The following is a 72,089-nucleotide window of genomic DNA, read 5'->3' as shown; positions in this document are numbered from 1 at the left end:
GAATAACATTGGAGTATTTGCCAGTGCTTGTCCCATAGCTTCATGTAAAATGCTGCAAAATAGTTTTCAGTGTTTCCTCTGGAGCTGGAGGTATGCAAAGTCTGTCAGAAACTCCACCATGGTGGGAATATCTGCAGTGGTGCATGGAAGAGCCTGCCAAAACTGTGTCTCAGTTTCACCAGTGCTTCCCCCCCCCTCCCTGGGATATCTAAGGGGGAGATGCAAAGGCATGAAGCTACTGTTTCCTTAGAGGACCTAAAACTCAATGGCCAGGAGCAAGAGTGAGACAATTTTTAGTCCAACTAGAAAACAGAGCTGCAATACTTTCCCTCACTGTTTTACTGAGGCTTTAATTACACTGCAGCAGAACCAGGAATTAATCCTTTCAGCTCTCCAATCCTGCTGACACCATGACAACACAGGTTGGGGCCTGCTTTCAGACTGGCGTGGAATCCTCATGTTTAAGTGTCTTCAGATAGGCTCAAAGACAGTATGGCTGGGCATCAACAGAAGCCCTCACGACTCTAGCTCACACATATCCCACCTTTGTCCTGATATTGATTGCCAGTCACTGTTTACCCACTGAAAAATATTGAGTTCATCTGGCAGGCATTTATCTGTTATTTTGGATAAGGCAAAGTCACTTGGGGTTACTCCACAATAATTGGGCCTCAACATTGATCCCTTCGTTCAGTGTGTGATTATATTTGGTTATATTTGGCAGCTACCTGATAGAGAAGAAAGCCAAGTCGTTCTGATATATCCAAAAGCACAGTCATATTTATTGAGTAAATAAATACATGAGGGAGTTTGTTGAATAATTATTGGTTATACCAAGAGTAGTTCTGGACTGAGGGCTGAGGGAACATCATTATTAAGAAATCAGGATCATGATAGATGAGTTCCAGCCATTATACCATTCTTAGAACTACCAATTGGATGATTCATTATGTGCCATCAAGCTATTTTCAGCTCCTACAACTGCATATAATAGATAAGAGCTTTTCCATGATTATCTGATCCTTACCTGGTCCTTCAAATGTTCAAACTGCACACTCATAGCTGCTGTAAGTGAGTCCATCCATTTTGCTGCTGGTCTTTTTTTTTATCAAACACATCTTCAATTTTTTTTAATCTGAGAGTATGCCAGATATTGTTGAATACAACCTTCAGCAGCTATAATCATTTATTGTATTTCCTTAGGAAGCTGGGATTTATAATTTAGCAGGATCTGAAGTGCCACAGGTTGCTTTCCCCTGAACTAGCCATATGCAGATACTTTCTCCTTTTTCTTCTCTCATCTTTTTCAGAACCAATATGGACCAGGAAATTTGCTTAATTTTTTTTAGGCATGTAGAAGAAGCTATCTTATATGAACCAGCTCAATATATACCATCTTCTCTGAATTGCTGCGATTAACCAAGTATTTGGAAGATGCCTTTCCATCATATCTGCCCATTCATTTCAAGACTGAGCACCATTTTGTACAGATAGACATTTATTTTCCAGGTTCCAAGAACTTCAGAGAGCATGGTAGTAATGCAATAGGGCTTATTTTGCCTTTTAAAAATGCTGTTTGTCATAATTTGGCTTTAAAATGAAATTTCAGAAAGCAAAATAGGCCATTGAATATCGGGTAGGCTTAGTGTACACATCTTGGTTGTTATAGGTTGAAGAACTATTTTATCTTTAACTTTTAAAGAACTTTTAATATTGTAAACTGTCCAGAGTTAACTTGTAGTAAGTAAATAAATAAGTAAACAAACAAACAAATAAACATAGTATGTATACTGTTGGCTATGGAATGCCTCTCCCTGTTTTAAGATAGATACCAAGGTAAGTCTCTGATACTTTGTCATACAAACATGTTCCACAGGTGAAATATGTCCCATATTGTTAAGCACAACAGAACATGATTTTTAAAGTATTTGATTTGCCAACTTCTTTTTCCTGATTTATTAACCAGGTGAGCACAGGGTAATCAAGTATTGTATGGCTGACCTCAATATTCACAGAATTTCATGCTTTACATACTAGAAAAAATATAAACCCAATCATGGTTTGTTTGGGCATCATTGTCCCACGTTTCTCCTTTCTTTGGCTGTAATTTGTTTCTTAAATTTTACTATATCTTAAAATATATAATGTTCCTTCCTTTCATCTGTGAAGATGCTGAAAAATTGAATCAATGAGTGCAATCCTGTAACTATTAAATCCTATTAAATCCCTAATCATAGCTCAAGCATCAGAAGCCAATCAAAAATATTAAGTCTAGAAAATGCTATATTGGGTTGGCTATTAGTTCACCAAGAGTACCTTGTCCAGAAATGATGTTCTCCATAGCTCTTTTGTCATTAAAAAAAAAAAAAGAACATGAAATTTGTCCTGAAAACACAGCTTCTGCAGAAAATACTGCTTCCCCAACATCTCAGTCTAAGCTCTTCAAATTCCTATAGCTGAAATAATAGAACTTGCAACTTTCACCATGTGTGAAAAGAAAGGGACATCCTACCAATACTATGGATGCCTAGACATCCTTGCAAAAGGTGGCCCAATTTTTCCCCACCATAGCATTCCTAAATAAAGTGCTTTTCTTGGATGGTAATCAGTCATGGAACAGAAAGCAAGAATGTATAGATGAGGTCCTCATGGGTTGAGAATCCAGTTCGCTCTGAGTTGTAGGTTCCTAACTACAACTGTGCTGCAGTTAGGTTGAACTGTATTGCACTGTGGCCCTTTTGACATGTGAAAGCTGTGCCAATCTGAGACCAGCATCCCCATTGCCACCCCTATGTGTGTCCCAGAGGTGGTATTCAGCCAGTTCTGACAGGTTCTGGAGAACCAGTAGTGGAAATTTTGAGTAGTTCGGAGAACTGGTGAATAGTTGACCCTGCCCATGCTGCCTCCCAGCTGATCTTCTTTTGTTGCCCTGAACAGGAGAACAGAGCTAGAAAGCAGATTAGTGGGGGGGGGGATAGGGATTTTGCAGTCTCCTTTCCCTGCCATACCCACAAAGCCACACCCACAAAGCCATGCCACGCCCACAGAACCAATAGTAAAAAAAAAAAATGAATCCCACTACTGGTGTGTCCCTCTCATACCAAGGGATCCATCTGGGGTTTGTGAAATCCAAGTAATCATCAGCTCGGTTCCTGATGCAGAGGAAACGCTGCAGAGACAGTTTTACAGCAGTTCCTTTTTGGGTTTGGAGCAGAGGATTTTCTTGTTTCTTGCCAGAAAGAAAAAAATCCGCACCAAATCTTCAATAGCAGTATATTTGGAAAGATTTTGAAAAGAATCTTTTCAAAATGATGGAAATTTTCCTCTCAAAAATAGTCATGCAGATATTCTCTCCACTGCCAACTTTCTTTTTTAATCACTTCTGCCTGCTTCTTTATTTTCCACTTTTCTGGATTAGTCATATCCTACCTATCCAGCAATTACAAACAACTCATGATGCCTCATCTGACCTGTTAATGTCACTACACACCAGTGAATAAAATCTCAGCCAGACTCTGCAAAAGTTCTGCTACAGGACTCATGTAAAGAACATGTGACATTTTAGCATGGCATATTGATATATCATTGAAAAGGAATGCATATCATACAGATACAAATTACAGTGTTTTTGCCATAGGGATAATCTTCACTTACCAAGCACTTATTCAGCAACCACTTGAAGTTACAAGGAAACTTATGACCGATCTTCAAAGTTGTGGCCAGAGTTGAGGGATGCCATGGCTTGGTGGCTAGGATGCTGAGCCTGTCGATTACGAATCAAAGGGTATGGTGTCCATTTCCTCTGCCTTTGAAATTATTGGTATACTTACATTGTCAAGAGAAAGTTCAAAATTAATTAGATTAATTAATAAGCTCTGCAGAGCAAGATTCTACCTTTATATAACAGATCTTTCTCAAAAAATATATAGAGGAATTTAGGGCTGGGTGAAAAAGACACAATGAATAGCCATCTCCATCAATTCTCCCTTTATTCCCCCTCATGCAATCCCAGTTACCACAAAAGATGAATGCCTAAAAAGAGCTCTACTCTAATTGATATGGAAACAGGAATAGATAAGTGTGGATTGGCCCTAGTTAGAAAAACCCAGATATGGACTTCTAAGCCAATGTTTCACAGCTCTGACTGGCATTATTTAGGCAATATTTATATATCTCCCATTCAATCTTGTTTAGAGGCAAAGCAGTTATTTATAATTGTTCTTCAAGAGTACAATCAATGAAGTGAAGCACTTTGTAGACCGTTTCAAATTCTCTCAAATATCAGCAAGTAGTAAGAATGCTGTTGGAACCTTTGGGGAATTGTATAGAGAGTGAGCAGACTGGAAAGAGAAATGATTAGAAGACCTTTAAAGCAGGATTGAAAATAGGAAGTGAGAGAAGCCCAAATAATAAGCCTACTTTGGCTTATGATGAGAGCTTGTCTGGCTAATAGTTCAAGCAGGAGATTCTGGTTTTATTAGTCAACAGGACAAAGAGTTTTCTTGTCAAGGGTTGAACGAATTCAGACAAGAATATATCCAAACAGCACCACATTCAATAACTAGATACTAAAGGCAATTCAGAAAGTGGTATTTAGCTATTACCAGCTCTTAGCTTGGCTTCCACAATTTCACCTGCTTAAAGAATGCTTTCAGTATCTGTTTATCATGATTAGACTGAGAGTTATCTTAATCATATGACTGACTCAGTATGTACAGCCAGTAGTGGTGTTGTGGTTAAGGCATTAGACTAGAATCTGGGAGACGGGAGAAGCAGGGGTGACATTCAAATTTTTTTCCTATCGATTCTGTGGGCATGGCTTCAGGGGGGAGCTGTGACTGAGTGGGTGTGGACAACTTGATGTCACTCACAGCCATGCCCACTCAGTCACATGACACCCCCACCAAGCCATGCCCAAAGAACACGTTAGGAAAAAATGTGTATATGAACACAAGAAGGGCTCATAGTGAATGCTGTGGAAGAGAGAATCCAAACTTTTCTCCCTCCGTTCACAGCAGAGTTGCTGCTCCCTTTATGGTCCCCCTCCCAGTCAGTGGTGGGTTGCAGGAGGTACATCCCGGTATGAGTGTATCGGAGCCTGCCCAGAGCACCGGGTACTGTTCCGGTACGGTGCTCCAGAGGGCCCGCCCGCCCAAGCTCCTTGTCTGTCCTTTAAGCCTTTGGCGCTTCCACACACGTGCATGGCACATACAGCATCTGCATAATGCTCTGCCGAGCAGCTGGAGCGTCACAGAGGCTTGCGGAGGCCTTGCAGGCAGGTACGCCACATGCACTCATCACACACATGTGTATGCATGCCGCACATGTCATGTGGGTGACGCCAGGCGCGTTCCAACTGTACTGGTTGGAACAGGATCCGGAACCCACCACTGCCCCAGCTCCCTCCCTCCCAGGGGGGTCAAAGTACCTTAAAGGGACTGGCTGCAGCAGCGCCACTGTGAATGGATGGAGAAAAGTTTGGATTCTCTCTGCCACAGAATTCAATGTTAAATGCAGCAGAGGGAATCCAAACTTTCCTGCCACCATTCACAGAGAAGCTGCTGTTCCCTTTATGGTTCCTCCCCCCAGCCCCCTCCCTCCTGGGGACTACCTTAAGGGGACAGGCTGCAGCAGCTCTGCTGTGAATGGAGGGAGAAACATTCAGATTGGGTGAGCAAGTCAAGCAACCGGAAGGGCCAAGCGAGCGGCCAGAAGAGCTGAGTGGTGACCGGACAAGCGGGAGACTGATCAGGTGGGCATGGGTGGGACCAATCAGGGGTGATTTGAATCAGTTCGGTGAACTGATTCAAATCATCCCTACCAGTTTGGCCAAGGCGGTCTCATCCAGTTGAATTTCACCTCTGGGGAGAAGGGATTATTATGATTATCAACTTTGCTTTTCAACAGAAGGAAATATACATTTGAATGTTCTAAACTGTCTTTGTTTTCACAGCCCACATTTTAAACCAGTTTGAAAACATGTATAAGTATTTTCTTCCCACATTGTATGTTCTACAATCTCTCAAGAGGAGAAGACTAGGCTGCTTTGGAAGGTGACTTGCTTGTTTATATGGAGACCCAAATATTTATTTGACTGAAAAAATATTGTGAGAGTCTCTCTCTCTCTCTCTCCCTCTCCCTCTCTCTCTCTCTCTCTCTCTCTCTCTCTCTCTCTCTCTCTCTCTGTGTGTGTGTGTGTGTGTGTGTTGCTGTAGTAAGGAAGAACATTGGAAATAGATTTATGAAGACATGTCTATGGCTAGGAAATTACAAATCCAGACCCTGAGCAGAAGAGAGATAGAACCACTGAGCACAAGGAAGATCAAAGAAAGGATAGCAAGTTAACAAACACTGTAAACCATGAGATTTCTATTGTAAATAATTCTTGCAAAGAGAAAGTTAATTGATAAATCTTCCTTTCAACACTACAAAAAATGCTTCTATTAGATGTTAATATTCTTTTATTTAAAGTTTTATTGTTAACTGACCTAGATGCACTATGGCTAAAAAGTATAGAAAGAAACAATAAATGAAAAGAATTATGATAGAATTGTCTCATGAATCATTTCTTCCTTTTTTTTTTTAGGAATATTCCACCCCACCTCAGAGATTCCCCAGATGGAATATCTTCTGTGAAAGGGAAAAATTATACTTTTACGATTTCTGGGTATGGCATGGATGAGCAACATTTTTGGACCCAAGAATTAAATTAGGCTACCCAAATTCAGTGTGTTTCTCGCCAAATTTTGGAGGCCCTATAGGGATTTGGAAGCTAACTGGAAGTTCTAGTACAGGAGAAATAGACAATAAAATGGACAAGACCTAGAGTTCTACAAGCATGAATAGTGCTTGAGAATTAGATACAAATTCTTTGTTTTTTACTAAAATCAATACTGTTTTTTACTAAAATCAATACTGTTTTTTACTAAAATCAATACTTTTTAATGCAAATGATTTAAAAGATATTCTGGATGAAAAGAAAGAGCTTCTTCAAATTGCACATTGTTCTTTTATAGGGGTACATTTTTACAGGATCTGGTGCTTAGCATTAATTTTGAAGGCTTTAAAAGAGTTTGGATACAATTAGAGTAGTTAAATTTAGCAATTATTACTAGTCAATCTTGTTATAAAATTCAAAAGCAGTACAGGTTTTCCTTGACTTACAACTCTTCACTTAGCAATTAGTTGACATTATAATAGCACTGAAAAAGTGACTTACAACCAGTCCTCACACTTATTACCATCACAACCCCACAGTCACATGATCAAGATTTGGGTCCTTGGCAAGTGGCATGTATTTACAATGGTTGCAGCATCCCGGGGCATGTGATCACCATTTGTGAACTTCTTCCTGGCTTCAAACAAGCAGTTAATAGGAGGAAGCTGGATTTGCTTAAAATGGTTGTAAAATTGGGGGTGACTCATTTAACAACTGCCTTGCTTAACAATGGAAATTCTGATTCAATTGTGGTTGTAAGTCCAGGACTAGCTGTACTTTAAACAATTCTGGAGCACAAAAGACACATGGAAGAATTTATGCTGTGGGTTCAGGGGTCTTATATGACTGGCTAGTCCCTGGGAAGAAAGAACACAATCCTACTTGTGTTGCCTCCAAGAGAAACAAGAATTAGTCTGAAGCTGATTAGTCAAGATGTTTTAGTGTGATCCACTAGAGTTCTTCCTGTATTCTAATACAGTTTATAAGTGCCATCACACTCCATAGCATGTCAGTACTGGACCACATTGAACTGCACACACAGTTTCACACTGTGCAATTGCATACTGAAGTCACTCTACCAATCTGTTTCTTTTGCTCCTGCTGTGATCTCAGCTGGAAAAGTTACAAGAGCACTCTGCATGCGAGGAAGTTTACTTTAGTCATAAATGAAACAGAGAACTGTATACATTTTCCACAACACTCTGATAACCCTATCAGAAAAGGGGATGCATAACAGGAGCTTGGGTGCCAGTAGGATTCTATTCAGTTATGTCCGTCTTTTGTTTTTCTTTTATTCACTAGCTGCTGGTTTCTTTAAAAAAATAACCAAAAGGGAAGTTTTTAATCAAGATATTAAACTGCCAGGATCTGACATTCAATGATTCTCTCAAGGTCTTTGTAGCCAAATATTTTTTTTTCCATCAACAAACAGGCTAGATTTAGCCAATATTTCATGAAAAATGCTGTAACCACAAAGAGCTGTAATGATCATTTACTGGTCAAGTCATATGGCAATTAATGTGGCATAACACAACTTTAGTGCTTCATGAATAATCCTGGGATGGGGTCCTCAGTTGGCAATCGAGGTGCAACCTAGGCACATAAGATCTGTCTCTTGGTAGGGCTAGACTCTATATTCCTCAGATTTCTTATAATTTTAGAGGGAAGGAGGGAGGGAGGGAGGGAGGGAGGGATAGATGATAGATAGATGATAGATAGATAGATAGATAGATAGATAGATAGATAGATGATAGATAGATAGATAGATAGATAGATAGATAGATAGATAGATAGATAGATAGATAGATAGATAGATAGATAATGGTAATGTGCAGTTTAATCACAAGATTTCAAGTTTTTTTTTAAAAAATTACAAATAAGTCTATTCCATAACATTTCATAGAAACTTAAAAAGTACATACATTGGCCCAGTGCTTTGTTTGGAAATACAAATGCCTGCCCTGAAAAAAGAAGGGGAAAAAACCAGGCTAGCAGATTCCCTTTAATAGGAAGAATAGGACAGATAGGATTTATGAATGTGGCAACCATTTTGTGAAAGACTCTACAACATGTGCTTAAACTTCCAGATATGCCTACCAGCTACAATCTTATGATTCCGTGATGGGTAGCACTATTAATATGAATGGTACCGTCCTTGGTTTCTGATGCATTTTCCAAAAGGATGTAAAGAACAGAGAATGCTCATGCTCAGCGTTCCAACCAGCTGTCATCAGAATATTCCATTTTATTATCCAATTCTCCTTCCCTCTCACCCTTCTTTTCATTTTTCTCATGGAAAATAAACAAACATAATTAGGGAAAGTGTTCCGGGGCAAGTAAGCGGCCACTAATGTTTAAGGAATGAGGAGAAATCTTCAACATGCTGACTAGGCCACCTTAGGAGAGTCTATTTGTGGCGATAATAAAGGGCTACTGAGCTAAAAACAAAAAACTTATAAGTTTCACATTAAATTTGAAGAGAATGTCACTACTTTCTGATACTCACTGCTCCTGCCTGAAGAAAGCCCCACTTTACAGCTAGTAAATGGCCTACATTGGAGGGACATTTTCATTTAGCATTACTTTGAAATTAATATGGAGAAAAAACTGAATATATTTCAATACCATCAAAAATACACTATATTGCCAAACGTATTCGCTCAGAACTGATTATGTGGATGGGTGAGCGAATACTTTAGGCAATATAGTGTATATCAGACATGAATTAATGATGGCTTTTCTGTTTCCTTTTTTATCTGCTGCTCCCCTTCTCCTCCTCCTCCTCCTCCCCTCTTTCTCCTTCTTATTCCTCTCCCTCACTTTTGCTGCATCATCTTTGTCTTTTGCTCTTTTCTCCCAGTTCTTATTTCCAGGTATTAAACACTGATTATGTCAATTGGCTTTCAGCTAGAAACATGCCAGCACCATGGTCGGTGACACTGAAAGTTAGATAAAGAAAAGGCATTGAAGAAGAGTGAAAAGATGGGATGATTTAATGATATGTCACTAATTAGGAAAATTAAAATGTGACCTGCCCCCTCAAAAGTGAGTCACATTTGACAAATGCAGTCGTTCTGATTATTGTTTTGTTTTCTAATCCAACAATGCTGGTCAACCTCCAGCTCTTATCCAAAGAATATACGTTCTTCCTTAACTTAGGTTTCTATGGAGAGGGGGGAAATTATACCTTGCTTCATCATGTCAACAAATAAAACCCCATGCTACATTTTACACTGCATAGACTTACAGCCTGCATCTTCATTCTCTATTATGCAGTTTGGAAGTTGCCCTTAATTTCATCTTTGCATACGTTTTCCAGTTAGACTTCTATATGTTAAAATAAACTTCTTCTAAAGTCTGTGTTGTGGTGCATGCTAGGAAACAATACCACCTATCTGTTCTGACCCCCTCCGTACGGTGAGTCACGCTGACACAAGATTACTGCTAGACAATTTATTCACAGTAAATTAACACACTGACTTTGGCAGCAACCCAGACTCCCACAGATAAGAACTACACACAAGAGCTTCTCCAGCTTTAGTATAATAGTTGTGCCCTGCAAACGGCCTCCTCCCAAAGTCTCTTCTTATATATTCTCTTGGGAGGAGCCTAATCACAACCACCTGGCCCCAATTATCTTCTGTATCTCCATAGTTGCTGTCGGCGTTTATCTGCCTGTCTTTGCCTGGCGTCCGGGATCAACTCCCTTAGCTCCTCCCCACTGCTCCAGGGCCTGACATCAGGGACAAACTCCCTTTGGCTTTCACCGCTGCTGCATGCCTCAGGTGCTTCCTGGTGGCTAACCAGCCTCTCTGGTACCTGCTCAGAGTCTGAACCCTGTCCAGGGTCCTCCACATCTTCCAGAGCCGACTCATAGGGCCCCTCGCTATCAGAGTCTGTTTGCAACTCCAACGGCTCCTGCTGGGCCACAACACCTATCTATTATCAGTGTAACTTTTGAACCAAATGTTCATTCCTAAATTCTGTATTTTGTAGTGATTAAAACAGATACAAAAATGTTTATTCTTCTGCATGCATTTTACTCTCAAATTTCCTTTTTGCACACATTTTTTCCTATAAAAAACCATAACAAATAAATATACTGCAACATCTGAAGAAGTGCACAAATCAAAGGATAACTGTTCTGATTCACATATTAGTCAAGGAAATGCAAATCAAGATGGTTCAGTTAATCACAGACTAATCATAACTTCTGAATTTCCCTAAAGCAGATTATTCATCTCTTTCTTGCTCTTCTCTTCATCATATTTCCCTCTCTTTCACCAGTCATTTACATCATGCTCCCACGGCAGCAGCCAATCCAAATTCTAACAATATAGGGTTTGTGTATCCTAAAATCTAACAATATAGAATAAATTAAACATATTGGAAGAAGCATTTCAAATTCTAAAAACAACGTTTCCTCAAGTAACCCACTGGTGACATCAAGTGGAATAAGCTAACTATGAAAAGTAAACATAAACATGTGAGCTGAGGCCTGCTGAATCAGATCATAGACCTATATAGGCCAATATTTTGTGTCAGCCAATAGGCAAAGTAATGTATTTGGGATGCTCACAAGTGAGACTGAAGAGCGATAGCCCACTTTTCAGCAAACAGTATTCAAGACTTCCCGCTTATCAGTAGTTATTGCTCACCTATCTTAGAACATAGAGTAATAGAATTGGAAGGGACCTTTGAGGTCTTCTAGTAGAACCGTCTGCCCGAGCAGGAGACCCTATACAATTTCAGCTTGTCCAGCCTCTTTTTGAAAGCCTCCAGTGATGGAGCACCCACAACTTCTGAAGGCAAGTTGTTCCATTGGTTGATAGCTCTCACCATTAGAAAATTTCTCCTTAGTTCTAGGTTGCTTTTCTCTTTGATTAGTTTCCATCCATTATTTCTTATCTTGCTGTAGAAAATAATTTGACCCCTTTATCTCTGTTATTGATTGGAACACTGCTACCATGTCTCCCCTAGTCCTTCTTTTCATTAGACTAGACCAGGGATGTCAAACTCGATTTCATTGAGGGCCACATCAGGGTTGTGTTTGACCTGAGGGGGGCAGGGCGTATGGCCAGGATGGGTATGGCCAGCTTAATGTAACTCATGTTGGGGGCACTTATGGTGGCCCGAGCCAGTGAAAACAGGCTTCTGAGTTTATGGCCTGGACGATGTCCTACAACCCTTTGCCAGCAAAAACGGAACTTGGGGGGTGTGCATGGCCCTTGAGAGCTCTGTTTTCACCTAGAATGGCCTCCTGCAATCCTCCACTAGCAAAAATTGAGCACACGGCCCTTCTGAGCTCCATTTTTTCTGGCAGAGTTCCCACAAACTGGTCATTTGCAGTTTTTAGGGCAGCCCCGCCGCCAGAACTAAGCTCCTTGTGGGCTGGATCTGGCTCCTGGGCCTTGAGTTTGACACCCCTGGACTAGACATACCCAATTCCTGTTTTAGCGTCCAGTCCCCTAATCATTCTTGTTGCTCTTCTGTACACTTTTTCCAGAGTCTCAACATCTTCTTTATATTGTGGTGACTAGAACTGGATACAGTATTCCAAGTATGGTCAACTTCCATGATTCTATCCAGCCCTCTTTTATAACCATCCAAATCGATTGCCACTATCATGCAGGCTGGTGATAAATTCTACAATACAGCTGTATTTCAGTGTGTATGGAATGACAACCGCACCCCCTCCATCCCAAGTCCTGCTATGCCGCCTCATCATTGCAGGGTTGGGTGTTCCTGAGAGGAAGGATGAATACAGAATGCTAAGGGTATATGACAAGAGTAGATATTTCCATCAGAGTCACTCAAGGTATGAAGGTCATCCTATTGCCCCAGGTAAAGCAAGCTTAAAGAAAGATGATTAAAAACTAAAGAAATAAATCAGGCCTATATAAAAGAAAAATCCATCCTATAAGTCAGAATAACAGAATTGGAAAGGACCTTGGAGATCTTCTTGTCCAACCTCCCGGGGGACGGAGCTGCAGCCGGTGCAGCTGGAGCGTGTTCGCAGCAGTGCCTCCCGGTTTTATTTTATTTTATCAATTTTTAGTACTCCTATTGGATCCTTTTTTATTTAATTAGCTGCACTGGTTACCTGTCGATCTCCGGGTGCGCTTCAGGGTACTGATGACCACCTTTAAAGCACTCCATGGTAGTGGATCTGGGTACTTGAGAGACCGCCTTCTGCCGATTACCTCCCTCCGACCGATTAGATCGCACAGACTGGGCCTCCTCCGAATCCCATCTGCCAGTCAATGTCGACTGGCGACTACACGGAGGAGAGCCTTTTCTGTTGCAGCTCCGACCCTGTGGAACGATCTCCCCATCGAGATTCGTACCTTCACCACCATCCAGACCTTCCGCACAGCCCTTAAGATCTGGCTCTCCCAGCAGGCCTGGGGATAGGTTCCCAATTTACCCACCCGAGTGTTGACTGTTGAATGCAAGTTGTGTTTTATTATTTTATTTTGTTCACTTACTGTTTGTCTTTTGGTATTGCACCCCCTTCCCTGTGATTGTAAGCCGCCCTGAGTCCCCTTAGGGAGAAGGGCGGCCTATAAATCCTAATAAAATGTCTAAAAAAAAAAAGTCTAATTAACATTTTTGATGGAGATAACAGTGTAGAACATAATACAAACAAAAACTTTTGTTACTGCCGAGAATTAAAAAACCATGGGAAAAAGAAAGAAACGCCATGGCACCAGCCCAGGATCTCTCCCTCCAGTGAAGACAACAAAACAAGCAAGAATTGAGGAGCTCTTTGTTGGCAAGAGATCTATAAGTAAAACTAACCCCCCTCCCCCATTCCCAAAAATCTGGAGAGATTAGAACAGGACCGGCAAAAGAGCATTTACTAGACTTTCCCAATCTGGCAGGGGGCGGTGGGGGGGGGGGGACAAACTGAAAGCCAGCTCTTCTCACAAACAACTAGCCCAATAACTTCCTATATGGAGGCTGAGCTAAAGGCAACCAACAACTAGATAATTCAGAGTACGGAGAGTTTACCTTGGAAAAATTCAACTGAGTTTATGGCAAAGCAATGCCTTCTCACAGCGCAAACGGAGGTTTCAATATTTGAACAATTAATTGCCATCCAACATGATGTAGAGACATTGAAAAAAGACTTAGCTGTTTTTCTTCAAGTACAATATTGGGCCCCAGGTACCCACACTAAAGTTCTTGCAGAAGACTTCGTCATATGCAGGATAAGGAAAAGGAAAAAGAGCAAAGAGCCAGAGAAACAGTTAAAGAGTCGAATAAAAGGTGACAGTCCTCTCAGAAAAACAGTGCCTCTCCAGACAAGGCAACGAGAGGGAAAGGTATCAATAAAGAAGAAATCAGGAAAGTATCTTCCCTCAATTACAACAATCACATCGCTCACTACAAACCCAACGAATTGCTTTTAGAATCCATATGAACAGACTTAATTATGGACGTTGGAATTCCAGAAGTGCAATACTAAATTCCCTAAGCCAGCTTCTTCACTGTCACAGGGGCATGATTGATCTCCGTGCTGTGGAGTGGTTACCTGAGTCCCCAAATTGGAAGCGGATTCTCCTGTCTTTCAAAAAGCCCACCATACCACAGATGTTATTCAAGATGAAGGCATATTTAGCCTCCTTCCAAATCTTTCCCATCAGAGCCTTTGGTGAGGAACGGGTTACTCCGTTAATAGCTAACATGCGAGTTCCCAAGGTGGCTGCCTCCTCCTCATTTTCAACCTTGGAAAAGAGAGACAGTAGGAGTCAACCAGCCCTGCCAAGCAAAGAGATACTTAACAGCACAGAAGCTGGTCTCATTAACACTTTTGGCGCTCTCCCAAGGAAAGAACAAGACAATATATTATACAAGTTAGAAAATTTAAAGAAATCCTTATTGGTCACAATGGATACAGCAGAGCGACTTATAGACCTGTTTTCCCCTATAATTGAGCCTCTCACTTCTCCCCCAGACAAGGGATTACATGAATATAAGATCATAGAAAATAGAAGCCAAGACCCAAAGTGGGTATTAGAGACCCCAATAGAGATGGAGATGTTTTCATCCCTGTGTGAATATCCCATGACACCTTCAGCACCTTCAGCACCAAACCAAGAAACTGAGAGTCGACCCACATCAGAGCCACCATCTCAAAGAATGAAAGATGACCTAATAACGCCTTGTCCTACACCCAGAGAAGAGGCATCGGAATGGAATGCCCAACCTCCTGGTCAAGCAGAAAACCATGTACCATTTCAAACAAATAGTTGTGCAATCTTTTACTAAAAACCTCCAGGGTTGGAGCACCCACAACTTCTGAAGTCAAGTCTTTCAACCGTTGGACTGTTTAGCTGTCATGAAATTTCTCCTTAGTTCTAAGTTGCTTCTCTCCTTTATTAGCTTCCATCCATTGCTTCTTGCTCTGCCTTCAGGTGCTTTGGAGAATAGTCAACATTTTTTTAAAAAAATACTAAAATAAATATAGTTTTGAAAATATTATAATAGTAGGTTTTGTAGTAAGGATTAAAAGCATGATAAAAGATTGAAAGTTATAGGTTATGAAAAGACAATCACTCCTACAGGGTTACAGAAGTGGAGTTATATATATACAATATATAATTGTAATTTGTTCAAGAAGATCCCTCTTATATTGATTCTTTATCTTTGCTCTTTTATCCAGTATTCTTTTTTAACAAAAATACTTTATTTTTCTATGTTTTTAAATGTTTTTAACAATTGTAAACTGCCCAGATTTATAGGCAATTGGGCAGCACATAATTTTAATAAATTATTATGATTATATTGCTGTTTTAATTTCTTTTTTTTAACCCAATTTGTTTTTGCTGTTTTTGGTTTCAATTCCTTATCAGATGCCCAGTCACAGTAGAAAGATGGGAGACTATATAAACTGTTTAAATAACTAAGAAAACTAAAGAAACAAATACTTAAATAAATTGGCCTTAAAAGATACTGCTAAAATACGTGACCTGACAAATGCACGAACGTCAAAAGCGCGCCGACAAAACCGCGGCGCTAAAACCGTGATGTCAAAAGCACGCCGACAACAGCGCGCCGACAAAAGCGCGCCGACAGAAGCGCGATTTAAGTTAAGGTAAGGTTTAGGGTTAGGTTTAGGGTTTGGTTTAGGGTTAGGGTTACAGCGCGCTTCTGTCGGTGCGCTGTTGTCGGCGCGCTTCAGCGCTCATTCGTCGGCGCGGTTTTGTCGGCACGGTTTTGTCACTGCGGTTTAGTCAGGCATGCTTTTGTCGTTCGCACGTTTGTGGTGGAACCCTAAAATAAAATAAAAAAGATTGAAGTTTTGTAAGTAGAGTCCTATGAGATCCATTTACATCTGATCTTCAGAACAAACTCCTGGGCCCTGGAGTTTTAAATTCTGATTGATTTCTTTGGACCAATTTCCATTTTATGCATCTCATGGTTCTAGTAAGCAAGAATCCTGTTCTAGAAATAGAACTCACAAGCTCAACATCTGCCCAGCCTCTGTGACATCAAAGCTACATATATAGAAAATCTCTTGAGTCTTTCTGTTAAGGATAGATGAAAGAACCACTTCTCACAATGTCCAGTTACCAGCAGTGATAGAAATGGCCCCTGTTGGTCTACAAATGCCTCTTCCTATAAAATGTATGCAATTAAGGTAAAGGTTCCCTTCGCACATATGTGCTAGTCGTTCCTGACTTTAGGGGGTGGTGCTCATCTCCATTTCAAAGCCAAAGAGCCAGCGCTGTCCAAAGACGTCTCCGTGGTCATGTGGTCTGCATGACTAAATGCCGAAGGCGCATGGAATGCTGTTACCTTCTCACCAAAGGTGGTCCCTAATTTTCTACTTGCATTTTTACATGCTTCCAAACTGCTAGGTTGGCAGAAGCTGGGCCAAGTAGTGGGAGCTCACTCCATTATGCGGTGCCGCCAAACTGCTGACCTTTCTGATTGACAACTCAGTGTCTTAGCCACTGAACCACTGCGTCCCTTTGTATGCAATTAGTGTAAACTAAAAACAATAATTGGATGGCCTTATATTTCATCAAAACCAACTAAGGCAGTTGCTTCACTCTTTTGTATTGGAGCAGTGTTTAACTAATGGATGTGGTGGGTAAAGCCAGGACAAAGATTTAGGTGACCAGAAAAAAAGTTAAACTTGGAACCAATTAATTTTATACTTATTTAAAAGTCAATTCAACTAATTACATTTAACTGTATACTTACTTAAAAGTCAATCAAGCTCAATTGAAAACTGTCCACTCTGTCACAGTAAAATTATTATTTGGAGACTCTTAAAAGCTCAACTTGTAAATGCTTTTTAGTCTGCTTCAAAATGATATGGGCTACAACTCTCCTTTTTATTTAAACTTAAGCCTCTGTTTAAAATCCCATTTAAAGGGCAACTTCTTAATCTGTGTTAAATCGATTGCTTGCACAAATTAACCGCTACACACTCCCATGCCTGGTTGTACCGATTATTGAGACTTAATAAAGTGAAACTCATGTAAACCACGAACTGCTGCTGGAGGCAGGCAGGGAGGTCGTTTTATCCTGGAAAATCCCAGCCTGGCTGATCTTCTCCCAAACCAAGATTGGCAGATCACTATGCTTTAATTATGTTCAATTTGTAATAATGAAAATATATCCTGCATATCAGATATTTACATTACGATTCATAACAGTAGCAAAATTACAGTTATGAAGTAGCAATGAAAATAATTTTATGGTTGGGGGTCACCACAACATGAGGAACTGTATTAAAGGGTCGTGGCATTGGGAAGGTTGAGAACCACTGTGTTATGGGAATGAAGAGAAGAAAAAGATTATACAAGACTACTATGGTAAACTATATGATCAAGAGAACATAGAAGAGGCAGGAGTGAAACAATATTTACAGGAAGCCAACCTACCCCAGATACCCAAAGCATATATTACACTTTTACCAAAAGAGGAGGCCGACTTACTACAAATTAAGAATTACAGACCGATTACCCTGTTAAATTCAGACTATAAGTTGTTTGCATCAATATTGGCAGAACGACTCAAAAAATACTTAAATAATTTTATTCATCCTGATCAAAATAGGTTTCTACCAAAGAGACAAATTAAAGATAACATGAGAATAATTTTAGATACTTTGGAATATTATGAGGTGCATCCCGAAAAACAATTGGCTTTGATGTACTTGGATGCACAGAAGGCATTTGAAATGTTAATTGGCGTTTTATGTTGTCACAACTGGAACAGATGGGTTTTGGTGAGAAATTTACTCAAGCCATACAAACTATATACCATAAACAAACAGCTAAGATAATGATTAATGGAGACCTGACAGACTCCATTGAAATAAAGAAAGGGACAAGACATGGCTGCCCACTATCACCTTTACTTTTTGTCTTAACATTAGAAGTTTTAAATAGAAACATCGGAGAAGAAAAATAAATTAAAGGAATGAGAATCAAAAAGGAAGAATATAAGCTACAAGCATTCACAGATGATTTGGTTTTCATCCTAGAGGGTCCATTAGAAACAGCACCTAAGCTGGTAGAAAAAATAGAGGAATATGGAAAAGTAGTAGGACTGAAAATAAATAAAGATAAAACGAAGATCTTGACAAAGAATATATCAACAAGACAAAAGGAAGAACTGGCAGGAACTTTGGAGATGCAAGTTATGAATAAGATCAAATACTTGGGGATATACTTAACAGCAAGATGTAGTGCTCTTAAAGAGAACAATTACTATAAGCTTAAACAACAGATTGTGATGGACCTGAAGAAATGGGAAAATTTACAACTATCGATGATAGGGAGAATATCTACAATTAAAATGAACATATTACCTAGAATCTTATATCTGTTCCTGACAATTCCAATTAGACTAGGGAAGGAATATTTTGATGACTTAAATAAAATAGTGTTGAAGTACATATGGTGGGGCAGGGAAGGGGAAGCAAGAATAAAACTAAAACTGTTACAGGATGCAAGAACAAGGGGCAGACTGGGCCTTCCCAACTGGGGATTATATTACCAGGCAGCAAGTTTGATGTGTGTTAAAGAATGGATAACATTAAGGAACACTAGATTATTGACTGTTGAAGGACATGATCTATTGCTGGGATAGCATGTCTTTTTATGGTACAAGGGAATCAAATCACAGGGGTATTTTAGAAGACATTACCTACGGGAGGCTTTGCTACTAAATTGGGAGAAGATTAAAAGACAATACTATCTAAAAATTCCAGTCTGGCTATCAACCATTGAAGCCTTTTCATACTCAATAATATACAAAAAGGAACAAAGTTAGATATGGTGAAATATTGAATGCAAAGGGTGAACTTAAATCTATGCAAAGTTGGAACAGGAAGAAATAAAGATGAACTGGTTTTCATGATAAAATAACTCAACTAGATAAAATTTTGACTGGTACTGATGAAAAAGTAATTTAAAAACTTTATGGACACTTATTAGAGGTTAAGTTAGAAGAAGAACAGGTTAAAGGATCTATGATAGCCTGGGGGGAAAATTTGTGGCATGGGATTGAATTAGAGAAGTGGCAGAAATTGTGGTCCCAAAATTATAAAATGACAATGACAACAGCATATAAAGAAAATTTGGGTGGCATCTACCCCCGGCGAGAATAGCAAGAATGTTCAAGAATAAATCAGAAAAGCGTCGGAAATATCATCAGACACCGGGTTCATATTACCATATGTGGTGGACTTGCGCAGAAGCAAAAAGATGTTGGACTAAGATCCACACATGGTTGGAGAAAATGACACAAAAAATATAGACTGAAAACCAGGCATTTTTTTATTGGGAATTATACCAGAAATATAGAATAGAGATTTGAAATATTTCATTGTAAATGTTTTAACAGCAGCTAGAATTATATTTGCAAAAAATTGGAAAAATGAGAAAATATCAACGCAGGAGGAAATTATTAAAAAAATAATGGAATGTGCGGAAATGGATAAATTGACATTCAAAATTAGAGAACAATAAGATGAACAATTTTATAAGGTTTGGGACTTGTTCTATCAATGGTTAGATAAAAAACCATGGTAATGGAAAATGTTGGAGAACTTTTTATATTTTAAGAATAATAGAATGATATATATGCAATACTTTAAGGGTTTAGCATTGTTAAACAGATTAGAACGATGTAATGGAATGATGTTGTATGATCTCAATGTATAGAATATTCTGTTTAAAATGTAGAAATAATAATTGGAGTTGAACTATTGATATATTCAATATATTCATATTGAAATGATGTTGTATGTATGAATTCAATACTTAGAATGACTCATTTAAAATTAAGGAATAATAATTACAATTGAATAATTGATATATAATGATAATAATGTACTTATGTTTATCTAATGAATAATTTTTGATTCGATACATAATTGTAAGTGGTGACCATGGAAAGGATGCACAAAATCTTGTAAGCAAATGACACGTTATATGAAATGGAAGAAGGCTGTATGTGTTTTATGTTTTTGTATATATATATGATAAGGGCTAGTTGGTTTTCAATTTTTTAATATGTTGCTTTGGCTTCTCTTAAGGAAGCTGTTTTCTCTGAGCATCTTTTCCTGATTTTAATTGATGTTCCTGCAGAATCAAAGAGGGGGTGGTCAGGGTAGGCTTACACTAGTTAATCAGCTCTTAGGAATCTCATGTGAAAAGCCAATTTCAACAAGCTTTATATGTGTATTGAATTATACACTGAAGCAACCAAGTCAAAGTGATGTCATATCAGTTCCATACAGCCCTAAACAATGACCTTTGGAGAGCATGAAAATAGTTTCCTGCATAAGAGAACAGAGAATGATACTGTTGCAGATTTATCTGATGAAGTTTATTTGATCAGAAATCTCACTTACCACTTTGCTTACCATTCTTTTTCACAAAAACATAGGAAAGAAATATGATACCCTACCCCTGATGCAGAAAGAAACCACAGTAAACTACATGTTTTATTTAATGCAGACACAAACTCTAAATATAGCTGTTATTTTCTTTCATTCATAAGTTTCTGTGATTTCCTTGGCAAAGGGCACCCTGCAAAATTTTAAGTACAGATGATCAGGCAAAATGCCCATGTTTTAAAAGGACTCTAAGTGTGCAACTAAAAGGGGAGGATAGAAAGGTTGTAATGCAAGATTTAATGGTAAGAACTTTGCTGAGCCTGGAGCACCTAAATGAGAGAATGATATAACATAGATAAATATTTCTGGTTCTCTTCTTTGCAATTAAAGATGTATGTGTTTGTGTATGTACACATATATCAGTGGTGGGTTGCAGGCGGTAAGTCCCAGTACGGGCATACCAGAGCCTGCCCAGAGCACCGGATACCATTCCGATATGGTGGTCCGGAGGGCCCATCCACCCGCCTGAGCTCCTTACCTGTCCTTTAAAGTCTTTGGCGCTTCCGCGCACGGGCATGACGCGCATAGCGCCTGAGTGATGCTCTGCCGAGCAGCTGGAGCATCACGGAGGCTTGCAGAAGCATTGCTGGCAGCTACAATGCATGCGTGCGCTGCGCACATCCATGTAGGTGACGCTGGGCAAGTTCCAACTGTACCGGTTGGAACAGGATCCCAAACCCACCACTGACGTATATACATACAGCTTCTAGGTCAGTGATGGCTAGCCTTTTTGTCGAGGCATGCCAAAAGCGGGGGGGTGCAGGGAGCGCGCATGTATGTGCCCACACCAATAATGAAATGCCCTTTCCCGCACATGTGTGCACAACCCCCTCCCTGTGCATGTGCACAGGCATCACTGAAGCCTCTGGACTTCTGGTTTGCGCATTGGGTGGTTTTTGTCTCTCTAGAGGCTTCAGGAGGCTTCCTTGAAGCCTCTGGAGAGTAAAAAACAGCCAAAAATCAAGCCCAAAAATCAGCTGGCCAGCGCATGCATGTGTAATGCCTTGCGTGCCCTCAGAAATCGCTCTGCGTGCCACCTGCGCAATAAGTTTGCCATCACGGTTCTAGGTGAATGGCCTAAAAACCAGGAGACAGTGAATTTTAAGTCCTGTCTTAGGCATGAAAACTGGCTGAGTGACTGTCACTGAACCAGTCAGTCACTCTCAGCCCAACCCACCTCACAGGAGTGTTATGGGGGAAAAGAGCAAGGAATATTAGGTATGTTTGCTGCCTTGAGTGACTTAGAAAGTAATAAAAGTGGATAAAAAGTGATTGCCTGCTCATTTCAAACACATAAAAATTTGAATGGGGTTTTGATTGCATGATTCAATATCTTTTTAGACACCCCTCCTCACCTACCCCACCCCAAGACACTCCCACATAGTAGACTTGAAAAAAGTGGGATTCATTTGCTTCAAAATGTAATTAATGTAAAGGGAAGTTATTGTGACGTAGAAACATACAGGTGATACGGTAGTGAGATTATCAGACTTTATTGTGAACTCTTTTGACAGGGAACTTAAGACCACCAGATAAAATATGTATCACATTTTCTGGCAATTGTTGGAATAGCACTGTGCATTTGCGGGAACATAAATATGTACAGATGTATCTTGTCTCTTGAATTTCAGGTAATGTATATTAGCTGGTAAAGGTTCCCCTCGCACATATGTGCTAGTCGTTCCTGACTCTAGGGGGCAGTGCTCATCTCCATTTCAAAGCCGAAGAGCCAGCGTAGTCTGAAGATGTCTCCATGGTCATGTGGCCAGCATGACTAAATGCCGAAGGCACACAGAACGCTGTTACCTTCCCACCAAAGGTGGTCCCTATTCTTCTACTTTCATTTTTACCTGTTTTCGAACTGCTAGGTTGGCAGAAGCTGGGACAAGTAATGAGAGCTCACTCCATTGCACAGCACTAGGGATTCGAACTGCCGACCTGTCAACCTTTCTGATCGACAAGCTCAGTGTCTTAGCCACTGAGCGACCACGTCCCTTAGCCAAGAGTCCCTTAGCCAAGAGTCCCTTAGCCAAGAGTCCTATTTTTAAGGAAAAATCAGTTACACTTTGGCAAGAACTCATAGAATAATAACAAACATCTAGCATAGCAGCAGCTGTTTTAGGTCATAATCCTGTCAAAGTCTCTGCTTATCTTGTCTGGAACAGGACTTTGTCCATCTTTATAGCGCTCAAATACATTTCACATGAAGCAGCATTTCGTCAAAATGAAACCTGGTTCAGAATGTGAAATGATTCTGTGTAGGCAACATTCAGCAAACCACATAAATCAAAAGCAATAGGCTCCATCTTCCGACAGCTACCAGAATCACTGAACTCCATATCCAAGATCCATCAAAATCATGAAATTCCATTCACTACACAACCAAATATTTCCCAGGCTCTTTTCTTAATCAAGCCCTATATTCTTCCAAGTACACATCCAATGTTTACTGGTGCCGTCCCTGGATCCTTTAAAATATTCACCCCAAGATTTGTGATTTCTTCTGTATACTTCTTAAAATACATGGTATCATGGCCCTTGGATCAATTCCTAGATCTCTTCAAGAATCCATTCCATGGTACACCTGACCTGCCAATTGTATCATGTTGTATTGTGTTCTGTGAAGCTGATATTAGCTGTTGGAATAGGAGCATACAGTATGTATTCTAAATGGAAGACAACGAGCCAAGGATCACAAGGAAAGCCTCCACCAGCAGCTCTGCAGCTCAAATCCATGTCCTTCCCCTGTATACAATTCTTCAGGTCTTTTAATCTAAGGAGTGATTCAATGGGCTTAAGAGAACTAGAGGGGAACACTTGAAAAACTCTTAATAAGATGATAATTGCAAGTCAGCGTGTGATGAAAATACAGAGGTTAAAATGTGAACTGTGTCAGAACAAAGCTTTAAATAGATCCTTCTAAAGATCGCTATAAACTGTTTTTCACTTTTCAAAGCCTTTCTTCGTGTACTTTACAAAGACTGATGCACAGATCAAATTCTGCAGGAGTACAGGATGTATTTTTAAGACATTAAAAAGGAAACAGTTGAATTCAAAATAGGGGGAGAGGATCTCTGGAGATCCAAACAACAGGAGAGAGAGAGAGAGAGAGATTAAGTTTGTAAATCGGATGCAATAAGATGACAAATTTCAATTATTCATATTCAAGTACTCTTCTGTGAATCATCAGCAGACCTTGTCATATCTCTCTCTCTCTCCCTCTCCCTCCCTCTCTCTCTCTCTCTCTCTCTCTCCCTCTCTCTCTCTCTCTCTCTCTCTCTCTCCAATTTGAATGATTGATAATGTTTATGTCAAGGGTGACATTACAATCCCTGCTTCTATAAATGCCCTGCAAAAAAAAAACAGAAAACCGGGATGATTGGTATCTTGGGACGTCAATGTTTTTATTACTTGCTAAGCAAAAATCTGCCTCTTAAATCTGGGCAGCCTGACTTCATTATGTTTGAATTATTCATGATAGAGCCTCAGAAGTCAGCAGATCAAAGCAGACTCCTTGCTTCAGAGGAAGGGATGAGCGGATCTCTTCTAGAACTCCAATCCAGGAATCTTTTGGATCCTCAAACAAATCAACACAGAGTTCTCACTTGGCGTACAAATAGTTAGGTTCAAATGATCCTCTTTCAGACACATCATACAAAGGAATAGCTCTGGGGAGAAGACTTTAATGCTGAGAAAGGTAGAAGGGAAAAACAAGAAGAGGACAACCAGGGGCATGGTGGCTGGATTCAATTATAGCAGCAATGAGTAAACCATTGGAAGAACTAAAAGACCAGCCAAAGAACATATTGCCCTGGGGAGGAGGTGGGAGGAGGAATCTATCTCTGTAGTTGCTAAGAGTCAAAATGACTTTATGGCACACAGTCTATCTTTATTTCAGTTTTCTGTTAAAGGTCAGGCCTTTTAATATTCAGGGGGGAAAAACCTCCTACTTATCTTGGGATTGTGGTCATTTTTAGCCCTGATTACTTTTGAAGTAGCATTAGGAAAATGGGTATCCACACATGATTAAAGCAGTTTCTCTATGAACCTACAACTTGCTAGAACTAAAACATGGTATACGCATTAGGGGTTTGCTTCAAACACTGACAATTTTCTGCAGTTTGCCAAATATGTTGAAACATTGTAGAGAAAAAGAGCTGTGTCTAACATCTCTTAGGAAAGTGATGGCACACCTATAGCATGTGTGCCAGAGATGGCACGCAGAGCCTTCTCTGGGGGGGCATGCATGCTATTGCCAGCTGCTCTTCCAGTTTGCATACAGTGCATACATGCATACTGTTCAGCTGGTCTTTGGGCTTCCAGCACCCCAGCACACGCAAAGACCAGCTGGCTGATGGTAATAGTGGTGAAAGATTGGAAGAAAACTTGGGGGAAAGTTACCAGAACAATAACATTAAAGGGGTGGGGGGAAGAGTGGGAAGAAAAATATAGGAATTATAAAAATAAGGGGGGAAAAGAAGCTAGGTGAATGGGTGGAAATTAGAGAACATAAAAGAAGTGAAATCTCTGAGAGACCAAGAGAAAATGGTTAAAAAAAGGAGGCAGAGAAAGAAAAGGATTTACTAGTAGAAAAAAATGAAACGTGTTAATATTGTTAATGATATGTAGCTAATTATGATGTGAAGGAGCTATGTTAATATTATTAATTGTGGATAACTAACTAAGTGAAATGCTTATTATATAAAATTGATTTTGAGGATATATGTTATCTATAGTTAAACAGAAAAACAGATGGAAATGAAATGATAAATTTGGTTAACTTTGGGGGCAGTGATGATACTGTTTATGTATTAAGAAGAAATTAAATTTAAGATGGAAGATATGGAAATGAAATAACATGGCTGATATTGGAAATGGAAATATGATGTAAAATGAACTATGTACATGAGAAGATGTTAAAGGAGAAATCCGGGGCAACACTTTGTTTATAAAAGAATTTAAAATTTGCGACAACAAAAATAAAAAAAACCCTTGTTTAAAAAAAAAGACCAGCTGGCCGACGCACATGCACACACCAGAAACCCAAGGACCAGCTGGACGGTGTGCGCGCATGCGCTCCGGCATGCATATGTTCCGGTTCTCCATCACTGTCTTAGGATCAGGTTGTACAGTGGTATTTGATTATATAAACAAGCAATAGCAATAGTTCAACCACTGAAAATGCAACTTGTATCTTTTCTGTATTGGTCAATGATAGCTATGATATGCTTTGACCACAATGTACAATGTCTCCTGCTAGATTCATACCATCAAACAAAAAGCAAAAACCCACACTAAATAATCCAGTAGGTACAGAGGTGGGCTGGCAGAATAAATGGGAAGACACAATAATCTTTATCAGGATCAAATGCCATATTATTTAACAGGAAAATAAAAGGAAAAGAAAGGAATTGACAAGAGCACCGTGATCTTGGAATGCAAATGATCACCCCCATTGACAAATAACATGCTTCCTAAGATGGCTTGCTAAGAAAATGTGTGTACTTTAAAGGAAGCCAGATGCAGCAAAGCAGGGGGTGTCACTGCAGGAAGTGTAAAGTCTATCTAGAGGGGGTCTGTCAGTGTGTGAACTGTAAGGATTAGTGAGCACATTCCAATTTCCACACAATTAACCTTAATTCAGAGAGAGGAAGCAAGCGATCACACTTAGAGCCTGGCATATCCACCCACTTTGCTTGCTGGCTATCTGCCTGGAACATGCAGAAAGAAGTATAAAATCCCTTAATACCACTACAAGGTCAGCAGACCAGAATAAAATAAAACAAAAGTAAACATTACACAATATCAAGAAACGAATGTATAAATTAACTAATTAATTCCATTTTAAGGTTGTCAGCTCTTCAGGAAGCAAACTTTATAAGAAATATATGGGAATTCTGTGTTTTTTTTATGTAGGCTATAATAACAGATTTTTGACAACCTGAGAGTGTATACTAAGAAGAATCAAGGAAGGTCCATTTTAAGTGTCTTTCCAATGGTTTCCTTTCCAGAGTTTAAGTCATGTTTTACTATCATTATGGTGCTTCTCCAAAGTGATTTCTATAGTTCTCTACACAGCAGGGGTGGGTTCCTGCCAGTTCTAACCTCTTATATAGAAGAGCTTCCACAAATCTACCGTGCCATTTAGAACCGGTTCCAGCTCCCTCCCCCTGCCCGCCACTCACTGATTGGCTGACTCACCAATTGCCCCGCATGCCTCTAAGAGTCCTATCTAAACCTTAAAGTCTTAAAGCAGTCAGGTTTGAACATCTCTGGGGGGGGGGTTCTAAAAGGTTAGGGGTGCAAGGGTCTTGTAACTTGACAGCTTTAAGACTTGCGTCCTTCAAATGCCAGAGTTTCTGAGCCAACATTTTGGTTGCTAAGCAAGAGCGTTGTTAAGTGAGTTTCACCACATTTTACAAGTTGGCCAAGCCCACCCAGTCACATGACTGCCAAGCCACTCCCACTCAGACAGATGGCTGGCAAACCACTCTCACCCGGTCACATGGCTGGCAAGCCATTCCCACAAAGCAGGCCACACCTACAGAAGAGGTTCTTAAAAAATTTGAAACCCACCACTGCTACACAGATAGTGCACAATTATTCCTCAAAGACCCCGTAGGATGAGCTTGATCTTCATTTCCTTTCCAAAAGACCATCACCAAATGGGCTGGGATAAGTTCTCGAACTTCCAGATATGGGTGCCACATTCTGGTTTTGTTCTGCCCCTCATACCCACCCATCCTAATTAATTTGAGAAATCACAAGCAGCTTCTCCTAGAACAGTGGTGGCGAACCTTTTCGACACCGAGTGCTGAAAGAGGAGCATGTGCATGCTCATCGGGATCACAATCCCGGAAGAGGAGCTGCCCAGGGGGCATGTGCATGCCGGGAAATGAACTTCTGGTTTCCAGCACATGCATGCGCACCAGCCAGCTGATATTCCAGTTTCTGACACGCACACGTGCACAATGATCAGCTGGCCAGTGTGCATGCCAGAAAATGGTTTCTGGCACTGCTGCACAAGCGAAGGCCAGCTGATTCTGGCCCGTGCATGCGCACTAGAAACCCAGAAGAACAGGAGATGCCGCGTGTACCACTTTGGGCATGTGTGCCTTAGGTTCCCCATCATGGTCCTAGAATAATACCTTTGGATGGGTGATTTTGGTTGGAGTGGGAAGTTTTGAAGTTACCTATTGTCAACTAGATAGCCTTTCTTAATTACCAGTTGTTTTATAACTGTTCGAAGTTTAGACAGCCACAAAACAGGTGCTTCATTGCCTGTAAGTCACCCCTGGCCATACATCCTTATCGACACATGACCATATGTCAGGTGGTTCAGGATTTTGACCTGTTGTGACATTTCACAATCATCTGATCGCAATTCATGATTTCTTTTTGTGGTTTCCAGCATTTTTCTAGGAAAATAAACACCGATTCAAATGAATGGACTCACTTAATGACGATATACAGTGGGGCAGGTTCCTCTCTGTGCTTCCGGAAATCTAGCACCATCTCCTTTGTCTTACTAGTACATGTATTTTGGTCATTAGTGTGATATTTCTGCATAATATTATATCATCTAGATTTATAGCTAGACTTATAGTCTTTCTCTCAAGTGGAAACATCTCTTGATTTCTGCCTTAAAAATGATCATTCCCCCAAATCTTTTATAACACTTAAGTATTGCCTGCTAATAACCATGGTGTTTGCTTAATAACTACTGCAAAAAACGGTCATAAAATTGGTTTGATCATATGAGGACCTGCAATCCTTATGACCATAATTACCAGATTCAATTAGTCATAAGTCGAGGACACCTATAATGGAAAGTTGCCTTTTTGAAAAGGCTGTTTAGGGTAAGGTTGCCAATCCACTCTAGTTTCGTATATGGAATTCTTTCTTCCATGATTTGCGTATCTCAGAATTCATTACTGCTAAGAGAAATGCTGTATTGCACCCAGTTTGAGCCTCCTGGATGGAAACGTTTATAGTTTCGCTCTTTTGAAAAATGACAGGAAGAACAGTTTAATTTGCCAGAAGGAAGTGACTCTCGTAACAGTTTCCTTTTCTTGTTTTAATTTTCATGCTGTTTTACAGAGACTCCAAGTTTGATCAATGCAGGAAATGGGTTTGTGGAAAGCTGCTTAAACTTTATTTTGCAGGATACTTCTCTGCTAAAACTCCTCTTGTCAAATCCTACTGGGCTGAGCTCAGAACAAAGGGGAATAATACATTGCATCATGTTTCTTTCTTCCTTTTCTTTCCATTCTGCTTTGGGCCTCCTGCTATCCTTCCAAGCTTATCCACAGGAAGGTAGCTAATCCCTGGAGATGTCTGGTTATCAAAAGAAGGCAGAAGCTCAAATGCTTCTCAGTTTGCATCTATCAGACTATCACAACAGTTGGTCTCTAATGTTGGCAAAAGGTTGTTTTTAAGGGTATAGGCTTTGAGGTATGAGCAGGTTTCATCATTGTAGATACTGTGTATTTGATTTATAGTCATGGATCTTCTGCACGTTTCACTTGGTAATGTATTCAGGAAGTCTGGCTAAGGAAGAAGTAGAATTCCAGGCATTATACATTGCACAGCTTAAACATACAGGCTGTATGAAGATATAACCTTTTTTTTTGGAGTATAAGAGGGATCTTTTTCCCTCAAAAAAGAGGCTGCAAATCTGGGTGCATCCTATACACTGAATACAGTATTTTTTACCTCCCAAAACCCTGCTCCCTTCACCAAAATGGCAATGCATAGCCTTTAGGAGTCTTGCAGAGTGCTCCTGGGAGCTGGAGAGGGCAGAAATGAGTGAAAAATGGGGCCTCCAGCCCCCAGAAGCACTCTACAAGCCTCCTAAAGGCTATTCATGCCCTTTTTAAAAAGGGGGGGCGTTTTTGTGAAAAATGGACCATTTTGGGGAGGTCTGCAGACTGCAAAAACTTTTTTTTTGTATTTGCCTCTTCAAAACCTTGGTGCGTACTCTGGTGCATCTTATACTCCAAAAAATATGGTAAATATCAAAACAGAGTACACATTTGAGGAAGGTATATCAATTTGTATCAATACTTTTACATTAATTTACATATCCAGCCTTCCAGATGTTTTTAAACAGTATCTTGCACCGACTTTGAAAATTGGATATGGATGATGATGATGCTTTAGGCATAATTGAGCAAAAAAATTGAAGGACTTCAAACTGTGCACTTATTACAATATAGGATTTCAAAGGCTGCATCTTCTGTCCACATGCATACACAAGTATTACATACTTACGATATATACCATAGTATTTTCTGAACATCTAAGGTACAGTTAAACAAATTCTTCAGAAATGTATACATACATTTTTTAAAAAGGTATTGCTATCTGTATTGCTACAATGTGAGAGTCTTTCTGTTATCTTCCTACCTGTAATAAATTTATTTACTTACTAATTAATCCTAGTTTACCCAATATTTTCTAGGTTGCTGCTTAATAAGGCCAAGAGAATGTAAAGAAATGCAATACATAATATCAGCATTCTGCCAGAGCATATCAATAAATTTATATGCTCCAAGAAGTCATTACTACATGCAGGGACTAGTCAAAAGCTAAAACATCTTGGAGTTGATATAGATCAACTCCAAGTGATGGTGAACCTTTTCACTGGAAACTCAAAGACCAACTGCCCAGTGCACATGCCTAACAGAGAGGATTCTGCATGCCACATCTGACACATGTGCCATAGGTTCACCATCACAGATATAGATAATTAAGTTGTTTTACTGCATGCAAGAAAGAAGCTTTAAGTAGTCAACAATTTATTGCCACAAGACCCAACGATAACCTCAGTAACAGACAAAGAGATTTGATAGTTCTACTGAGTAACAAATCTGATAAATAAATAGATTGCTGAGTGCATGGGCATTTAGTTCAATAACATCATGTACATCATGAGATCATCACATAAATGAAAAATGAACATGTGGAAAAGTTAAATCCATATGATACATCACAGCCTTTTTCCTCTTCTTCAAGAAAACAGGCATTGGGGCTTTATATATGACATGTTTTAAGAATGCACAAGGGTGGGAAATTTATAAATACGATAAAAGCAATTTACACTCAACAGAATGCAAAAGTATTGGTTAATGGAGATATGACAGAAAGTTTTAGTATACAAAAAGAAACAAGGCAAGGTTGTCCCCTCTCCCCATTACTATTTATTTTAACATTAGTATTGCAACCAAACATAGACTTCAACAGATAATTAAAACTGGGGAAAAAACAATTGCTACCAACCTGCCTTCCATGAAGGACCTGTATACTGCACGAATCAAAAAGAGGGCTATGAAAATATCTACAGACCCCTCACATCCTGGACATAAATTGTTTCAACTTCTACCCTCAAAACAATGCTATAGGGCACTGCACACCAGAACAACTAGACACAAGGACAGTTTTTTTCCAAATGTCTCACTTTGCTAAACAACTAATTCCTACAACACTGTCAAACTATTTACTAAGACTGTATTACTATTCTTCTTCTCATCCTTCCTATTACTTATCTCCTCCCGCTTAACACTATAACTATGTTGGTTGTATCCTTACGATTTATATTGTTTTATTTGTTTCCTAGTATGATTTGATTGCTTATTAGGAACCTATGACTATCACTATCAAGTGTTGTATCTTGATGAATGTATTTTTTTTCTTTTTATGTACACTGAGAGCATATACACCAACAACAAATTCTTTGTGTGTCCGATCACACTTGGCCAATAAAGAATTCTATTCTATTTATCTAATAACCAATACGGAAATAACAATCATTGTAGATCTATGAGTTATCTTGGCAAGGCAAGTGGGTGAAACTGAAAATTTGTGCAAGGGATAAAATTTTATTACTACCTAGGTAAAAAGCAAGTGAAAGACGACAGGAAGATACAAGAAATATTGTTCTGAGAAATTAGTCCTTCCCCTCTCTACTCTTTTCCCAACATTGTCTATGTCTATAAACGGTCATTCATACAGTTAAATAGTATCTTGGAGATCTGGTATAAGGAAAGTGTTACATCCCACTCTTACTACACTGTCAGGAAGGATCTCTGATCTCCTTACCACCACCACAAATATGAAAGCTGATATTTCAAGCTTAAAGAGGAAACAGATTCTCTCCGTCACCACATTTATTTGGCTGTACCTCACTATCCCAATGTGGCACTGCATTTACCCAAGCTGGTTTAAAATAATTATCAGTGGCATCATAATGCATAGAAATACATTTCCCACTTGCCAATTAAGTGCTAAAATGCTTTATCTTTCTTCTCTCAATCCATTAGTAAAGAGTTGATTCCATACTGTCAAGATATGCCAACTCTAAGCTATACATATGCAGCAACCAATGAGGATATATTCTCACTGGGAGTTCTGCCAGCTACTGCCAAACATGATTAAAGATTAAAAAATAAGAACAAACATTGCTGTTGCTTGGCCCTTGAACTTAAAGGAGAAGGTAAAAATGATTGTCCTATTACAAATCAAGGCTTTAGGCAACAGCAAGTCTGGCCTTGCACTTAAATTCTTGAAAATACTATTTGTATGCACTGAATTCTGTATTATAGACACTCTGTGCTTATGAAAAAATATCAATTGGGATGGGATGTTCTGTTATTTTTTTTCATTTTCTTGGACTGATTAAAATTCCATCTTGAAGTTATTGTTGTGAGGAGTGTTGTCCTGCTTCTCACAAAATGGACAGCCATTTGGTTGATTTTAGACAAAGAAACTGCACTTTGATTCTTATTTGTGTGAAAAATTGACTCTTTGGAATAAATTCATCAATTGTTAGTAAAAGGATTTTGAAAAAGTAAATTGAAAATGGCATTAACAGCCCATTTAATACCTTGATCAGCTAATTGTGCTTTGGCGCGCTTTGAGAGGTTATAAAAATAAAATAAATTGGCTAAAATTGTTTCTTGAGAATATATTTCACTAAAATATTTTGTTCTCAGTTTGGTTCTGATAAGTTGGAAGTCTTGGAAACTCCTAGGGTTTTTAGGATATTAGATAAAGTTTATTTAGAGGCTTAAAAACTGTTAAGTTTTATCAATAATTAGATAACATCATCCTGAAGAAGATCTGTCACTGTAGCTGCCAGGTTTCAAAAATGACTTGATAGCACATCATCAGTCAATCAATGTATAGCTAATTAACAAATTTGGAATAAAGAATAGGAATTCCAGTTCTAGATGTCAATGATATAAAGCAGTGTTTCTCAAACTTAGCAATTTCAATACCATGGGATTTTGGGAAATGAAGTCCACATATATTAAAGTTGTCAAGGTTGAGAAACACTGATATAAGGTGTTAAAAATTGTTAAATAATTTTATTACAGTTTTTCATATCTGTTTCTCATCAACCTTTGGCTCACTTTCCTCTTTCTTTTCTAAAGCCGACCATAAAATCCAGTTAAACCAGCCAATCCATCTTATTCTTTCCCATATCTTACTGAATAAGAAGTCAATGCCTGTGAATGTGGAAACCAAATACATTATTGCTCTTTTATTTCCACCATAGCATTTTCAAGTTTCTTATTATACTGTGTTCCTATGCAGTTTAGGAACTGATAAAACTAGCTTCATGTACAAGATTTCAGTATAAATAATATATACTGATTGGACTTTATTGGACATCTTGACTTCAATGCAATGTTGGCACAGCTGCCTATAATTAGTGGTCCAGAAAGAAGCAAAGACTTTGTGCTTTTCCATCTAGATTCCTTGTGAGACAAATAGCCTAAAACAAACCTTTCAAATGAGCCTGTTTCCCTGTAAGCTCTTCAATTATATCTGACAGCTGCAAGTTTGTTTCAAACCTTGATCATGCTTACAGTTTTTATTTCCATGAAGAGTGAAAAACACTCATCTAATAGGATATGTTTATTCCTATATTATACTGCTTTTTGTTTAAGGAAACAAGGCATACAAGATAAGATACATTGCAAAAAGCCATGATGATATCAGGTAAATGAAATAGGAAATAAAATTAGATGAGATAACTCTAACTGGAAGACCACATTAACAGAATCTTGCAAGTCTGGCACCACTTTTGACCACTAAAACAATTAAGATAACCCTCTTAAGGTTCTTCCGTCTATTAAGCTCATTAGATTAACAGAGTTGAAAGGGATCTTATAGACTATCTAGTCCATCTATTCCAGGGGTGTAAAACTCACGTTGTCATGGTGGCATCATGTGATGTATCAGGACTTTTTTCTCCTCCTTCGCTAAACCGGGCGGGGGGAAGGGCCAGCACCCATGGGCGGTGAGTTTGACACTCTAATCCAACCCCCTACTCGAGCAGACCCTACACCATTTTTTACATATGTCAGTCTAGTCGCTTCTTGAAAGCTTCCAGTGATGAAGCTTCCACAACTCTGAAGGCAAACTGTTCCACTGGTTGATTGTTCTCACTGTCAGAAAAATTCTCCTTATTTCCAGGTTGAATCTCTCCTTGTTCAGTTTCCATCCATTATTCCTTGTCTGGCTTTGGAAAATAGATTGACCCCCTCCTCTCTGTGGCAGCCCCTCAAATATTGGAACACTGCTGTCATGTCTCCTCTGGTCCTTCTCTTCACTAGACTAGCCATGCCCAGTTCCTGCAACCATTCATCATATGTTTTACCCTCCAGTCCCCGAATCATCTTGGTTGCTCTTCTCTGCACTCTTTCTAGAGTATTAACATCTTTTTTATATAGTGTGGTGACCAAAACTGGATGCAGTACTCTAGGTGTGGTCTTACTAAGGCTTTATAGAGTGACATTAGTATCTCCTTTGATCTTGATTTAATCCCTCTGTTAATGCAATTTAGGAATCGCATTGGCTTTTTTGGCTGCCACCGCACACTGCTAACTCAAGTTTAATTGGTTATCCACTAAGACTCCAAGATCCATCTCCCACTCTAAGCACTTGTAGACTACCCCCTCTCTTGTCTGATTGCTTCCTAGCCAACATCTCTTCCCCTTGTAGCCCAAGGTCATTCGCACATTCCATTACAGATGAATACCGTTGAAAAACTACACCTCTAATCATCAAGAATTAGAAAGATTAGAATGATACAGTCGGAAGAGGCTGTAGAAGAGTACTCTCCAACTTGGCAACTTTAAGATGTGTGGGCTTTAGTTCACAGAACTGGCGAGCCAGCGTTTCAGTTTGAGAAACACTGCTCTAGAATACAGGAAAGGACTTTATGTTTCCACAAGTTGTCTGTTCAAAGCTTTAATTTATTTAGGGTTTTTTAAATTTATTTTTATTTAGGAGACAAAACTTTTAGAAAATTACACTGTGTTCATTCGACAGTCACTTGTAATTTCCATTATTGTAATAGAATTAAAAGAAATTTCTCAAACATGAAAACATCCAAACTCAACATGAAATGCTACTTAAATGTATACGGTTAATACAATCATTACATCTAAAACTAAGAGCAGATTGTTTTAGCTGTGATGCAAAGATAACAGATGGGAGGATTTATATATAATTCAGGTAAATGGGACATGGGATTTTGAGGGCAAATGTTTATTATCAGGATATAAATAGCTGAGTCAACAGTTGTGAGAAAAGCTCTTTTTTATGTGATGTAATCTTGATTAATGTCATTTGAACTAATAATCATAGCAATTTTGGCTCCCCTAACCGTCCCCCCCCCCCAAAAAAAATAGGGTTGGTTCAAGTGCTGGCAAGGATCCCAGTCTCTTTCATGAGGATTGCACATTTTTGTAATCCAAAATCTAGATTGGATTTAAAGGATTATTTTACAGTTTCTCCACTTTCATAACAGGTTTATTATATCATTTAATAATTTGATTGTCCTTCAATCAGTATTAAATGTTTGTTCAGAGCATTGCAGAAAGCAGCAGAGATAATTCATATAGAGAAGAAAGGAAAAGTAAGAAAGCAGAAGAATCAGTTTGCTTGAATCCATTCTTTTCATGTTTCATATGTCACTGAAATTATATGCCCTGGCTGTTAAATTGGTGGCTTTTTTTCTGATTTAGATGCTAGGATTAAATTGCTTTTTATTACACCAATCTTCTTCCCCAACCAGGTGTTTCTCAGTTGTTTAGACCAGGGGTGTCAAACTCCAGATGTGGCCCACGGGGTACTTAGATCTGGCCTGTGGGGCTGCTCTGGGAACAGCGAAGGACCAGCCTGCGGTGCTCCTGCCTGCTAAAATGGGCTCCCAAGCTCCATTTTCGGCTGCCACGGCTTTCTGCAACCCTCTGCATGGGAGAGCCCATTTTCATTGGCAGAGGGTTGCAGTAGGCTGTGGCAGCTGAAAACGGAGCTTGGGAGCCTGTTTTCGCTGGCAGAGCACTCGGGCCACCACATGTGCCCCCAACAAGAATGATGTTAAACTGGTCCCACACATCCCCATGCCCCCAGAGTCAAACACAAACTTGATGCGGCCCTCAATGAAATCGAGTTTGATATACCTGGTTTAGCTGCCAGGATTCCAGCAAAGGAGTGAAAACTAATCTATCCAGAAGGCCTCAGTTTGGGAAAAGCATTGTTGAACATGATTTAAAAGGCATGGGAAACATGTGGTAACAACAAGAAATGTTTTGCTCCTTCTCCAGTAGTTCTAATGTTAAAGATCTAGGAATCTAGGGAAAAATGTTAAACACTGTTACTAAAATAGTCCATATTTAAACAATCTGAACTTACAACTGACCTCTTTTAGAGGGTGTTTGAGGTGAGATGGACAACAGCTGCTAAGTACAACGCTTTGAAAAAAATAAGACTGAAATAAAAAAATCAATGCAAATTTTCCTCTGTGTGTGTATGTGTGTGTTATGTATGTACACATATATTCACACACAATATTACATATATACACACACTTTGCTCCACTGTGATTAGAAGAGCTCTCCAGTAGTTGAACTAAAGTTCTGTTCATACAGTATGTTTTATGCCAATTTGGACTTGATGTCCAGGAAAGAATTTTGAAAATAAATATGAACTTTGAGTGATCTAGTGAAAAGAGAAAATTTGCTGGTGACCTGAAAGTACCTCCAAGGCTGTGAGGTTGCACAAAAAAGCAACATGTGTAAGAAAAGAAGTTATGGGAAACGAGTGGGGTGTTGTTTTGGTTTTTTGTTGTGCAACTGTTTGCATAGCCTGCAGTTTGATACTTTGAAGCTACTATTTAAGGAATATTTTGAAAGGAAAGAGGGGGGATTTCTGATTTATTTCTGTTTCATGACATTTTCACATCTGTTTTCCCATGAGTCTGTTCTGTCTTATTTTTGCACTGGTTTGTAAAGGTTGATGAACAGCACTGATATTACATGTAAGTTTAAAAACATGTCCTCTATCAAAATGCACATTTCAAAGGTACCAATTATACAGGTTTTTTTCTGACAGATTTACACATTAATGAAAAAAAAATTCAACCATAGACTAAGCATGATAAATACCCATTATATTCATATTTGCTTTCTTAGTAAACCGTTATGCAGAGCACTGAAAAGAAAGGGAAAATGCTAAAATAAAAAATAAAATTAAAATAAAAGCAAAGGAGAGGAAAGAAGAAAAACAAAAATAGTTTATGCTTACAGCCGTTTTCTGTTCCTGTAGATAACCTATTTCTCCTCCTCCTCCTCCTCCTCCTCCTCCTCCTCCTTCTCTCTCTCTCTCTCTCTCTCTCTCTCTCTCTCTCTCTCTCTCTCTCTCTCTCTCTCTCTCTCTCTCTCTCTCTCTCTCCATGAAATGGAGGTAGTGACAGATTTTATTTTTCTAGGCTCCAAGATCACCACAAGTCGGGACTGCAGCCAAGAAATCAAAAGATGCTTGCTCCAAGGGAGGAAAGCTATGGCAAATCTAGACAGCATACTAAAAAGCAGAGACATAGCCCTGCCAACAAAAGTCTGTATAGTCAAGGCTATGGTTTTCCCAGTTGCAATTTATGGCTGTGAAATTTGGACGATAAGAAAGACTGAGCGCCAAAGAATGGAGGCCTTTGAACTATGGTGCTGGAGAAGACTCCTGCGAGTCCCTTGGACTGCAAGACGATCAAACCGGCCAGTCCTAGAGGAGATCAACTCTGACTGCTCTTTAGAAGGCCAGATCCTGAAGATGAAACTCAAATACTTTGTCCACCTAATGAGAAGGAAGGACTCACTGGAGAAGAGCCTAATCCTGGGAAATATTGAGGGCAAAAGAAGAATGGGACGACAGAGAATGAGGAAGCTGGATTGAGAAACTGAAGCAGTAGGCATGAGCTTAAATGGACTCCAGAGGATGGTAGAGAACAGGAAGGCCTGGAGGATTGTTGTCCGTGGGGTTGTGATGGGTCGGACATGACTTCACAACTAACAACTATCTATCTATCTATCTATCTATCTATCTATCTATCTATCTATCTATCTATCTATCTATCTAATTAGCTATGTATTTAGCTATCTATTTAGCTATCATACACCATCTATTATCATCTATCATCCATCATATATTGCCTTTTTTGTTATTTAAACTTTTCATATCTCTTTCTGAAGATCTCATCAACTCTATCCAGCATTGACTTTTTGAGTCTTCCTCTTTCTTACAACCCATTAGTTCTTGCTTCAAGTCCTCATTCATTCTTCTTGCATAACCAAACCACCTTAATAACCCTTTTTTATACTGGTAACTCATTTTATTATCTGTTTCAATTGAGCATCCATCATTCTTGACCCTACATTTCTTGATTTACCACAACTCTATGGCTATCCCATTTCCACTTTATTCAATTTATTCTTACAGTGTGCTGTATTTGATCTACCCAACTATCAATAGAGATGCGGTCAACCATTCTGGAATTATCCCATTCTTCTGTTTCTGATTTTCTATCACAGGGTTTTATTAGGATAATTTCCCTAAGAATTACATGTAATAATGATGCCGAACACACATGAATTGTTAAGTGCCATCTCAGTTTTGGTTTTTTTTTTTAACAAAATAGGCATTTTGATAAATGAACTTCTGAGGTACAAAAATGACAACTGACTACTTCTGAGTATTAAAGAAAACTAAGCAGAAGAGGTTAAAGAAACTTAATTGTGTTGCAAATAAATAACCTGGAAATGTTACTAAAGGAAGAAACCAAATTATCTCACTTGAAAATTTATGAACTTTATGTGTGAAATATGATTGAGAGATTCTGGAACAATTAAACCAAGCCACAGGTTTTATACCTATGTTATAGATAATCTGAATTTCCTTCACTATGCTGTGCTTAAAAAGTTTAAAGGAAGATTTGCAAAGAAGTTACTCTGAAGGGCTTACTCTTGTTCTGCCTTTGTGGGAATAACACATTTACATTCCTTGTGGGTAGTGATGAGCAGCTTTTCCTTTTACTGACCTTCTGTATGTTTGCTTTTAACTTAATGAAATTTATAGCCAATAATCCAGGATCATTGTGGCTCTATGCTGTGACAATTTTTCTGTTCTACTTTTTGGCAGTAAGGGAAAAATGCCGTTCATGCATATATTATTTTAGATCAGCTCAAGGTATCCAGAGGTTTTTTTTTTAATCAGACTTTAAATGAAGGTGAGACTTTGATGGGAAAGCGAAGGTTAGATTTAACAAAGCCTAAGAGCTTGTTTTTAGATAATTTCCAGGTTTAAATGATACAAAAACAGGTCAATATATTTTTTTAAAGTTGGTTCTGGTAATTATGGACTGTTTGATTCAAATTTAATGCTCTTTCGTGGAAGGCAAATTTTAATTGTGCAAGGGCCTCTTACTTTTTTCACTTTCTCTCCAGGAAGTGAGGATGCCAATAACAAGATTTTATATAAAATATTCCTTTAGATAAGGGATGTCAAACTGGCAACCCACAGGCCAGATACATCATATGGGGGTCACGCCCAACCCAGCTCTGTGAAGGGGGAAAACATTGCAAAATTCACCTGATGGCAATGTGACACAGCGAGTTTGACACCCATGCTTTAGATTAAAGCATATAGGAGACCCTGGTTACTCTATTCATAAAACACCTCCTTCATGTGTGAAATCTGATTGAGAGATTCTGGAACTGTACTGTATCCTTCGTGATACAGTACATAAAATATGGTTGATTCCCATAAATCAGCAAAAAAAAATTATTAGAAGGAACACGTATTTTCTCTACACATTCCTATCACTACCATAACGATGAAACTAGCTCTAGAAGCTAGTACTGAAGGCATTTGTGTGCCAAAATCTCAGAATTAACCTTGTGGTTCTCAGTATGACTCAATCAAGGTTTTACAAGAATGGTAGCTTTCCTCACTTAGTCCTTGAGATGGTTTTAAGGAGTTACTATGTTCCAATAAAGCCCATGAGCCACAATTGTTTAAATAAGAATATCTGGTATCTTTTATTCATGCTTAGTTCTACTGGATTTTTGTTCCAAACACTTGGTTTATCATAGCTTTATTTAAGACTAGAGAAGCCAATCATTGTTCCAATCTAAAATTCCCTCTGAAATCTTTTACTTAACAAAGTAGCAATTGACTCAGTGATGTGAAGTCATCCAAACATACTCAAACAAATATCAACATCTGCATGACATTTTCCTCATTAACCAATCCTTTCTAGGATTACCCAACACACACTCACTCTCTCTCTCTCTCTCTCTCTCTCTCTCTCTCTCTCTCTCTCTCTCTCTCTCTGTCTCTCTCTCTCTCTCTCTCTCTCTCTCTAGCTATCTAACTATCTAGCTATCTAGCTATCTAGCTATCTAGCTATCTAGCTATCTAGCTATCTAGCTATCTAGCTATCCATCTATGTATCTATCTTCCTCCCCCATCTCATTTTTCTTTTCTCTTTTTTTTAAAGGCCGGTTACTTCCAAAGTTTATCCAGGTACATGAATTGCATTCACCCTGCTACAAAATGAAAAAGGATTATAGAATAAATTGTTCACTCTGGATAAATATGGTGCAAGTCATTTGTGAACAGCAGATCTGTAACTCCTCTAAACATCTGCTTGTTTTGGATATTTCAGGCACAAGTTGAATGTTTAGCTTTTTAATTGTGAGTTGTTTTGTTTGTACCCAAATATATGAAAGTGAACTTTTGAGGACAAAAAAAAAATACTCGATAGCATTCAGCTTTTTCTTTTAGAGAGCATTAAGCAAAGGTCAAGTAGTGGCCAAAATCAAGAAGTAAGTTTTAAGAGAGATAAATCTAAAGTGCTTCTTTGATAGCAGAAAACAGATGGGGTGCACCTGGTTTTATAGCAGTGCATATGAACAGAATTTAACAAGTTTAATAAGCTATTAACTGAATGGGAATTAGCAATGAGTTTTTAGCTAAAAAATGGGACTCGGTGGCTCAGTGGCTAAGACACTGACCTTGTTGATCAGAAAAGTCGGCAGTTTAGCAGTTCTAATCCCTAACGTCACGTAATGGAGTGAGCTCCCATTACTTGTCCCAGCTTCTGCCAATCTAGCAGTTCAAAAGCATGTAAAAATGCAAGTAGAAAAATAGAACCATCTTTGGTGGAAAGTTTTGCCCATTCCATGCGCCTTTGGCATTTAGTCATACCAGCAACATGACCATGGAGATGTCTTCGGACAGTGTTGGCTCTTCGGCTTTGAAACAGAGATGAGCACTGCCCCCTAGAGTCGGGAATGACTAGCACATATGTGCAAAGAAAACCTTTACCTTTACCTTTTATCTAAAAAGAACACCAGGAAATATGATCATGAGGCTTTAAAATGATATCTAGTTTAATTATATTAAAATAAAGAGATACTTATTAGAAAATAATAGCAAGTAGTTGGTCCTTCTTTGCCTCTTTGAAATTGGACATTGTTGGCGTCCAATGTTTCACAACTAGAAACTAATATTCTAAACTTTGCAAAATTGAAAAACCTGCATATTTTTAATCTTTTCTAACTTTTCCTAACATATATAGTTTTTTGATTTTGATTTTTGATTTTTTCCTTTATTTGTATGCTGCCCTTTTCCCTGGGGGGACTCAGGGCAGCTCACAATTCAAAAGGGGGGGGAGACAAACAGTAGACAATACAACATGTTAAAAAAAAGAGCACAACAGTCACACAGTTTGGGTGGGGCTACAATCTTAACCCCAGGCCAGCCGGGACAGCCAGATCTTTAAAGCGGCGTGGAAGGACTGGAGGGTGGTGAGGGTCCGAATCTCCATGGGGAGTTCATTCCAAAGTGTCGGAGCAGCCACCGAGAAGGCTCTCCTTTTGCATACAATTTTGCCTACTTGACCATTTTTGACATGGGTATCCCTATACAAAATTCATATAAAATATAAATTCCATCCTTCTAATATTAATCCATCACTTTTTAATATATACTATTTACAGGCAACATTTCCAAATGTAAGGTTTTTTTTAATTATCTGGAATTGTTTATTGTGTTTGGAACAAGCCAAAATAGGGAGTCTGAACACGGCCTATGACCTATGTTAGGAATATAATCTAACGGTTGGGTTGGCAATATATAAATCATGTAACAATGCTATACCTGTTTCTTTAAATCATGCTGTAATGTGATTGGTTGCTGTTTCCTCAATCGGCCATAAGATGGAGCCAGAGTCACTATTAGATGCTGATCTGATCTGAGTATTTTGAAGCTGGCTGTTAGAAGTGTCCTATAGTGATCAGTGTGAGCTATTGTAAGTTTTGCAACTGCTAGCAAACTTTGTGTACCGGATTGTTTGTATGATAATGGACCATGTTATTTGGATTATCCCTTAACTGAAAGACGTTGATGACTGACTGTCTTAACCGTGTATGACTTGGACTGTTTGATGGACTCTGATACCTCTATTTCCATGAAAGTAAAAGCCTATTTAAACTACAGTGTCTCTGTATGCTGGTTTGTGTGTTCTCCAACACCATTCTCACAACGCTTCTCTGAACGCACTCACTCTCCCAATGGGGAGCTTACATAACAACCTAGGCATGCTGAATGAGTAGACCTGGCTAATTCTTGGATGGGAAACTACAGTGACAGTAAGGACTATAGGTAAGAATGAGAAATATGTTTTTTTTAATTGTGGTAGGAAACAATGGCAGGTTATGTCCATATTACTAATTGCAGGCTATGTCCATATTGCTGGCAATAAAACTCTGTAATCCAGTGTCTCTCAACCTTGGTGTCGTTAAGATATGTTGACTTCAATTCCTGCTGGGGAATTTTGGGACTTGAAGTCAATACATCTTAAAGATCTCAACCAAGGTTAAGAAACATTGCTGTAAAGGTGGAATTCAGCCGGTTCGGACCAGTTTCGGCAAACTGGTTGTTAAAATTCTGCCCAGTTCAGTGAACTGGCTAATCCTACCACTGGGTGGCCCTGGCCTCACCGGTTTTTCGGGCCATCTTGTGACCCGTTTTGGATATTCAGTAGTAGTAAATAAATAGAGAAGGAAATTGTACCTTGTTGAGGCCTTTGAGGCAAATGGCTGGGAGGTGGGGTTAGGTGTGATGAGTGACATTGAGTTAGCCACACCCACCCAGTCACATGACCACCAGGCCATGCCTACCCAGCCAGTCATTAGGGCAGAGAAACGATTGTTAAATCATTTGAATCCCACCACTGCTGTAGATATATCTATGAAGATGCCAGAAGTAAATGTTTATGTTCAGTTGCTTTTCTTTTCTACATATTCACTGCTTTTCTTCTGCAGTCTAAGGAATACATCTTGAGTTATTTGTTCTCACTGAGCTGATGTCTTTCTTTTATATAGCCAACATTTTTTGATTGATACAGTCATTCATAGGTTTTGTAAAGCAGATAACAGACCCTGGGAGAAGTACTTTTTTTTCCAAACAAATTTTGAGGATTGCCAAATACACAATTCTGACATTTTGCCTGGATCTTGAAGAGAAAACAGGAGTCCTATGTGATAAACCCAGAAACTGAAAGTATTTACTACATCTGGCCAGGTACAGATTTTAATAAGTCTTAATTGATCTAATACTTATTGCAGGCTTTTATATACAGTTTAGGCAAATAAAGTATCAAAAAATTCATTTTAATTTATAGTTGCAGGTAACTAGGTAACTATTACCACTGTTCAGTGTTGACTCAGATACTGCATGTACATAAAGATATGTATTTTCTTCAGGGTATGTATGTTCCCAATAATATGCAATGAAAGAAATAAATTTGCAGCTGCCTTATTGTTTCATGCCCTCTTCATATGCATCCTTTGAAATACTCAGCAAAGATGCCACACCCGCAACTATAAATTGTGCATCATCTTTCCAGTGTCATCACTTTATACACAAATCTCTGCCCCAAGGTGCCAAAATTGAGGTTCAACTTAATTTAAATGAATGAAAATAGAAAAAACTGCAAATCTAGAACCTGAAAAACATTTTTTGTCAATAAAAATTAATAGATGATTAATATGTTTCAACCAAGTGGTATATATGAATTGAACTTTATATTCTTAAGACATAATTTGGAGCTAATAACACATTATAGTAAGCTGATAATGAAAGTAATGCTTGTGCCATCTAGCGGGTTATAAAATGTTTACACAAACTGTATCCTACAAAATTTTCATAAGGACATTTTTATTCATGAAATGCTTATTAGTAGTGCACTAGCTCCGTGGATCAATATAGCTTCAGCAATTCACATGTTCACATATGCCTTGATAAGTCTGCACTATGGCCAACTCCATTGCCCTTTGATTTTCAGTAAGAAATAGGAATCGGGCTACAAGATAGATTTCTAGAGCCATCAGCCCCACCATTTAAAAGACTTTTCTGAAACTTTTTAAGTCATTTTGGTAGCCTCAATGCTCTTTGCCCAGCCTCTCAACTGAAGTTTCAAATAAGCTGTCCACAATGCACTACAAAGTTTGGTACTGCAAAGTTCTTGAACTGCAAGCATCAATATACATGGGGCTGCCCCTGAAGAGTGTTCGGAGACTACAATTGGTCCAGAATGCAACCGCACAAGCGATACTGGGTGTACCGAGATACACCCATGTTACACCCATCCTCCGCGAGCTGCACTGGCTCCCCATCGGTCTCCGAACGCGCTTCAAGGTGCTGGTTATCACCTTTAAAGCCCTACATGGCTTAGGACCCAGATATCTACGAGACCGTCTTCTGCCACATACCTCCCAGTGTCCGATAAGATCACACAGGATAGGCCTTCTCCGGGTGCCGTCGACTAGACAATGTCGTCTGGCGGCTCCTTGGGGGAGGGCCTTCTCTGTAGCTGCCCCGGCCCTATGGAATGATCTACCCCCAGAGATCCGGACCCTCCCCACTCTCTCGGCCTTCCGAAAGTCTACTAAGACCTGGCTGTTCCGGCAGGCCTGGGGCTGTTGACCTCATGAATGAGGTCCAGCTCCACTAAGGTTGAGTGCATGATGTGTCTTTTTAACTTGTTTCCTCTCTATTTTAAATTTTTTAGTATTCTTTATAGAATTGTTTTATGTAAGCCGCCCGGAGTCTTTCAGGATTGGGCGGCATATAAATTCATTAAACTTTGAAACTTTGAACTTTGAATATACGAGAACATTTTGCACAAGCTGTGCATGTTTCAAACCTGATTTGGAAGCACTGGTTTGGATCTTAAAAGTGCAACACTCGCCTGCTACTCATTAAAGCAGCCTAACTTTTTTCTGGATTTCATGAAATCCTGAAGAAAGGGGGTAACTGTTTTAAGTTAGTTAGTCAGTCCCTTAAAGCAGCAGCATTATTTACACAGAAGTTGTGTAACATGTTTGACGCATGCATAATGCTATTTAATGCCAACAAGATAATAAAGTTGTGTGCAAATTCTTTTGAACGTTATCCAAGCGTCAGCTGTTCCTGATTCCAATATGGAATTATTCCAGTTGCTTTTATATTTTTTAAAAAGTTCTGCTTCACTAAGAAGAGCCCCTCATTTATTTCAATTAGTTAATCTTTGGGCTAAAATCTTACAAAACACCACATGAAAGAAAAATGAGAGGCAACCTTATGCAGATAACTTTTCAGGGGTATCAACAGGGAGTCAAACAAAGTCAAAAGGGTGCCCGGAGCCATTTGATCAACATCTCCCCTTTTTTACTCATGTTGCATATGTAGTACACACACAAAGAGATGGGCTTTCAATCGCATCAGCACCATCTGGACTTTATGTCTTCCTCCCCTTCCCCCATGACCCTGATTGCTTTGTTAAGTTGCTTTGGAAACTTTGGAAATGCTGTGGAAACATATATGGTGTCATCAGAGAAAACTATAAGGGTCTTAAGTGCTTCAAAGGGGAAACATTTCAGTCACTTGGAAAGAAACTCCATGATTTGGAAACACTGCTGATAGGATCCTGGCATAAGCTACATACTGTATAGTGAATGAAAAGCCACTCCACACTGTATTCTAAAACTAACCATCTACAAAATATTATTTCAGCCAGAAGTCTGAAAAGATGAATGTTAAAATCAGTGGTATCAACCACCACTGACAGTTCCCCATTCATCAGGTTCCAAGCAAAAGACATCTATCCCATGAACCAAGCTGTTTATGTATCAAACATAGCACACAACCCATATCTAAGATTTACTTACATGTGGCAAGATGTAATTTTTTTAAAAAAAATCACCTAGTTTACAGGGATTGGAAAAAGCAGGAAAAAATATGCATAATACTCAACTGAAATAAGTAAAGTTAAAAAAATGACATGAGGTATTTTTATTTTTTTTTATTTAATCAAGCATGAATTAAATAACAGATATAAGTATAGACATGGTTATGAATACATGAAATGAATACAAATACAAGGGGATATTAGGACAGGGATGGTAGGCACGCTGGTGCACTTATGCATGCCCTTTAAAGACCTCTTAGGAATGGGGTGAGGTTAACAGTAGACAGTCTAAGGTTAAAGTTTTGGGGGTTTGGGGAAGAAACCACAGTGTCAGGTAGTGCATTCCAGGCAATTGACAACTCTGTTACTGAAGTCGTATTTTCTGCAATCAAATTTGGAGCGTTTTACTATAGGTTAGAATCTATTGTGTGCTTGTGTGTTATTGTGGTTGAAGCTGAAGTAGCCATTGGCATGTAGGACATTGTAGCAGGTAGGAGAGAGATAGCCCAGGAAATCTCTGTGGATGCACAGAAAGTTTTCAGCTCAGTTCAGAGTTAAAAGGGATGTAAGGGGAACAGAAGAATAAGGAGATAAACCAACTATCAAAAGGGAGTAGAAGTAAGAAAAGGTAAGGGTTGTGTCTGATGCTAGAAGACAGTAAGATGACAGACTACGGGGAGGTTGCAGACTTTCTAAATTCCTATTTTGCTTCCATTTCTCATCAGAGAGGAACAGTGCTCAAATGCTCTAATCCTGGGATGGCGAACCTATGGCATAGGTATCACAGGTGGCACGCAGAGTGATTCATCAGGGCACGCGAGGCGTTGCCCTTTCAGCTGACCAGCGCACGTGCACGCACTGGCCAGCTCATATCAGCCATTTTTTATCCTCCCCAGGCTCCAGAGGCTTTATAGGAGCCTGGAGAGGGTGGAAACAGCCTCCCCCGCCCCACCAGAGGCCCTCCGGAGGCTTCAGGAGCTTCCCTGAAGGCTCCGGAGTGCAAAAAACCAGCCCTACAGGAAAACTGGAAGTTCGGAAATGGACTTCCAGTTTGCTTGTAGGGTCTGTTTTAGCCCTCCGGAGCCTTCAGGGGCCTTCCGGAGGCTTCCCTGAAGGCTCTGGGGGAAAAAATGATCCTATGAGCAAACCAGAAGTCAATTCCAGTTTGTCCATAGGGCCATTTTTTGTGCTCTGGAGCCTTCAGGGAAGCCTCCTGAAGGTCCCTGAAGGCTCCGGAGGACTAAAACTGCCCCTACGAGCAAACCGGAAGCTCCTGAAGCCTCCAAAGGGCCTCCGGGGGGGGGAGGCTGCTTTTGCCCGCCTCAGGCTCCTATAAAGCCTCTGGAGCCTGGGGAGGGCAAAAAAGCATGCAAAAAAATGGGGAGAGCGCTGGTCATGCGCGTATGTGCGCTGGGGTCCCACCTTGCATTATGGGTGTGACACACCTCTGCATGACCCCCCTTCGCCCACCCCCCGCTTTTGGCACACGAGCCAGAAAAGGTTCGTCATCACTGCTCTAATCAAAGCAATTGAGAATAGGAGAGAATGGCAGCCCAGATTGGGTAAATAACTATTTGAGCAGGGCTTCGCTACCTTGAAGAAGTTTAAATTTACATTTCATAGTCTTGAATAACTTTGCGAATATCATCTCAATGACCGTTTCTTTGATTCTTGAAGGAACTTAATGCCAGAATTCTGGAGAAGGGTAAATATTGTTCCCAACTCCAAAAAGGAAAAAGAAAGACCCGTAACTACAGATCGAGCAGCCTGACTGATTCTCGTAAGAACTCTCAATTGGATTATGTAGAAGATGATTTGTGGACAGTTGGAAGAAATGCACTGTTTGACATGCTCCCACATTTATCAAACCACAACACAAACCAAACCAGCCTGAGTTCCCAGTTTAGTTGACTACAAAAATGTTGACATAACAAAACATCTAATATAGTCTCCCATGGAATTCTAGCAAAAAGGAGGCTAAAATGTGGAGTAGATAGATACAGAACTGGTTGTATAGTTGTTTCCAACAGGATATGAATGTTTCTACTTCAAGCTAAAAAGACGTGTCAAGTGGATTCCATTGACTCTGTACTAAACCCAGCTCTATTGAACATATTCTGAAACAAACAGCATCGTGTTTATTTAAATTGTCCCCATTAATTACCAGTTCCTTCTTTAATTTCCACAATGAGTTCAAACGTCAAGGGCGGTTTCCAGAATTTGACTTTAGAAAAGGCTCGTTTTTTGTTGGGCACGTTTTAATAGCCACTCAACCTCTCTTTCCTCTTCCAACCCTCAGAGCAGCTTAGTTTAGGATTCAACAAAGGCAGGTTCCATATTAATGAGGACTAATCTTCTAGCAGGCACAAGGTACCTTCTATGGCAAAAAAAGAGGAAATAATGATCTAATTATCGTTAGAGGTGAAAGTTTGTTATCTCATAGCTCACAAGAGTAGACAGGAGGAAATTGCTCGACACAAGAGCCTCTCTTTCAAGGTGTTAAATAAAAAATGTGGTTCAATCACAGTTCACATAGGCTCAGGACTAATCACACTTGACAACAGTATAATTGGAAAGTATCTGAATGTCTTGGTGGATTTCTAGGTTGAACATGATACAAGAGTGTGAAATAGCTCCAAAAAGAGCAATTGCAACTAGGCTACATCAACAGAAGTATGTTGTCAAAATCAAAGGAAGTCCTCTCAGTTCTACATTAAGCAGTCCATAACTAGAATAATCCTCATGTTGTTGCCACTGTGTTCAGGAAGCACAATAACCACCTAATGTTCAGAAGAGAGCAAACCAAATAATAATCAATCTGAAAGAAAAAATACATGTGAGAAATTGTTGGGAGGTGTTGGATATGTTTAGTCTGAAGAACAGAAAACTGTGATCAAATAGAGTTTATTGTCTTCAAGTAGTCTCTTGAAAAGGTTCTAATGCATGGAAAGATAGAAGGAAAGAGAAGAGGATGAATTGCAGCAAAGTGAATGGATTCACTTGCTGTGGCAATGAGTGCACTATTGAGAGATGGCTTAGTGGTAGATCGTCATGGAGAATATCTAGCTATTGGAGTTGGAAACATTTAGAGGGCACATAATCAATTATTTATTTTTATTTAGTTAGTTTGTCAAACATATAAAAGATAACAGGTATAGGTATAAATATGAACACAGTAAATGGATACAAATAATTGGAGACAGTAGGCCAGGGATGGTAGGCATGCTGGTGTGATTATGCACACCCCTTACAGACCTCTTAGGAATGGGGTGAGGTCAACAGTAGACAGTCTAAGGCAGTGATGGCTAACCTTTTTGATGTTGCGTGCCAAAAGTAGGGGGAGCACAGGGAGGTAGTGCGTAGCGTGCTCACACCCATAAGTCTATGTGCATGACTCTCACACACACACCTGCACATGTGCATGCGACCCTTGCCCTCCCCATCTTTTTGCGTGTGATGAACCCGTTTTTTGCCCTCCCCAGGCTCCAAAGGCTTTCTAGGAAAAATGGCCTCCCTGCCCCCTCCCATCCCCTCGGAGGCCCTCAGGAGATTTCAGGGGGCTTCCTTGAAGCCTCCGGAGGGCAAAAAACAGCCCTAGAGGCAACCTGGAAGTCCAGTCCCAAATTTCCGGTTTGCCCATAGGGCCATTTTTCGCCCTCCGTGGGGCAAAAAAATGGACAAAAATGAAGACTGAAGTCATCTGGCCAGCAGTCACACGCACGCTAGAGCGTGCCTTAACAAATGGCTCTGTGTGCCAACCGTGGCACGCGTGCCATAGGTTCGCCATCATCGGTCTGCAATTGAGTTTGGAGCGGTTTACCTTGAGTTTGTATCTATTGTGTGTTTGTGTACTATTGTGGTTGAAGCTGAAGTAGTCATTGACAGGTAAGACATTGTAACCGATAATTTTATATACTATGTTTAGGTCAGACCATAGGTGGCATAGTTCCAGGTTGCCCAAGTCCAAATTTTCAAGCTTGGTGGCATAAGGTATTCATAGGATTTTCATGGGGAAGTGAGATTAGATTTGTTTCAAAAGAAAAGTAGGAATGAGTGAGTTTAAATAACAAGGAAATAGATTTTGGTTGGAAACCAAGCATTGTCTAGTGGTAAAAACTTTTCAACAATAGAACAGATTGTCTGGCAAAGTGGTGGATTTTCCTTTGCTAGAGGTGTTTGAAAACAGGCTGGTTGGTCAGCTGTTAGGAATACTATACAAGTCAGGTGTGTGTGTGAAGTAGGTGATATCTAAGGCCCCTTCCTATCTTTATATTATATGATTCTGTTAAACTACTTTGGAGAAAGAATCAATACTTATATCTTATCAAACAATCTTCATTTTTATAACAAAAATTGCAATGGCTAGACAAGAAGATTAGAGATGATAGATAGGTAGGTAGGTAGGTAGGTAGGTAGGTAGGTAGATAGATAGATAGATAGATAGATAGATAGATAGATAGATAGATAGATAGATAGATAGATCAGTCAGAGAGCCATAACCACATGGTACTTGCTTGCAACGATCTTTCATGAGCAAGAGATTGACACATAGATTATTGCATCCATAAGCATATTCCTATTAGCTAAAAAAAAGCAAATGTAATCATCATCCTTAATACATGGTTTTGCTCCCTTCAGAAGCACCGGAAATTTCATGCAAATTCCATATGCTGACAATATGAAATGAGTCAACATGTTTAGGTTATTTCCACTTTCACATCTGGAATATTAACAAAAGGAAAAGGAAAAGGATTTGGTATGCTTTTTTGTGGGTTTATTCATTCAGAAACCCATGCTGTCACACCACAGATTTGGCCTGCTGTTGTGACAGTGGTAAAGAAAGCAGGAACTATCTTTTTAAAAATCAATATGGATTTTGTATTGTGCTTTTTATAAATCAATTCCAATCTGTATTGCAAACCATAAGAAAACATATATGATTTATCTGTTTTTCAAATAATTTGATTAGTTTTATTTTTGCAAAAACTTAGCTTTGGATGTTCCTTTTGCCTAATCCGATTGGACCCAAATAGCCTCCCAGTTCCAGACAGTCCTCCTGCAATCCCCTCTGAACCAAATAATAATTGCAACATACCAACAAGTGGGGATCTGTAACATTCCTTCCTGTGCCGGGGACCCTACAATGTCCCTATATGATGGTGATATTTATGATGAGACTTCAGGACTTATCCTTTCTTTTAAAAGTTTCATGGTTTTTAACAAACTTTTCTTTTATTATGTCCCTTCTTCTTCTTTTCTTTCATTGTACATAGGTACCTTAGCTCAGAATGGGACAATTTACCATAGCAAACTCACTGTGGCCAACTCACTGCAGCCAATTCACTACAGTCAACTTGTCCAGGGGTGGGTTCTGGCTGCTGCTACTGCTGATTTGCTCAAAAATGCTCCGTGTGCGCGCTTGATGCGCAGTGCAACAAAAATTGCTCTCGACATGAGCAGAAGGAAAAAACAAGATGGTGGCACCATAAAAACTGCCGAGAGCACCAGTTTGGGGGCATGGCAGACCTGGGTTGCTGCCAGTTGTGGAAACCCGGACCGCCAAGTTACTACCGGTTCGGCCCAACTAGTCCGAACCGGTAGGAAGCCACCTCTGAATTCGGCATTGGACAACTTGCCATGGCCAATTCACCACGGGACAACTTGCTGCAGGACAATGTAACAATTCTATTTAATTGGGTTTTTTTGTTTTTTAAATGCCATTCATGTTTCATTTTCCTTGTGCATCATTTCTTTAATTTCTATTCCACCATTTCTTTGATATTTGTATGACTCTTGTCCCACAGTGAGTTGTCCTGTAGTGAATTGGCCATGGAGAGTTGGCTGCAACAAATTGTCCTAGACCAGGGATGGTGAACCTATGGCATACGTGCCACAGGTGGCATGCAGAGCCATTTGTCAGGTCACGCAAGGTGTTGCCCTGTCAGGTGGTGTGTGCTAGGCAACATGTGCTCTGGCTGACTTCAGCCCTTTTTTTTGAGGCCATTTTTCACCCTCCCCAGGCTCCAGAGGCTTTATAGGAGCCTGGGGAGGGCACAAGCAGCCTCCCCTGAAGCTTCCCTGAAGCCTCCAGTGCGAAAAAATGGCCCTACGGACAAACCGGAAATTTGGGATGCCTCCTAAAGGTCCCTGAAGGCTCTAGAGGACTAAAAATGGCCCTACGGACAAACCGGAAGTGACTTCTGGTTTGCTCGTAGAGTCATGTTTTGCCCTCCAAAGCCTTCAGGGAAGCCTACGGAAGGCCCCTGAAGGCTCCAAATGGCTAAAACCGGCCCTACGAGCAAACTGGAAGTCCATTGCTAAAGTTCCAGTTTGCCTGTAGGGCTGGTTTTTTTGCACTCTAGAGGCTTCATGGAAGCTCTTGAAGCCTCCGGAGGGCCTCTGGGGGGTGGGGGAGGCTGTTTTCGCCCTCCCCAGGCTCCTATTAAGCCTCTGGAGCCTGGGGAGGGCGAAAAAAGCCTGCAAAAATAGGGGGGAGTGCTTGCTCCTTCTATAATTGATCTCCAACTTTGCTGAAATTTCATGCATTCTATTGTCCATAACAGACAATTTTCCTTGTGATACGGAACACAGTTAGGAAATGTGAGATTTCTCTGCTAGACATTCTAAAATAAACAAATCCAAGACAAAAACAATCAAAACTTGAGAAGGGAGTATATAGGTAGTTCTTGACTTATAACCACAATTGAGTCCAAACTTCATGTTGCTAAGTGAGACATTTGTTAAGTGAGTTTTTTTCCCATTTTACGACCTTTCTCGCCACATTTCTTAAGTGAATCACTGCGGTTGTTAAGTTTGTAACAGAGTTGTTAAATGAATCCGGCTTCTCCATTGATTTTGCATGTCAGAAGGTCACAAAGTTGATTACATGACACCGGGATACTGCAAGTGTCATAAATATGGGTGAGTTGCCAAGCGTCTGAATTTTGAACACATGATCATGGGGATGCTATAATGGTCATAAGTGTGAAAAAAGGTCATAAGTCTCTTTTTTCAGTGCTGTTGTAACTTTGAGCAGCCACTAAATGGAAAGTTGTAAGTGCAGGACTACCTGTATATCAATGGCGAAGAGCAAATGAATGGAACACTTTCTGCAGATTTCTCAATACGCAAGGGTACGACATAAGGATGTCCAATTTCCCTTTTACTATTTGTAGTTGGTTAGAAGCAATGGTGGATTCCTAACGATTCGGACCGATTCGGCTGAACCGGTAGTAGCTTGGCAGCCTGGGTTGCTGGAACTGGCAGAAACCCAGGCCTGCCATACCCCCGAACTGGTTCTCTCGGTGGTGTCTATGGCGCCGCCATTTGTTTTTCCTTCTGTGCATGGACAGAGCAATTTTAGTTGTAATGAGTGTGCGTGCACAGCGCGCATCAAGAACGCACACATGGTGTGCCCCTGAGCAAACCAGCAGTAGTCTCTGCCGGAACCCAGCCCTGGTTAGAAGTTCTGGTAGATGAGTTTCAAAACGATAAGAAAATAACCAAGAAATTCAAGGAGAGCTATACAAGATGAAATGTTATGCAGATGATGTACTACTAACAAGTATGCAACCAGAAACCATTCAACACTTGATAAAAGTAACCAAAGAATTTGGCTGCCTTTCTAGATACAAAATCAATGGAAAGAAAACTAAGATAATAACAAGGCATTTCCCTTCAAACAGCCCCCCTCCCCACTTTATTAAAAAAACCATTGTGTGAGATAACAAGACAACCAGTGATATCTAGGACTGTTTGTCAGGATGCAATAAAGATATATTTCAAAACAGATATAACAAATGATGGGAAGAAATTAAACAATATCTTGAAAAATGGAAGTTTTTAACTTTTTTGGCTAGGATTCATTGTGACTATAAAAATGAATACATTACCCAAAATGAACTGTTTATGTTCTGCTGACCATACTGTGGTCTCCTATTTCAATTGCCGTTAGCCCTGAACAATGGATTCCAAATGAATCAACATGATAAACTGAACAAAAAACACACATCCTTCTCTTTCCACTTCCTCTGCTGTACAGATAACAGATGTTTAATTTCACTAAAAAAAATATGCCATAGGAAAAAAAGAGGTGAGCTCTCACAACTTGTTATGGAACTGAATAGAAAGTGGATATATTTCTATTTGCCAGGTTTTTATAATATATGGGAAGAAGGCAGAGGTGGTATTCAGCAGGTTTTGACCAGTTCTAGAGAACCGGTAATGGAAATTTTGAATAGTTTGTAGAACTGTTAAATATCGCCTCTGACTGGCCCCACCCCCATCTATTCTCTGCCTCCCGAGTTCCAGCAGATCGGGAGGAAATGGGGATTTTGCAATATTTTACTGTATTCCCCTGCCACACCCACCAAGCCATGCCTACCAAGCCACACCATTCCCACCAAGCCACACCAACAGAACTGGTAGTAAAAACAAATTGAATCCCACCACTGGAAGAAAGTCAGTAGAGTTATTTTCAAAATCAAAGCATCATGGCGGTTCCATATAAAACTTACAAGATGATCAACATATCCATGTATTGATTCTCATCCCGTGTTTCAAAATATTATTTCTAGGGAATTCTAAAATTTCATTTTCTTCAGCTTCCAACAATGTGCTGCAGGAGGCTGCAGATGGTGATCACATCACCATGCAACCACATGTGTTAATGACAGCAGCTGGGACTTCTGGAACTGCCATTGTTAAGTTGGCAAGTCATATGACTTTGTGCCTTTTATGACTATGTTGCTTAGAGACAGAGTTCCCAGTCCAATTCACGTAAGTAAGCAAGGACTACTTTAGCATGACTTTGGAAACTTTAGCTACTTCAGCCCATTACCAACCTATCCTTCATGTAGATTTTCCAGTAGGTATGGGACTAGGGTTGGGCTTCAAAAATTTCAGCAATGGGTTCTCTGCCCAGTTGCTGGGGGTGTGTGGCCATGTGGGTGTGGCCTAGTCAGCCTCCTGCACCATGGTGGGGGGGGCAACATTTTTGCCTTCCCCAGGCTCCAGAGGCTTTCCTCAAGCCTCTTGGGGGGCAAAAACTGCCTCCCCCACTCTCCAGAGACCCCCTCCAGGCCTGTTTCCTTCTGGAACTTCCGGGAGGCCTGTTGCTCCCCCTCCCCAAGCGTCTGCGCGGGACCTGCACTTACCTCGCATTCAAAATGGGCTGCAGGGAGAATCCTGGGAGGGGTGAGAGGGGTGGGAGGGGTGGGTAGGGCCAGCCAGGGGGGGATTTGAAGGTTCTCCAAACCATCCATAATGTTAGCTACAGGTTCTCCCGAACCCGGGCGAACCCATAGCAGCCCACCCTTGTGGGGGACCCTAACAGATCTCCAAATGGGAGTAATCAGCCAAGCCTGCTAGTGTAACCCATGTTAAACCAGGATCCAAAGACAGAAACATAGAACGCTGAGTGAATGGTAATTCATCACTTGCATTTAACCTGCATTCTAACTTTCTGACATTGTCTTGTGGTTACAGACATACTGAGAAAACTTTGCTTAGTTGTTACACTAAAAAAAGAAAAGAAAAAAACAACCAATGAGGCACAATAGGAGTTGAAGTTTCCCCCAGATGCAGCTCTGTTATGGGTAAATTATTACAAAAAATAACAATGCAGTCATTTGAAATTTGAATCAAATCATTAACAGGAAACTTTATGCAACACAGAAGCTCTTAGCTGACTCTCTTGCTCTTTGATCAGATACACTATTTTGTCCTTATCACAACACCTCTGTTCATTTACATTTCTAATGCAGTCTTTCTTTGCCACCATCAACTGTAAAAAAAAGGCTCATATCCCAAGTGCTGTACAATTCTTGACTTACAACCACAGTTGAATCCAAAAGCAAGACAGTTGTTAAATGAGTTGCACCCCATTTTACAACCTGTTTTGCTACAATTCTTAAGCAAATCACTGCAGCTGTTAAATCATGCAGTCCAGGGGTGGATTCCAGCAGGCACTACTGCTGGTTCACTCGTGTGTGTGCCATGGGCGCATGCGCAGGGCAATTAAAATTGTTCTATGCATGCACAGAACCAAAAAACAAGATGGCGGTGCCTATGGCGCCGCCTGGAGAACCAGTTTGGGGGTGTGGCATACCTGGGTCACTGTCGCTTCCAGTGACCCACGCCGCCAAACCACTACTGGTTCAGCCGAATCGATCCGAACCGGTAGAAATCCACCACTGATGGAGTTGTTAAGTGAATCTGGTTTCCCCCATTGACTTGGCTTGTTGGAAGTCAGATGGGATGGTTGCAAGTATTGATCACATGATCCGTGGACCCTACAACTGTCATAAATACATGTTATTTGCCAAGCACCCAAATTTTGATCATGTGATCATCAGGATGCTGTAAATGAGAAAACCTTTTTCAGTGCTGTTGTTAACTTTGAATGGTCACTAAACAAATGGTTGTAAGTTGAGGACTACCTGATTTCAAGAGCAAAGACATAGTGGAGAAAGTAAGAAAATCCCAATTTTCTCAGATTTGTTCTGCCAGGCAATTGCTCACAGTGCCAAAAATGAGTGACACATTAACCAAACTGACGGTTGATCTCAAATGGGGATGGGAATTGTACTATACATAAAATCAGCTGTAAACCAGACTATAATTTTTGCAGCTGCTACCAGAAATACAGTAACTCGTTACTGTTTTATAAGCTGATTTTTCAAGCTTTTGGCGTTTGCTGGTTGAAGTTCCTTTGCGTATTATTGCAAGATAAACAGACCCGATGATGGCTCTGGGGCCTACTCCTTTCTACTCCAAATAATGTAAGACAGTGTTTCTCACCTTGGCAACTTGAAGATGCCTGGACTTCAACTCCCAGAATTCCCCAGCCAGCATTCGCTGGCTGGGGAATTCTGGGAGTTGAAGTCCAGACATCTTCAAGTAGCCAAGGTTGAGAAACACTGATGTAAGATGTTTCAGATCACTGACATTTCCCTCAAACTAGATGTAGACAGAAATTTGGACCAACGGAATACCATTTCTACCCTTGGGAAGAACTCTCAAAGCAACTCTCTATCTAATTTTCAGTGGTGCCACCCTTCTTCTATCAGTGATTCTCAACCATGGTAGCTTTAATATATGTGGACGTCAACTCCCAGAATTCCTCAGCCAGCTAAGGAATTTTGGGAGATGAAATATGATTGTTACCCAAATTAAAGGGAACGCCAAATGTCTGGGAAGCAATAAAAATAGGGGAAAAAAATATGCTAGCATGAGGCTTGACTCAATCTAAGAACTTCAGAGGAAAAGGTTTTAACAAAGCATTTCATGTGGATCTTCTTAAAAAAGACATAATCACCTGAACTTAAAAGTAATCCTCAACTGAGGATGGTTGCTTAGCAACCATTCGAAGTTACAACCTACCTGCAAAAAAGGGAGCTTCAACTGAAGTTCCAATGGTTTTCTCCCCCTACTCCATGGTCATTTGACCACACTTTGATCCCTTGGCAACGCAGCCACATTTATGGCTATTTGCAGCATCCCACAGTCATTTGCCCAGGTTTTACAACAATTTTGCCTGCAAGTTACTTCCAGTTTTTGGAAAAATCATGCCATAGTGAACAATGAGTTTGTTTAACAACCACTGTGTTTAGGGGTGGGCTTCAAAAATTTTAGCGAGGGGTTCTCTGCCTGGTTGCTGGGTGGACGTGGCCTAGTTGGCCTCCTGCACCACAGCAGGGGGAGCTTTCTTTGAGCCTCTGGAAGGGCAAAAATGGTCTCCCCAGGCTGCACAAGCCCTCTGGAGGCCAGAAACAGGCCCTTCCCAGCCTTCCAAAACTTCCAGTAGGCCCGTTCCCCCCCCCCGAACCTCTGTGTGCATCCTGCACTTACCTGCATCCAAAACAGACCATGTGGTGACTCCTGGGAGGGATGGGCGGGGCCAGCCAAGAATGGAATTTGGGGGGGTTCTCTGAACTGCACAGAATCTTAGCTAGAGGTTCTCCTGAACCCCTGCGAACCTTCAGCAACCCATCCCTGATCCACGTTCATTTAACAACCCCTGAAGAAAAGGTTATAAAATCAGATCAGTTATATGATTAATAGGGAAGGCTTCATTATGGTCATATCTCAAGGACAACCTGTAAAATGGAGCAGAAGAAACCATGGGCTGCCGTGCGCATCTGTAGAACTGTAATTGCCCCAGTAATGCCACTGAAGTTGCCTGTAATTCAGATATCCCCAAAGGAAGTGAATTGACGTCTTCAAACGGCACCAGATTGGAACTGAATTATGTGAAGCTATTTTCTGCAGACCAAAACTTAAAATAAACAGATGCCATCCAGATGTATTGAAAAAAACTTTTCTGGGAGGCTTTCATTTGGTGAAGTCTGATGTAAAATAAGCTTGCAACCAAACCTTCCTATTTTGACCTCAGACACATGTGCAGGAAAGAATCAATGTCTTCCTCCTGATGGGGGGAGTGGGGGCCTGCAGGGATTACTTAACTTTTTCCCAAAAATACAGGAAATGAGACTCACTAGTCAAAATAACTAGAAAAGTCAGAACAGGATTCAAAACATAAAGCTTAATATTAGCTTGATGTAAAAGGCTGGGGTTAATTAGGAAAACCTTGAATTTCCCAGCATAAGATAGCATTTCCATTTCAGAGGGATCCATCTGTTAATCTGATACAAAGCTTGATAACATCTGACATCAAAAATGAATCAGACAGGTTTCAATTCTCTCATTGCTTTCTGAATTTGAATGGTCATTTCCTCGATTATAAAAGCTGGTAGAACTTTAAAACTTCAACTTTGCCAGCAAAACAAATCAAGATGACAGGTGGAATCTCTGTTCCCTGGGTTCTTTCATTTTCTCACCACTTCAAATGTCATGATAGATTTTTGCTCCATAGAATAATTTTGTGGTCTCGAGATATTTCCTTTCCATTTTGCCCTCTTAAAAAAAACCAGTTTTCCAACATCCTGCGTTACTTATGGGATTCTCTTTCCCCAACTGTTTCTACCCATCCAACCCAGTCTGGCAGGAGGGGCATATGGTCTGGATCCCATCAGCTAAAGAGTGTTGGCTGGCCCAGAAAGAAAGACTTCCCCCTTGCCATCTAATGGAACCTGAAATTAGATAGTTCCAACTTTGAGGGCCTTTAGTAAAACTCTGAAAATGTAATTATGTGCCTGAGCCTCTTGACTTTGGTGATGGTTGTTTTTATGATGCTCAGCCTCTCTGTGTTTTTGTTTTTAATGTAGAATATTTTTATCAATTTTATCAATTTTCTTACAGGCTGCCTAGAGTCACATGTGAGATGGCCAGCTATTGTTCTGACCGAGGCTTCCCAAGAGCATGAAGCAAACTCCTTGTCCCAACAAAAAACCCTTTTATTAATTTACTGTAAATTCTGCTCATTCACATCCCGCAAAGTTTTTCAAGGGAGGATTTACAGTCACAGACCTTATCTGGCTTGGAGAGCTGACAGGCTGATATCCATAAAACTTGGCCAGGAGTCTCGGAGAGTCATGAACCAATTAAGTGAACTAATTGTTTTCTGCAAACTCCACTCCCCTTTTGCTCCTCTTTTATTTCCTCTGGGAAGGGCCAGTCATCATCCACCTGTGGCCTTACTCCCAAGCAGGGATGTACAGTCAGCGGAGGCAGGGGAGGCAGAGCCTCACCACTGTCATCATGAAAAGAAAAAAAATGTAAAAGGAAAAATGCAAGAGCTGAGGTCAGGCTGAGCTAGTTGGTGCCAGAGTCACCGTGCCCTCTACAGGAGGAGGCAGGAGAACGACGTGCCTCATCTAGTCTGACTTTAGGCATTTTATAATCACTCGAGCAGAGTTAAGCAAGGGTTAAAAGCCTAAAAATCCCTGACGTAGGTGAGGCACGTCGTTCTCCTGCCTCCTCCTGTAGAGGGTGCTTTTTTAGAGGCTTTTTTAAACAGTTAAGCAGAGTCCTCCATGGTGACTCTGGCACCAACTAGCTCAGCCTGACCTCAGCTCTTGTCTTTTTCCTTTTACATTTTTTTCTTTTCATGATGACAGGCAAGAGCAGAGTTTAAATCCTCTCTGAAACAGCTGGAAAAGGTATGTGTGGGTTGGAGGGAGGGGGAGGAATTCAAACTACATCCTCAAGTGTAGATCCCTCCCCAAGTGTAGTTTGATTGCAGGCAGAGCCATGTTGCCTTTTCAAACGCACACACACACACACACACACACACACACACACACACACACACAGTTGGATAAAACTATATAAGCCCAACTTCACTGATTACAAGTTTGAAAAGACAATGTGGGGGAGGGGGGTATGGCTGCTTTCAAGCCATTGGAAAATATATCCAATCCAACTTCTGTGTTTGTGTCTGTTTGATAGAAGGGGGAGGGAGAAGTGAGGGAGGGAGGGAGGGAGGAAGGAGGGGGAAGGATAAGAAAAAGAATGAAGGAAACTTTTTTGCAAAGCAGAAAAACAAATGCTGTCTCTTTCAATCGGAACTGAGCATGCCTGGCTGTGGAATTCTGGGAGTTGAAGTCCACAAGTCTAAAAAAATTTGAAACCCACCACTGTATCAGTGCCTCACCAGCCGTAAACCTCACCGCACGTTACTTCTCCCAAGTCTACCCCTGTTCTTCAGCTGTTCCTTTCATCTGCAAACTGTGTGCATGCACATACTGGGAACAGGCTCCAGCTGTTCATCTGCCTCACTGATATTGCCTCGGAAGGCAGCTGATAACTGGCATACAGCTCTGGCCCCCTCTCTTCCTCCGACACAGAGCCCTCATCAGAGCCTTCCCCAGACTCCAGGACTGGCCCCAACCTCCTCACTGCCTGAATCTGCTGCCAGCTCTGCTGGTGGACCAAAACAGCTATATGTAAATAAAAAAGGCTAGCTTGCTGCTTAATAAACAAACAAACAAATATTTTTGTGGCATTCATGAGCTTATGAAATCTATGGTGGATTGAGGTGGACTGTAGAGGTAAATGTGCTTTTATACCGTAGCTACACCATTTCCAACCATCCCTTACAGCTGATTGAACACTTTCATTGCCTTCCTTAGTGTCTTCAGACATTCATAGTCTTGGTAATCATGGGCAACCTTTGCTATATCGCATTAGCAACTAGCACATTTACAAGCTATAAATATTCCAAATCATTACCACCTAATACAGAACCTGATTAAGAATCCATATAATAATAGCGCAAACCATTCTGCAATATATGGTTGATAGTCCTCATTATCAAGTCAACCATTAAGCAATGAATATATTAAGAAGACTCAGCAAGGACTTCATTAGCAGGACATTTAAGTCAGCATGATAAAATATAAGCATCCTTTAGTGAAAGTAACAAGCATCCATTCTGGCCATTGTTACTTTCTTATTAGTGCTTAATTAACAACCTGTCTTCAAAATATTTAACTTTGAAATACTTTTTCTTTAGATAACGTATGTGGAAATTGCCCTGTTTAGGTCAAGAAATTGAAGCACAGTTGTCGATGCTTTTCTATAAAGAGCCATAGAATCAGGGTGCTGAAAAGGATCCAAATCCAGCTTCAGGATCTTATGGAAATCAGAATAGGATTCCACTTAGTAGTCTGATCAAAGTTTCAAAACATTTGTGCCATAAGAAAAATGTAACCAGTGGCAGTCAGAAGAATTGTCAAACTATTTAGTAAGACTGTATTAATATTCTTCTTCTCATCTTTCCTATTACCTATCTCCTTTTCTCCTTATAGCCACAACTTTGTTGCTTGTATCTTTATGTAATATATTGTTTTATTTAGTTTCCTAGTACAATTTATGTTGATTCTGTCACTAAGTGTTGTATCTTATGGTTTCTGATGAACTTATTTTCAGAGACTCAGGATGGTTTACAAAACAACGATAATTGTTTTAATTTTTGACCAACTGCAGCTACCAGTATTTCTCCAAGAAAGCCCAAGTAGGCTGTGTTGGAATAGTCTAAAAGGCCTAATGGTGGTGGTGGCATGAGTTTGTCAAAGAGAGAGCCAGTTTGATCTAATGGTGAAGGCACCAGGAAAGCAGGAGATGGTGAGTTCAAGTCCCACCACAGCCATGAAAATCAGCAGTCACACACTCTCAGCCCAATGTTCTCCAAAATATCACCACTCACATTCATAACTGAGTTCCCTCCTCCCTCCAGCACACTCCTCTATGGCGTTCAATAACTATGCTCTCACTGAAGAATAGGTTGCCTCCTTCTGTTCCCTGCTCCTCACCCAAAAAGCAGCTTTCTCACCTCTTAGGCCATTCATTCTATACATGCAATGCTATCACACCATCCTGAAATAACAGCAACAGGCCCAACCATTAGTGTCTTCTCTCTTCCTTAGATTTGTCTGTTCCAGGACCCATTCCTCATCAGGCTATAGAACGTGTTGTGGCCCAGCAGGAGCCATTGGAGCTGCCACCAGACTCCGACAGCGAGGGGCCCTATGGGTCGGCTCTGGAGGATGTGGAGGACCCTGGACAGGGTTCCGACTCCAAGCAGGCAGCAGAGAGGCTGGTTGGCCACCAGGAGGCACCTGAGCCTTGGACCAGTGGGGAGGAGAGTGATCCGGACGCCAGCAGTGAGTTGTTCCTGGATGCCCGGCACCGAGGACCTAATAGGTGTCAGTAACAGTTGCGCAAGTACAGGAGGTAATTGCACTCAGCTGGTGGTCATTAGGCTCCTCTCCAGACTATAAAAAGACTGCTTGTGCACACACTGCTCTTGTAGAAGTCAACGCAGAAACTAATGTTGGAGAACATTATTGTGAGTTTGGCAGGCTGGATTGCTGCCACGGCTTATCTGTGCTGGATTGCTGCCCAAGCTTGTCTGTGCCGGTTTGCTGCCAAGGACCTGTCTGTCTGTTAATTAAATGCCGTAACTTATCTTTGACTCGGAGCGTGCTTTGGTGTGGAATGAGGGGGGTCAGAACAGAACTTCTTCATTCATGTCCTGTAACCCTCTTCTTTCCTTACTATGTAGTACTTATTCTTGTCTGCGTGGCTGGCCAGAGGCCAATGATAGCTATGACAATTCAGAGATAAGCAATCCCAACTTCGCTTCCATCTAGTACTTCTATTGCTCTCCAGTGACAGACAGATCATATAGGGTCACTTTGGGTCTTCAGGTCTAATGGTTCCTTCTCCAGACGCAAATTTCCTCTGACTTTCTTCAGCTTCCCATTAACCTCTAACCTTTTTTTTTAATTCACCATGCTAATTTATTCAACCCTACTACCATTTCCCTACATCTTACAGCTTCCAAATCCTCATATTACACTCATTCTAGTTCCCAGGCTCTGTACTCCAGACACCATACTATATATGGTTGGTGGTAAAAATCATGTAGACTGCCCATACCCTGATGCCAAGGCAAACCAGACAATCGCTGTGAAACTTAGAGGAGGTATTTCAATTAAACCTTTGTTAATTAGGCATGCGACTTTTCATAATGTTTTCATTGATATAAACCAGTGGTGGGTTGCCAATGTATTAATTTTTTTAAAGTTTTTTTTAGATAAACATTAAACATATAGTGCAACATTTCTGGCATAAACATTTCCATATTCTGTAGTTTTTGGATTTACAACAATTACATTTTATATCCATTACATAGGTTTGCCAATTTTTTTTACTACCAGTTTGGGAGCGCTTCCGGGCCCACTTCCACGTGTTCAATGCTTCTGCGCATGTACAGAAGCATCCGGGCAGGTGGGTGAAGCCTCCTGCCGCTGCTACTACCAGTTCACCCAATCCGGACTAAACCGGAAGCAACCCACCTCTGTTATAAACCTAATGTGTCCAAGACCTTGTAGACAGACAGATGAGAAGCTGAGCAGTGAGTAAAAAAAAAATTGAACCCTGACTCTCCAAAGATGTAGACACCCTGCTGAAGTTTATTCTCCCCAGTCCCTTGAGCATTCAGGGGCAGGTGTTAAAAACAAAAACACATTCTTTGGTCACTCAGCAACCTAAACCAAGAACTCAAAGTAATTGTAAAATCTTTAGCAAAGGGAGTAAACACTTTCAACAGCAGCAGTTTCAGGTTTGTTCTCCTTCTATTGAACCTTCCAGTCTCAGCTATTGGCATATATGCAACTCTTTACTTTTGTGGTCTCTGACCTCTTCTTTCCTCCAAGAAAGACTTTGCTGCTTGAGGAACCAGCTCACTTCTCTGCCCGGACAATCAAATGAGTCAAGCCAGATAATGAAGAAGGGTAGAGAAGTTTGTTTGTACAGACCTAATAAGTATAATCCAACAGGTGCTTTCTCATTGTTATTCTTTGGCATCAACCTTCTGAACCCTATACCAGGGGTGGTTTTTTTAATTACCTATTTTGTGGGAGTGGCCTATTTTGTGGGCATGACTTGGCAGTCATGTGACTGGGTGGGCATGGCCAGCTTGATGTCACTCACCAGGAAATGTCATGGATTGGGTAAAATGTGGTGAAGCTCACTTAACAATGCTCTTGCTTAGCAACCAAAATTTTGGCCTCAAGTGTAGTAATAAGTCATGGACTATCTCTGCCTTCTTCTGCATGGCAGCCTTGTCCTAGTAAACTCCTTCTCCTTTCTGGCAATTTTCCTCTCTGTTAGAGGCACCAAAATAATCCAGATAATGTAAGGTTTCCTGCTTCAGCAGGGGGTGGTACTAGATGACCTCTGCATAGCCTTCTAGCCCTAAATTGCTGTGCTGATTTTCTTTCTTTCTCCCTCTGTGGGAAGGAACCAACCCCCCAATAAAATATTACTCCCAGAAAGGCTCATTCCACATGCCTGCCAGATAGATAATGAGATAATGAGCCTATAGAAAGTTTGTCTCCATTCACAAGCATGGAATGATCCAAACCCTTTTAGAAACACAAAGTCCATATTGCACAAACCCCAAAATGTCAAAAACATAGAACCATATAAGAACCATATAAGAACCATATAAAAACCTCCTACCTTTTATCCAGTTTGTTGTTCAGTTGACCCAGAAACAAACTGCTGAATGTCACTTTGCAAACTTCCTTTTGAGCAGCTTTTCAATTTAAAGCAGGTTCCTATTTAAAGTTTGCAGCATTAAGACTTGTGGACTTCAACTCCCAGAATTCCACAGCCAGCAAAGCAACCTTGGCAACTTTAAGACTTGTGGACTTCAACTCCCAGAATTCCACAGCCAGGCATGCTCAGTTCCGATTTAAAGCAACATCGTTTTTTTCTACTTTGCTGAATCCCAGTTAAAAAGTGAGATTCTTTCTTTCTTTTTATCTTTTTCTTTCTTCTTTCCCTTCCTTCCTCCCTTCCCCCCTCTCTCTCTTAGTTTTTAAAACCTCTTTTCCCATGCCTGAACTGGCAGGGAAAAAGGGCTTTAAAAAAAGCTTTCGACGGAGGTTCGGGGGCGTGGCCATCCACCATTACTACTGGTCCGGTCCGGTATGCCAGATTTTCACTACCTCTTCTGGCGTACCAGACAGGACCTGGAGGAACCCACCTCTGCCCTATACATGCTCCTTCACCAGAACAGCCTTATTGTTCATCTAGAATTGAGTTTGAAGATGCTCATCCTCTGCTGCTGTGGATTACTCAAATGAAGGTTGGTGGTGTGACTTCACCACACATAGCATTTCTTAACTTTTTCATATTCTGTGACTCCCGGGAGTGACAGAACAGTGAAAGTAATAACTGTTATTTATTTGTTTAGGATGAAATTCATATGGTTGCCCGATTGAACCAACTGCAACTCTAGGCAATCAACCAAACAGCATGCAAACAGTGATAACAATTTATTAAATTTATTTGTCACCTGACTCCCAGAGACTCTGGGTGGCTTAAATCAGTGGTTCCCAAACTTGGCAACTTTAAGACTTGTGGACGTCAACTCCCAGAATTCTCCAGCCAGCAGAGCTGGGAGTTGAAGTCCACAAGTCTTAAAGTTGCCAAGTTTGGGAACCACTGGCTTAAATAGTTAAACTAAACAAAGAAACAAAAACAGAAAAAGAACACAATAAAAAAAGACAAAAGAACCACTAAAGTTAAAACAGCAACAAAATTAAATTATGGTTCCTAATAAGTAATTGCAATGTTTGCAGCTCTTTTAAAAATTTAGACGCTCAAGAAGAAAAGAGGGAGGCATAATTAAACAGCAGAGATTAATGTCATAAGAAGCTTGAAGAGGTATCCTGCCAGTATATGAATGAACGGTTACAATCAGATTCTCCCCAAACTAAGCAGTCAGGCAAATTGAACTGCTGGCAGCAGTCAATATGGCAGCAAAGGTATTACTCTGGAGTAGCATTAGTTCTTTTTAATTTGCCACTGAACTGCAGATGATGAATAAAGGGATCTGAAAAAAAGATTCCTAAAAAAACATGCCGTGTACTGCACCCCTTTCTGAAGTGAATTGATTAGCCACACCTCCATATCAAAATGGAGCCCTTGAAGAGCATCCGGAGACTTCAGCTCGTCCAGAATGCAACCGCGCGAGCGATTGTGGGTGCACCTTGGTACACCCACGATACACCTATCCTCCGCAAGCTGCACTGGTTACCGATTGGTCTACTGATACGCTTCAAGGTGCTAGTCGTCACTTATAAAGCCCTTCATGGTATTGGACCTGGGTACTTGAGAGACCGCCTGCTGCCAATTACCTCCCAAAGACCCATTAGATCTCACAGGGTAGGCCTCCTCCGGGTTCCGTCTACCAGCCAATGTCATCTGGCTACTACCCAGGGGAGGGCCTTTTCTGTGGCGGCTCCGGCCCTTTGGAACAAACTCCCCACAGAGATTCGGACCCTCACCTCTCTCGAGGCCTTCCGAAAAGCCGTTAAAACCTGGCTGTGTCGGCAGGCCTGGGGTCAATAAGTTCCCTTCCCCTCTTGAATCGTGTGGCTGTTGCTTGTTTTTAAATGTCCTGTACTTTGTAGTTTTTGTCTCCTTCCCTTCCCCTCCTTGGGTTTGTGCGCCGCCCTGAGTCCCCCCGGGAATAGGGTGGCATATAAATAAAATGAAACTCAAACTCAAACTCAAACGCAAAATGTATGATCGATAAACAACCTGACAATTTCTGATATAAGATGGAATGCTATTTCAAGGAATGAATTTAGATATTTTTGTCAACAGATCTACGACTACCAAAATCGTAGTCAGGCTTCCATCCCTTGGGAACTAAGTAATAAAATCCAAAAAGACAATATTTCAAGAGTATTGTGGAGGGGCATAATATCCTCTCTGGGTATAATATCCTAGTTGGCTTGTTAATTAAAGTTTTGGCATGTAGCAAATGTAAGATAGTTTCCAAAAATCAAACTGATTTGATTGTCAGCACAGTGTTTCAAAATTTCTTTCCAGATGGAATGAAGACTACACAAAGAAAGCAAATTTGGTGTCATGGTTCGGCTGCTGGTCTAGAAACCAGGAGATTGGGAGTTCTAGTCCTGCTTTATACATGAAAAAGCATCTGAGGGACTCTCAGTCAGTCATTCTCTCTCAGGCCAACCTACCCCATTGAGTTGTTGTGGGGAAAATAGAAAGAGGAAGGAGTATTGGTATGCTCCATGCCTTGAGTTATATACAATATTTTTCAGAGTATAAGACGCACCTTTTTCCCTCAGAAAAGACCGTGAAAATCTGGGTGCATCTTATACACTGAATACAGCATTTTTGGCTTCCTGAAACTCCGCCTCCTTCACCAAAATGGTCGTGTATAGCCTTTAGGAGGCTTCCAGAGTGCTCCTGGAGGCTGGAGAGGGCAAATTGACCAAAAAATGGACAATTTTTTGCTCGTTTTTGTCCCCCCCCCCCAGCCCACAGGAGCACTTTATAAGCCTCCTAAAGGCTATGGATGCTGGGTTTTTTGACAAAAAAATGGGCATGCTTTCCCATAAAATGGGCCTTTTTGCTCGTTTTTGGGGGGGCAATCCCCAGGAGCACTCTACAAGCCTCCTAAATGTTATGCATGCCCCTTTTTGACAAAAATTGGGCCTGTTTTTGCAAAAAACGGGCTATTTTGGGAGATCTGCAGAGTGCAAAAACTTTTCTTTAAATGTGCCTCTTCGAAATATTGGTGCTTTCTTATACTCCGGTGCGTCTTATACTCCCAAAAATATGGTATATTAGAAAAAAAGGTGACATAAAAGTCTAAAAAAATTACTGTTGTGGAGCAACTAACAACAGAAAAAAGGGTGAAGTTATTCACAGGAATTCCTTGGATCTGGCTGCTCCAAGCTCACTCATTTATTAAACCATAAATACATTCGTATTCGTACCCTCTCCACCGTCCCAGCCTTCCGCATAGCCTTGAAGAACTGGCTCGCCCGCCAGGCCTGGGGATAAGGACTCCTACCCCGCCCGAATGATGAATGTATGTTGTCTACTATTTTATTATATGTTGTTATCTTAATGTGTATTCCCCCTTCCCTGGTTTTCTGTGAGCCGCCCTGAGTCCCCTCAGGGAAAAGGGCGGCCTACAAATTCTAATAAAACCATAAAAAACCATAAACATCTCCGTAATCAAAATTGGTATAGTGCAGGGGTGTCAAATTCGTGGTCCGCGGGCCAGATGAGGCACTGGCCATGCCCACCCCCAGTTTAGTGAAGGGGGGAGTCACAATACATCATGTGACAACAATGTGACGCCGCAAGTTTGATACCCCTGGTATAGTGTGTACAATCTCAATTTTGAAAACAATGATAAAAGTAATGGGTTATAAGTAACAAACTATTCAGTATTGTGAAAAAGACGATTGCCTGTTATGTAAAGTAGGATCATGGTTTCTATAAACATTTAAATCTGTAGCCATCCAAGTTGATGTTGCAAGAGTTTCTAAAACGTCTATAGATGTTCTAGGTTCCCAATACAGACTTGGATGGGATATGCTGAATCTTCCAAAACATTGAGAGGCATATTTTATGGCCAAGTGTTTCTTATTAGCATATCATCCTCACTTTCAGGTAGTAAAAGTAGGCTGGAATCAAAGGCATAAGACAATAAATATTTTCCATCATCAATAGTAGTGTGAAGGAGATCAGCTCCCAAGAATCTGCTTGCATTACAAAACAATAAAACAAAATAACTGGGCTCTAAAAACAAGAGATTGAATGGGAAAAGCTTGTTTCAGATCTTTGAAAAAATTTCTGAGACCCTGGAATCCCCGAAAACAATCCTGTAGCGCATTTTGCAAAATCCAGTTATAAACCGACTGTAAACGTCATCAAAAAAAAAAAGGCATTAAGAGTTGTCAACCTTATTTTACAAAGTTTTTTCTCGGGTAACACTATACTGCTAACTAGGGCATACAAAACCTTTGCTAGACCAATCCTTGAATACTGCTCACCTGCCTGGAATCCACACTGTATATCAGACATTAATACAATTGAGTGGGTCCAGAGATATTTCAGGAGAAGAGTACTTAACTTACCTGCTTGCAATAAAATATCTTATGCCACCAGGCTTGAAATTTTAGGCATGGATAACTTCGAACTACGCCGCCTACATTCCGACTTAAGCATAGTACACAAAATTATCTGCTATAACCTCTAAACGGCTACTTCAACTTCAACCGCAATAATACACGGCAAACAATAGATACAAACTCAAAGTAAACTGCTCCAAACTCGATTGCAGAAAATGTGACTTCAGCAATAGAGTGGTCAATGTCTCTACACGCTATCTGATTCCGTTGTTAGTTCCTCAAACCCTCATATCTTTAACCTTTAACTGTCCACTGTGGGCCTCACACATTTCCTAAAAGGTCCCTAAGGGGGCGTGCATCTGCGCACCAACGTGCCTACCGTCCCTGTCCTACTGTCCCCATTGATATGTCCCTCATTTTATGTGTTCTTGGCCATGTTATACTTATTTTAACCATCTACTTGTACCAATATCATGTGAAAATGTCCATGTCTATTACCTGTTACCTTGTACCTGCTGACAAATAAATAAATAAATAAATAAATAAATAAATAAATAAATAAATAATAATAAATAAATAAATAAATAAATAAATAAATAAATAAATAAATAATAAAAGAATAGAATAGAGTCTGATTTTCCAGGAACCATCTGAATTCCTTCTGGCTGCTCTTCCAGCCTGGAATAAATGCCCAAAGACACTATAAAACAAATATAATAAGATATAGTTCCGTTCATTTTCCATAAAACAAAATTTAGATTCTAATTCGCTTCCACTGTTTCCTAAATTGATAAATATTTCCTGGATCTCCAGTTCCAATTTTCTGATAGAGGGTAAAGGAGGAGAAACTGGAGCTTCCCCCAATCAGTTAGCTGCTAATTCCATTCTGGAATTCTCAGAATTCTATTTAATTCATTTGAGGGGGTGCCAAGTTCAGGAAAGCCATAGTAACATGGAAGCAAAGCAGCGGTGGGTTGATGGCTGTATGCCCTGGTACGGGCATACCGGAGCCTGCCCGGAGCATCAGATACCGTTCTGGTATGGTGCTCCAGAGGGGCCACCCACCTGCCAGAGCTCCTTACCAGTCTTTTAAGTCTTCGGCGCTTCCGTGCACAGCGCATACAGCACCTGCGCAATGCTCCGCTGAGCAGCTGGAGTGTCGTGGAGACTCACGGAGGTGCTAAGATGCATGTATATGCTGCACACGTCCATGTGGACACCGCTGGGCCCGTTCCAATTGTACTGTTCAGAACAGGATCCGGAACCCACCACTGAAGCAAAGATACACTCACTGGTCTCTACTCCAATGTTTCATTCCATATCTCCATCAGTAACTTACCAACCTGCTAAATGGGACATGGCAGTTTTGTAACATTTAGCTCCTCCTCCACCCCCCTTTTTTTTAAAAAGCCCAAACACCTTAATTAGAAATTAATCCTGTCCTTCAAAGTCTAGCACATCATGTTTTACTCTTAATTAGCATCAAGATTTGATGAACTTATGAAGTTATTATTAAAAGGTGTTGTTGAGAGTGTTAAGAACAATTTTCTAGAAACCCAGCTTGTTACCAGTCTTGGTTGTTTTTTTTAAAGGATGCTTGTAATAGGTTGTAATGAATATGTGTATTTCTATTACATCACAATACATATGAATATTTAGGTCTCTATAGCAGGTGAAAAGTTAGGGTGGCTCAGTGGCCAAGATGCTGAGCTGATCAATCAGAAAGGTCAGCAGTTCGGTGGTTCGATTCCCTAGTGCCGCGTAACTTTACTTGTTTACTTGAGTGCCCGTTTCTTATCCCAGCTTCTGCCAACCTAGCAGTTCAAAAGCATGTAAAAATGCAAGTAGAAAAATAGGAACCATCATTGGTAGGAAGGTAACAGCGTTCTGTGCGCCTTTGGCGTTTAGTCATGCTGGCCACATGACGTCTTTGGACAGCTCTGGCTCTTCAGCTTTGAAACTGAGATTAGCACACACACACACCCTAGAGTCGGAAATGACTAGCACTGTTGCGCAAGGGGAATCTTTATCTTTATTTTTAGAGCAGGTGAAATTGGGTGTACAGAAACTTCCTAAACACTAAAAAGTAAAGATTGGCTTTCTTGTGGTAGACCAATTCCACATGTTTCTGTTGTGGCTTCCAGAAACACATTTCTAATTGCTGTCCCATTTGCTGATTTCTTCCCACACCCACATTATTTCCAAATTAGCCACTTTGAACTATTTTGCTAATGCTTATATTTTTGTAGGAAGCCTTTCCCAACCAGATGGCCCACAGATGTGTAGGACATCAATCTCATCTGCAACACATCTGAAGGGCACCACATTGAAACAGTCCTATCTATTTAACAATATTTAAATCATCTTAGAAAAGTTCCCTAGTCTCTCCAAAAACTAACTTTTCCCTGTTTCCTGTTGTAACATTTATACAACCCGTACATATCAGTAAGTATATAGAACAGGTGTGTACAAGTTAAACCAACTTTT

Source organism: Thamnophis sirtalis, unplaced genomic scaffold (assembly GCF_051295495.1).
Source record: "Thamnophis sirtalis isolate CommonGarterSnake01/CBP01778 unplaced genomic scaffold, rThaSir2_p1.2 scaffold_5, whole genome shotgun sequence".
Lineage (NCBI taxonomy): Eukaryota > Metazoa > Chordata > Lepidosauria > Squamata > Natricidae > Thamnophis > Thamnophis sirtalis.
The sequence above is the reverse complement of the archived record's forward strand: the minus strand, read 5'-3'. Positions refer to the sequence as shown.